This window comes from Microchirus variegatus (genome assembly GCF_963457635.1).
Source record: "Microchirus variegatus genome assembly, chromosome: 18".
Taxonomy (NCBI): Eukaryota; Metazoa; Chordata; class Actinopteri; order Pleuronectiformes; family Soleidae; genus Microchirus; species Microchirus variegatus.
In genome coordinates, this window is record NC_139819.1 from 4,727,634 (window position 1) to 4,788,581 (window position 60,948).

Genomic DNA, 60,948 nt, shown 5'->3' on the forward strand with positions numbered 1-60,948 from the left:
ATTTACCCGGGGGGGGGGGGGGGGGGGGCTTATCCTGAGGGGGTCAGGGCTTCTTCGTGTACTATTGATACACACGTCTGTATCTCTGTTGTTCATGGGTAAATCCGAAAGAAAAAAAGAAAAACAACCCAACAGCTGCTGCTAAACTGTTACTTCCCTGTAACGATGCTGTCCAGATGCCCGTCTAACTGTGGCCACGCACAGTGAGCTCAGCATCGCATCCACATTTGCATTCCCCCTCCCCCCCCCCCCCCCCCCCCAACGTCTCTCCGTGTCTCCATATTTATTTTTTCCGACGCACATTCCCCGTTGTCAAATGTAGTATTTGGCAAGGGCAAATCGACTGTTTCCGCACCGAGTCAAATGTAATGGTAATTTCAGAGAATGTACCTGTACACTGAATGTCTGTTTTGACGAGAACACGGCCCCCCGAGTTTCGCTGACCCGTGAAGGCTAAACGGTAAAAGAAAACAAGGCTTTTTTGGATTTTTTTTTTTTCTTCTGTTTTACTTTATTTTTTAAATTTAGTCAAGGGTGTTTAAGGTGGTACTGCAGCGTTGTTACACAGACCCATGGTGACTTTGTTGAAACTGTTACTCCTGTCAATACTATAGAGACTAAAGACTCCCTTTCACTTCTGGCACTTCATGGTACTCTTTTTTTTTCCTCTCAAGACTTGAAATAGATTGATAATTGTTGTTGTGCTTAAACAAAATCGAAAAAAAGAAAAAAGCTTCAGTGACTAGTTATTAAGTTTATTTTGTACTCATAAAAAAAGTATATATATATATATATATAAGTGACAGTTATTTTACTATCAAATTCAAAAAGGTTATCACGGATTTAAGGAGGTGACTGAAGTTCCTGATACAGATGCTATGTAACGCATGATTGACCCTTGTGAATCACTTGCACTTTAGAATATACCCGTATACATATATACCCATACTGTGTATATGTTTGGGTTTCTCCTCTGTACTGAAAAGTCATGAAAGATACAAATGCATCAAGTGTGTGTCTTTTGCTGATCAGAAATAAAATATTTATCATATCTGGCATATGGTATGACATTTGTTGCTTTGCTCTTCTTTTGGGTTTTTTGGGGGGGTCTAAAGAGACACCGAAGAGGATGGTAACCATGAGTCCGTCAGTACGTCCACACATGCACATGTACTCTGCGGTTTTAATATGAATGGAACTGTGGTCGCGTGTGCACATGTGGACATTTGAAATGGAAATCTGCAGACATGGAATGCATGAAGTACTACAATCCAAACAAGTGTTTATTAATCTGTTGTGAATCCTATGTTGTCCACGACAGAAAATAACAATTCACAAATACAACTTGTGATCTATCTATCTATCTATCTATCTATCTATCTATCTATCTATCTATCTATCTATCTATCTATCTATCTATCTATCTATCTATCTATCTATCTATCTATCTATCACTACCTGGCTAGCTAGTTTGAAGGCTAGCCAATGTGAAAACTAACTCTCTCGCTAGCTAGTTTGAAGACTAGCCATTTTGAAAACTATCTATCTATCTATCTATCTATCTATCTATCTATCTATCTATCTATCTATCTATCTATCTATCTATCTATCTATCTATCTATCTATCTATCTATCTATCACTACATAGCTAGCTAGTTTGAAGGCTAGCCAATGTGAAAGCTAACTGTCTCTCTAGCTAGTTTGAAGGCTAGCCAATTTGAAAACTATCTATCTATCTATCTATCTATCTATCTATCTATCTATCTATCTATCTATCTATCTATCTATCTATCTATCTATCTATCTATCTATCTATCTATCTCTTGCTACCTAGCTAGCTAGTTTGAAGGCAAGCCAATTCGAAAACTAACTGTGTATCTATCTAGCTAAATAGCTAGCTATTTATTTATTTATGTATCTAGCTAGCTAGCTGTGTATCTGACTAGTTTTGTCCATCCAGGCTGCTGTAGAAATGGGGGACCCCATAAAGCCAAGGCCCTGCCTTACGTACACATATACTTATGTGTGTGTATATACTTATACACACCGTGAAGCGGCACGTTGCAACAAAAAAAAAAAAAAAAAATTGGCCAATTATACGGTCGCTCCATTGAGCACAAATGATCAGTGAATAACATAACTGTGGTTTTCCACATCCCTTACTCTGTATGTGTGACAAATCCTGCAATAAAGCCATACGCAGAGGAGAATAAAGGGGCTGCAGCGAAGCGAGTGAGCACCTCCTGATGAAAATGTGAACTTTTTAAACTTGAGCACAAACGAGCTGAAACTGCAAAGTGCCTGTTTTGGTTTTCGAGAGCCTGAGGAAAAGATTGGGCAGAACTGCGCGAGGCTCCGCGGACGCTAATCTCAGTCAGAGGGAGATATAATTTCATGCCTATTTAGAGAAGCGTCCTGAAGGGCTTTCTCATCGTCAGCCGCTCTCACAGTCTCTCGTGGATAGGTGATGCAGCAGCTCTGCACACTGATTCTATCGTCGCCCTCTTTTGAATTTCTCTGCATGGTCACTGCATGTGTGTGTGTGTGTGTGTGTGTGTGTGTGTGTGTCGCTCTGAGTCTTTCTGCCCGGTTACATTGCTGCAGTTATGTAGTGGGCAGCTTTTAAAAGCAATCGGGGTGGAATTACTGCTCTCGACACACAGAAACATCTTGTTGCCAGGAAACATTTCAACAGATTTTTTTTTTTTTCTTTTTTTTTTGACCCCTGCCTATTCACTTTTGTTGCCTGTTGCCTGGACGGCTGCCGAGCGCATGTCGACGACCCTGACAATCGCAACCGGAGTAATAATGAATAATGACCGAATTAGAATACCATTATGCAGATGCAATTCATACCATCTGCTTGAGTGTTTTTATTGTGCCTTCTGCTTCTTTTGCAGAGCTTCTGCACACACACACACACACACACGCAAAAAAACAAACCTCGCACAGATATATAAAAGGCGTACAGTGACTTTAACGTCGATCATCATAAACGAACGCGACAATCTGCAGCGCTGTGTGTCACAGATGTTTAACGCGGAGCACAGCCATGTATCCATGGTGCATGCACAGTGTCAGCAATTTGACGGGACAAATGTCCCCCCCCCCCCCCCCCCTCATCTCCCTCTGTGTGTTTTATATTCATTATGTCTTTCTCTTTCCCATGAAACTTGTGGCATATTCATCAGCGCTGTGACAAATTAGATGTGCAGTTAAATTGAGTATGACTGAGAGCAGCGGAAGATTAGATCCACTCCAATCTCACCCAGCAAATCACTATGTCTTTATTTCTATGGGGAAATATCCACGGATGGAAAAGAAAATTAGATCAATTTTTTTTTTTTTTTTTTAAACTGTAGAAAGTGCTGGAAAACCAGATGAAGCATCTCTACATTTGTCACATTTGGAATCGTACTGTTCTCTGATGATGTCGGATACATTCAACCTAGAAGAAATAAGATGGCGTAACGTTGGGAGGACACAAAACCAAAACCAAAATCACCAGTAAACACTGACATTCTGTCATAGAGCATATTCAGTGACATGTATCAGGCGTTAAATTGGGCTAACGCTGGATCTGTAATCGCTTTATTTTGAATCCCAGGAGCATAAAAGACCTCCTTAAAGCTACAGTATGTAACCTTTGGGGATTTAACCAGAGGGTTAAGGCCGTCAGTATCCCACTTCCCCATCGGGTGGCGGTACAAGTCTGGACGTAGGGAATAGGACGCATTCCTACCAAAGAGTAAGAGGACGATGCTACATGTGACCAGAGGCGATTCTAGAGTCTGCAGGGGCCCCTAAGCAAAAATTCCCAGGGGGCCCTTCCTTCCAACCAGTGTTCATCACCATTATGTTACAAATAATCTGACACCAACGTAAAAAATGTATGAGTATTGAGTATAGTGTATTATTTTTTTTCAAAATGAATGAAATAACATGGAAAAACCTTGTAATTAAAAAGTATGTGAAAATATAAATGTAAAGAACAATAAAATACTGTAAATAGCTTTTAAAAAAAACGATATAAACTTAGTAAAAAAAAATACATCACACTGTAAAGAACCCAGATTATAAAACAATATAAATATAAAGAACAATAAAACAATGTAAATATGCATTACACTGTAAATAATCCTCTTCATTTTCCAACTTGCAGAACGATAACTTCACACAGGTTAAAGTGAGGTGGGGCCCCTTTAGGGGGGTTTCCTACTGAGATGTCATTGCAAATCGCCCATTGTTTTTTAAGGGGGACTGGGAGGCGGCTGGTCACTGCACATTTCAGTAAAAGTGTGTCGGGGGGGCCCCCTATCAGCTCGGGGCCCCAAGCAGTTGCCCTGCCTTGCCTGTTCACAAGCTGCACCCCTGCACGTGACAAGCTCTGTCAGAAAAAAACTATCAGACCTGTTTGAGGGAGCGTTTGTGTGCAAATCGCCGAATAACGATCACGTTTTTGTTCGCAGCGGAAATTCACTTCTGTAACTTTTTTTTTGTGTCTTCACTACAGTGTCTGTCGCGACATAAAACAAATCACTTCCTGTTTGCAGCGTCGGTCTAAAATGTCACGTGACTCCTGGAACTCTGGGGAAAAGTAAAGAAAGCTGCCTCTCGTCAGACTCTGCCGTGGAACGTTTTTTAATGGTGACTCATGCTCACAGGATTTGGACCGCGGTGAAGAAGGTCACAGTTCAAAGGTTGAAGCCGCCCTAAAAATACATCACCGACTCATTGGCTTCGGATGCGTCTTGGTCGTCGCATGACGTGGAGAAGCCGGAGAGTCATCGGCCCACTGCCGTATCTGTTAAACCCCTAATAACATGGCTGCCAGTCTAGGGACACAAGGTTAAACCAAGTTTAGCCGTGCACTAAACACAAGGCTCACCAAATAAACTCTACACCTGCTGACGTCTATGATGTTACTCTCATCTCTGATTCTCCCTGCACCAAATATCCATAGAAAAAAAAGGGATTTTACATCATCAACACACACAAGATGCTCTTTTTGTTTTGTTATTTCGGTGTTTGGAAGCCATTGTTCTGATCCTGTGTCCCCCCACGAGCTAAAAATGCTGATTTTCCTCTATGGACTTTGGTTCAGGAGAGTCAACAGTTGTCCGACATTGAGATAAAGCGGCGAATATATTCTTAAAGATAGCGTTAGCTTAAGTAGGCATGCATTTTACGGGATGAACCTTTTGTTAAGTGGCTAAAATTGTGGTTCACGGAAACATTAGGCGCACTTTAAAACACCGAGCATATCGCAGATGACACTTTTGCGCAAGTGCACTTAGCATTAGCGCAATTACGCTACGTTTTGCGCTATCGGAAAACATTCCAACGGTTGCTGAAAGCTGACAAGTTGCACGTCAAAGCCGACGTGCGGTTATTACGGTAATTTCACTTGCATTGTTGCAGGAAGCTTGGGAATCAATCGTTTTCGGACATAGAGGCAAAAAACTCAAACAAATGTTATTTTTAATATGCGTTATCCTGTTCGAATTTCAAATTGAACATGCAAAATCTGGTGATCACGTACATGTTTTTGTTCTTCTTCACTTTAAACGGTTAATACATTATTTTAACATGCAGTTAATTGTAAATAAAGGCCAGACATTGAAAGTAATTCTGGAAAAATGGGCATTTTCTGGCCCGAGGGTTAAATTAAAAACACTATTGCTTGGATAAGTCAAGGTTTGCGCTCTGGGTCCCCCTACAGGTGGTAAACTGTCTTGTTTGTTAGAACTGTCGTACGGTGCGATAATAGTGAACTCATCTAGAAGCAGGACTTCTGATGACCAGGCGCAGTATATGTTAGCATATGTTAGCATTTTATACGCATTTATGCAAATATACGTCCTTTTATTTTTCCCAGATTTTTGCAAAAAACGACAAAAGAACAATAAGAGCTTTAGTTTGCCCTTTTTTCAACCCGGCTTATATAAACTTTTAGCTCATTGCATGCACATGGCTTTGAATCGCCTGATTTATGAAGAAAATATGTTGTTAAAGTAGAATTTGGTATCGTTCTTGGACCAAAACCAGACGTTCCACAGAGGCGATGCAAACATGCGAGGATTCACTGAGGCTGTTATAAGCATCAAAATAGTCGCTGAACGTCGCACAAATGTCAAAGGAGGTGAAAACAAAAACCAGTGCAGTTCGTGATTGTGCAGGTTTTTGTGCACGGTGAGCCTCATGCACTTGAACTCTCTCTCTCACACACACACACGCACCTGACTGTTTTAACAGCTCTCCAGCGGAACATTAACCATATCATAAAAGATTTCAGCAGACTTCACCCGTGCGCAGGGAGCAATGTTCCACACGCTGTTATTTTAACTTTCAGCAGTAACAAATTTACACACTTATTAACCTCTCTGCGAGGGACGTGATGAAACCACATTGGATGGAAAAAGAGATTTCAGGAAGCAAGCGATTAACTGGAGCGGAATCAACGTTTCTTTATCGCTTGTGTCCAAATTTAGCATTTGTGTTCGTCGAAGGTAGACGATGAGTTTGTTTTCCCCTCAATGAAAGTCAATAAGTCAATGAGTGAATGTCATTGATCATCAGTTCATCTTGTTCTTGGAGCCGCTGGAATCAACACAGTGCAGCAGAGACATCTAGTGGCTGAAATCAGGTTGCACCAGGACACAAACTTCATTAATTCTGGAGGAAAAAGGGAAAAGATGATGTGGAAGGTCAAAGTCTGTGCTGGAGTAACTGCTAATGTCCAACTCCTGTCTCTACTTAGGCCTTTAAAGAAAGAAGAAACATTATTTTTAATGTTTAAATCCAGTTTAAAATGATAGAAAAGAAAGATAGAAAGATAACTCTGCAGCACACACACACACACACACAGTTATAGAACACTGAGACTAAAGTTAAATACGTTCACATCTGTGATTTAGATTCAGCCACCGTTTCATGTTTTTATGATGTATATTTTTAATTTGTGGTTCGTTCATTTTTTATTTCCATTCAGCTAATGTGTTTCACATTTGTGAGCCATTTATAGACAGTGATCCCCCATGGAAGTGATCTGTCGTGGGATTTAACCACTGCTACATGATACATACATGATTATTGTTATTATTATATTATAAAAGTACCACTACTTTAAGGTATTAAGGTATTTAGGACTAAATATTTAAATAAATAGAGACCATGAACATCAATCTTCTGGTATATATATATATATATATATATATATATATATATATATATACACACACTTTTTTTTTTTAATAAAATAATTTATTGTTAAATGATTTAGTGCATGGCCTGACCCAGTACAACAGTATGTGATAGTTAAAGCTGTAGTGTGTAACTTTTCAACGTACATATATATACATATATATATGTACGTTGATACAGATATCAAAAACTCGAGTTGCTACCGATACTGATATCAAAAATGTGAGTATCTACCGATATCAAAAACTTGAGTATCTACCGATACCGATATCAAAAACTCGAGTTGCTACCGATACTGATATCAAAAATGTGAGTATCTACCAATACCAGTATCAAAAACTCGAGCATCTACCGATACCAGTATCAAAAACTTGAATATCTACAGATACCGATATCAAAAACTCCAGTATCTACCGATACCAATATCAAAAACTCGAGCATCTACCGATACCAGTATCAAAAACTTGAGTATCTACCGATACCGATATCAAAAACTCGAGTTGCTACCGATACTGATATCAAAAATGTGAGTATCTACCAATACCAGTATCAAAAACTCGAGCATCTACCGATACCAGTATCAAAAACTTGAATATCTACAGATACCGATATCAAAAACTCCAGTATCTACCGATACCAATATCAAAAACTCGAGCATCTACCGATACCAGTATCAAAAACTTGAATATCTACAGATACCGATATCAAAAACTCCAGTATCTACCGATACCAGTATCAAAAACTTGAATATTTACAGATACCGATATCAAAACCTCGAGTATCTACCGATACCAATATTAAAAACTTGAGCATCTACCGATACTAATATCAAAAAGTTGATGCATGTCCCAAACATGACTCGGCTAAAATGATTTCGCTGATATTTAGTGAAGCATCCGATATATATTGGCTGTTTGGATTGTATCGGATTCTACATTTTGTACGATATCTGATCCAGTGATTTTGACCAATATCGGACCAATACTGACCAATACCGATCCCCATCCCGAATACATATTTTTTCATACATTGTGTAAGGTTTAGAAGTTGTTCATTCCTGTATAGTTTTGTTATAATATTCAAAAGGACTGTGTATATATATATGTAAAGATCTCTCGAGATTTTTACTTGTATCATGATTTTCTGTGTTTTTATGGGGGTTCCTTTTGTATCTCGTTGTGCCTCATGTGGATAAAAAGAGCACTGCCACTTATTTAATCCCCCACTTCACACATTGGTATTCCCCAGAAAGCATCTCATCTCAGCGGTAAAACACCACATCACTCCCAGTTTGACTTCCAACGTAAAAATGGAATGCACCGTAATGTTGGGACTGGGCCAATGTCTCCGAGGCCTCCTTTGGGCTGATGAGTGTCAATGTGGTCATTTTAATGTTAGTATTAATGACTCCCCCTCATGTTGTGTGATGAAAAAAGGGGGATTGTTGTTCTGTGACACCGCTGGATTAAACCACACAGAGGGCGAACGTGTGAAACATATTCGACATCACATGACGTTCCGGGAGCATCTTCGGTTGCACGTCGGCCAAAGGAAAGTGCGGCTCGAGTTTCCCCTTCGCTGTGAGGCCGCGGCGGCTCCTCTTTCAGCCGCTATCAGCCTCCTATTTTACTGAATGATGAATTAGGGCCATTTTGTGGTGAAACTGTACTTAGCGAGCGTGCCCGGTTACAGGAGAGGCCACATTTTGGAGAAATCAATAGGAAAAGTGTTGTGTTTTGTTAGAGGACGAGGATTGACAGAGCCTTCAGACACAGGACTGCTGTGGTGATTAAGTCATTTAGTCTTCAAACTGGACACCGGTGGTGTCAAACCACTCACTCTTAACTCACGAGGGCTTTTCTTTTCATTTTTCTTGCCCTCTCTGCTTTTGAAGTTCAGGTTTCTTGGTTTGTTAGGAGTGTTTTTTCTTTTCTTTTTCTTCCTCCTCTCTCAGAATCTCCCTGAGCGCTGTTTTTAATGACTTTAAAGGTTGTGTTTGTCAGACTCCAGTCTCCTCATGGAGACACAGGTGCTCGGCTCATCATGTCATCAGTTGTACTGATCATGTGATTCGATCACATGGTCGATCCCACCTGTGAAAATGACAATGACAAAGAAAAAGAAAAAGTGACATTGAGGAGAAATTACTTTTCAAAAATGAATTAAGTAAAGAAAAGGGAAAATAAATTACTGGAAATAATCGAATATTTAGTTTTTTTACACCCCTTTTTTTGACCATTTAATTTTTATTGATTTATTTTTGGTACTCATAAAACTTGTCATAATTGACAGAAACACAGTTGAAGAGCATTGTTATCATTATTATTATTATTATTATTATTATAGTAGTAGAACTGATTATATTATATGATTACACTGGCTTCCAGGCAGGGCCGGCCCAAGGCATAAGCGAACTAAGCCTCTGCTTAGGGCCCCGTGACCACTAGAGGGCCCCAAGAGCAATTAACTTTTAAAAAAAGAAAAGAATTGTGCATCACATTTTTAGATTTTAGATTTTCAGACCTTAATATCTTGGTTTTATGTATTGATACCAGTATCAAAAACTTGAGTATCTACCGATACCGATATCAAAAACTTGAGTATCTACCAATACCAATATCAAAAACTTCAGTATCTACCGATATCAATATCAAAAACTCGAGTATCTACCGATACCAATATCAAAAACTCGAGTATCTACCGATACCGATATCAAAAACTTGATTATCTACCGATACCGATATCAAAAACTTGACTATCTACCGATACCGATATCAAAAACTTGACTATCTACCGAAACCAATATTAAAAACTTTAATATCTACCGATACCAATATCAAAAACTTGACTATCTACCGATACCAATATTAAAAACTTCAGTATCTACCGATACCAATATCAAAAACTCGAGTATCTACAGATACCAATATCAAAAACTTGACCATCTACCGATACCAATATTAAAAACTTCAGTATCTACTGATACCAATATCAAAAACTTGAGTATCTACCGATACCGATATCAAAAACTTGACCATCTACCGATCCCAATATTAAAAACTTCAGTATCTACTGATACCAATATCAAAAACTCGAGTATCTACAGATACCAATATCAAAAACTCGAGTATCTACAGATACCAATATCAAAAACTCGAGCATCTACCGATACCATTATCAAAAACAAAAAACTCAGTCCAATATTATACAGTCATTTATCAGCATTTATGCAGAGTCATTTCAAAGACATTATTCTCTTAACTGTGTCACAAACACACATTGTTCTCACACAAAAAAATTACGAAATAAACAAGAGCAATTAACTTTTAAATAAAAATGGAAAAAAAAAAGAATTGTGCACATTTTTAGATTTTCAGACCTTAATATCTTAATATTTTATTTATAAACCGTTTGGTTTTATGTATTGATTCTCGGTGTCGCCAGTAGGGGGAGTTGCTGATTTTGCCAACTATAATTTGAAAGATGTTTCTGTAAATTTGCAAAGCTGGTGTCTGCTTCCATGCAACAAAAAGTTCTCACATTTAGTTTTACGAGTGTATTTGTATTCGTGACAGAGTAGAATAAGTAGAATACCTTTAGTAAAGTAAGTGTGTGAATGATCAATAATCATTATTATTGGCAGTAACAGAGGGCCCCATGGAGGCTTGGGCCGGCCCTGCTTCCAGGCAATTTAATTAAACATTTTTTTAAAACACTGTCTACAAAGCCCCTCAGATTGCACAGTAACTCTGTCACTATGCTGCCCCCTGCTGGATTCAGTGAGTCATTAACGCTGTCTCAATTGTGAGGAGGGAAAAAAAAAAGAAAGTTTGTGCTGTATTTACTTTTAAGTCTCTTCTTTTTTTTTTATTCCATATCATATTTTTCTATCTAATTCTTAAATATTAAAACATATTTATGTAAAATAATATTTTATTTTACATTGTGCAAGGCAAGTGTATTTAAGTAGAACAGGTCAACGAGGCATTTCATAGTGCTTTATGATAAAAAGAGCAGCATAAAAGACACCATAAAACACAATGAAATAGAGAAGTAAAAGAAAGAGAGAGAAAGATCATTATTTTATGTTATTTTATTTTATTTAATCGTCTCAGAAAGTTACTTCTTAACCCTTTAAGGTCCTACTCAACCATTTGGTCGACCACACTTTAAGTCATTATATCTCATTGAAAAATGCATCAAGCTGAACTCACTAACTGTTGTACTTTATGAATTAAGCAATCCAGGTTTATTATGAACAGACGTCTCAACCGTTTGGTAGAGGCCTGTATCTGTGATACTGTAGGGTCTAATTAAAAAATAAATAAATATTGATTGTCGTTATTGTTGTCATAAGTAAATTTATAAAATAAAATTAAAAAATGCAAAGAAATCATGGGTCTGACTGTAGCTCAGCGGTAGAGCGAGTTGTCTTTCTTTGAAGGTTGTGGGTTTGATTCCAGACTCTTCTAGTATATATGCTGATGTGTCCATGGGCAAGCTACTTCCTGTAGCATGTGGCAAAACTGTAGTTTAAAGCGGTTTTGAGCGGTCATCGAGCCTAGAAACGTGTGACTGACAGGTAGTTTTGTCCAAAATTAGTTTTTGTTTTTTGGTTTTTTTTAAATGTATGGTCACTTTTTTAATAAATGTACAATCACCTGATTGTAAAAAAAATATTGCTTTTCATTAAAATAGCCACTTTTTCATTAAAATAGCCAGTTCCGAATGTTGTACTTTATGAATGATGTAAACCAGGTTAATTATGAACAGACGTCTCAACCGTTTGGTAGAGGCCTGTATCTGTAATACTGTAGGGTCTAATTAAAAAAGTAAATCAATCAATAAATAAATATTGATTGTCGTTATTGTTATCATAAGTAAATTTAAAAAGTAAAATGAAATTAAAAATGCAAAGAAATAATTTTTCCTTTGCTTTTTTCTTGGTGCGAACCTTAAAGGGTTAAATTCTTCAAAAATGTCAAAAGTTTCGTGAAAGTTTCCATCAACATCTCAGCTCAGCAGCAGCAGCAGCAGCAGCAGTGGGACAGTGGGACAGTGGCAGGACACAACAGTGGGGACAGCCCACGTCTGTCCTTGTTCCTGTCTGCGTGGAGTGGAGTGGAGTGGACGCTCGTCTCGGTCCTCGCTCATGCATCACAGGCTGGCGCCGCCGCTTCTCCACTTCCACAACATCAGGTGTAAAGTTACTGTTTGTTGTGGCCTGAGACTGACACTAATAACACGGCCGCACAACAATGTTGATGGTGAGGCTGTTCAACATCACCTAAGATCACTCAACCAACCCCCACTGACACACACACTGACAAACACACACACTGACACACACCCCACCACGAGCTGTGTGCTGCTGGTTAAGTGGTTTAACTCGTCTCTCAGTGGGAGTTGGTTTGAATTGATGATGAATAAATTAAAAGCCACACAGATTTCTCTCACCTAATTCAAACTTAAAGGTACAGTGTGTAAGATTTAGCTTACTCTGTCAATTGTAGGCTATTTTAAAACATTCTGGGGTAATGGAAAACAATATTTTTCACCATACATTAAAGGTGCATTATGTAATAAATCTAAAGCAACTGGCAATAAAATCCTTTTTTTTTTGCAGACTGCAAATCATGTTTATGTTTTGAAATCATGTTTTGGCATGTGGCGCCACCTACCGCCGTCTACCAATCATTGCAGTCAATAGAGTCTCGGCCGCCGAGCAAACCACGGGGTTGCCAGTGACGTCAGAAAACGAAACCTAAAAGACCTCGGTATTTTGAATTTGAATGTAGTAACCGCTTTTGGCCACATTCTTACATATGGCGCCTTTAAAAAATAAAACTAATTTTGGACAAAACTACCCGTCAATCACAATTTTCTGGGGCTCAATGAGTTACGTATGTACACGTAACACATTTTTTAAAGTTGCCATTCTTTAATTTTTAAATATTAGAACATACTAAACCAGAAACTGCCTCATATACTCACAAAACCGAAAGGGTACATATCGCCCCCTAGTGTAGTGGAGGTGCACACACTGTGATTACTTGTATAATGGGGACTAAACAGTGGTTTCTAGTGCGATTGTTTCAGCTTTATTTCATTTATAGCTAGCTTTGCATAATAACTTTATCTTTTCTAATCAGACAGGTGAATAAAACACAACTATTGAGTCAAAGGTAAATACATTTAATTAGATTAAACAAAATAATAAACAAAGGTTTGCAGGCGGAAGCAGCAGTTTGTCATGTCTTCATCAACGTCCTCTCTCAGGATGGACGTGTGTGTGTCTGTGAGTGTGTGTGTGTGTGTGTGTGTGTGTGTGTGTGTGTGTGTGTGTGTGTGTGTGTGTGTGTGTGTGTGTGTGTGTGTGTGTGTGTGTGTGTGTGTGTTGAGAGGATTTCCTGTAAGGTGAGAAGAAAAGCAGCTGCAGGTCTGTGCGCACACTGACACGCGGGGGTGTTGACCAGTGTTTCTGGAGAGAGGGGGGGGTGGGGGGGGGGGGGTATGACAGACAGGTCTGTCTCGTGCATGATTTAAAACTTCCCAGGCCTTCAGTCAGTCATCAGTCAGTGAAGCGGCGCGTCTCTAACAGCAGCAGCAGCTCCAGCTCCAGCGCGTAAAACTGTGCGTGAAACTGTGCGTAAAACCGCGCGTTTCATCCACAGAGGTGGAATCAAAAGGTTCGGGATGTTTCCCGGGTCAACTTCAACCTCGACGCCCTTTTCCGTCAAGGATATTCTGAAGCTGGAGCAGCACAGGGACTTTGAAAATGAAGTGGTGGCCATGATGCACCACCAGCAGCAGCACGTGCACACGCACGCTCACGCGGACTGCAGGCCCGAGCCGCGCAGCGTCTCCAGGAGCTCAGCAGCAGAAGATGAGATGAATGAACAGGGTGAGAAGAAGAAGAATAATGATGATGATGATGATGATGGTCGAATAATACTTTTTAAATACACGTGTTTGGTTGTTTTGAGGAACAAGGACATGTTGTTTCTGTCTGATCCAAGTGATGGAAACTGTTCTCTGAAACTTCCACACTTTCATTTTCACGTCACGTTTCTGTTAAAAACACAAATCAAACCACCGAAAGAATTCATATAATACAACATCCTGATATTTGCAACTTCGTCACAACTGTACACTTTGTTGCGCTGTATTCGTCGGTTTAATCGGATTATTCTCTTATTATCTTATTTGGCACATACGGTTATTATCGTGATCACCAATGTGCGGTGTTCTAACTTTAAATCTGCTGATAAAAGTCCTGTTTCTGTTTTGTTTGGTATTTACTTTATTTATCCTGCATCTGTCGTTTTGGTTTTTCTGGGGGTTTTTTTTGTAAAAAATATAACTTAAAAAAAAAAATCTTAAAACAATTTACATATTTTTTTCGATGCACCGTCAACATTTAATTTCTAAACAAGCGACAGAATGAATGTAGTGAAACGTCTTTTGTCAAGAAAAGAGTGAATTTACTTTGAATTTGATTTAAAAATGCTGAAATATATATGATATGAAGTATATATTACATTTTCTTCATATATTTTTATTTATTATTAGACAAATTAGAATATATATATATATACACATGTACATTTTTATTATTATTGTCAGTGCTCGTTTAATAGACACTAGTTATGTTATTTAGACTAGAGTGTCCGTTTTAATTTGAAGTTAAAATGACAACAAATACTATTTTGATTATGTTGTTAAAATTAACATTCATTTGTCCAACATTAATAATTATTACACATAGCCTAGTGAGGTGTTAAAGTAAGCACATTTCATGCATTGAGTCAATGTAAAGTGCTTTATTTATTTATTTATTTATATCGTCTTTTAAAACAGAGTTGTGTTAAAATACAGGATAAATAAAGTTCGGGACTTTGCAACGAACGCAGATTTAAAACGGTTTAAATTGGAATTAAATCTGTTAAAAACAATACATTGACACATTATTGGAGAATAAAAAGAAGGAAAAAAATATCAAATTAAATAATTAAAATACAGGAGAAAGAGTTTCTCGTGTGCATGTCAAAGTTTTGTCACACAAAAATAGGTTTTTTAATTGTTTATAAAAGTTGTTGTGTTTTTTCCTCCGCAGACTTCAGCGATTGTTCACCAGACTGCGACAAAAGCGCACTGCAGTGCCGCAGCAGCAGCTCCAGCAGCAGCTCCAGCATCAGCAGCGGCAGCAGCGGTAGTTTCAGGCCCAGACAGCGCAGGAAACCCCGGGTCCTCTTCTCTCAGTCGCAGGTGTCGGAGCTCGAGCGTCGCTTCCGGCAGCAGCGCTATCTCTCCGCCCCGGAGCGCGAGCAGCTGTCCCTCGCGCTGCAGCTCACCTCCACCCAGGTGAAGATCTGGTTCCAGAACAGACGGTACAAGTGTAAACGGCAGCGGCAGGACAAGACCCTGCAGCTGGCCGGGTTCCCCGCTGCGCCCCGCAGGGTCCCGGTGCCGGTGCTGGTGCGGGACGGACAGCTGTGCGCAGGCGCACAAGCGTCTCCGTACAACGTTTCCCTCGGACATTATAACGCGGTGTTTGGCTGCGGGTTCAACATGTCGCACATGTGTCACAAGCAGCTGATGGAAGAAGTTCCCTTCACTCACCATCACGGACACTTTCAGGCTTCTTTACACGGAGTTAGAGGCTGGTGATGGATTTTAAGGCTTTATATCTTATTATTATTATTATTATTATTATTGTTCTATATTTTATTTGTATCTGTTTTCTCTTTTTAAAAAAAACAAAGTGAGAGGGAAATTAAAAATGGTTTAATTTGTATTTCTTTTGCTTTATTCTTCTTCTCTATCCTTCACATTAAAGCTGCAGTGTGTAACTTATACATGAAGGGACAATAAGGAGAGTCTAACCTAGAATGGTGTGGGAACGTTATGTTTTGGTTGCAGGAATGTTCCCTGAAGGTTCCCCCCCGAGGTTCTCCTGTGGTTGCCATTGCACATTTGGTTCCCAGGTTGTCATAACCTTCATACAACCTGTAGAGAATGTTCTCTAAAGGTTCCCAGAATGTTCCTTTTCTAGAACCTTTGGAGAATGTTCTCTAAAAGGTTCCCAGAATGTTCCTCCAATGTTACTTTACTACAACCTTTAGAGAACGTTTTCTAAAGGTTCCCAGAATGTTCCTCAAATGTTACTTTTCTACAACTTTTAAAGGACGTTTTCTAAAGGTTCCCAGAATGTTTCCTCGAATGTTTCTTTTCTACAACCTTTAGAGAACTCTCTCTATTTTCACAGAATGTTCCTCCAATGTTACTTTACGACAACCTTTAGAGAACATTCGCTAAAAGGTTCCCAGAATGTTCCTCGAATGTTACTTTTCTACAACCTTTAGAGAACTCTCTCTAGTTTCACAGAATGTTCCTCCAATGTTACTTTACTACAACCTTTAGAGAACATTCGCTAAAAGGTTCCCAGAATGTTCCTCGAATGTTACTTTTCTACAACCTTTAGAGAACTTTCTCTAAGGTTCCCAGAATGTTCCTCAAATGTTAGTTTTCTACAACCTTTAGAGAACTTTCTCTAGTTTCCCAGAATGTCCCTCGAATGTTACTTTTCTACAACCTTTAGAGAACTTTCTGTAGTTTCCCAAAATGTTCCTCGAATGTTACTTTTCTACAACCTTTAGAGAACGTTCTCTAAAAGCAGTGTATAGCTGTTAGCCTCTGTGCCCGTAGAGCAGGAATGTCACCGGGCGACACAAGATACAACACAACACCAGACCTTTAAAAAAATCAAAAATTCAGACATTACAACTTTGTGTATTCAAACTTTATTAAATTTATACACATTTATTTCCCTTGGATGAGAATAAATTCTGTTTTTCTGAACTGATAAGAATCAAATAAGAAAGTAGCTAAATACAAATTAAAGTGCTTTATTTACTGCCATTAAAAATAAATATATATTTTCATTATCCCTTTAAGGTTCGCACCAAGAAAAAAGCAAAGGAAAAATTATTTCTTTGCATTTTTTTATTTAATTTTTTTTATTTACTTATGATAACAATGACGACAATCAATATTTATTTTTTTTATATTTTAATTAGACCCTACAGTATTACAGATACCTCTACCAAACGGTTGAGACGTCTGTTCGTAATAAACCTGGTTTACATAATTCATAAAGTACAACATTCAGAACAAGTGACATCAAGTGTTAGTGAGTTCAGCTTGATGCATTTTTCAATGAGATATAGTGACTTAAAGTGTGGTCGACCAAATGGTTGAGTAGGACCTTAAAGGGTTAAAGTGGAAAAATGTTGTCTTTCACCTGGTTTTTGTCACCAAAACGTGACATTTCAATGCGTTTATAGACATTTTCAGGATCATTCTGACATGAAATCTCTCACATTGTTTGATTTCTTATCTGTTTACTTGCAAACATTCCCGCCTCCTTAATGTCCAATTAAAGAACAACATACCTGAGGTAAAAATTGTTGACGGAGCTTTTCCTCCTCTCGGCCCTAATCAAACGCGGCCATCAGAGGAGCTAATGGATGCGCTGACATCTGACCCTGCAGCCTCCGCTCTATCAAACCTCCGACCTCATTATTGTCCCATTCACAAATCCTGGTGATAAGGCCGAGAGGAGCTGGTCCTGTGCTGCAGCTCTGCTTTGGTAAACAAAGACGCAGACACAGTGGCTCTTTAACTCTGTCAAGCTCTCAATCAAAGGAGGAGGAGGTGGTATCGGGGGGGGAGGACAGTTCCAGTCTGACCTGTCACTCATCCACCAGATAACACTTCAGTGACTCAAGTATTTATCCATTCACTGGTTAACTTTAACACGTCTTAGTGTTAGTGTTAGTGGGCGATCGCTGATAAATACACTGTCGCTTATATTAAAACTTAAGGGTAAATGATACAGGAAAGACTGAAAGTGTGTGTGTGTGTGTGTGTGTGTTGAAATAGTAGATCAAATGTGTGAGCGTCACTTTTAATGGACCTGAAGAGGAGGAGGAGGAGGAGGAGAAAACACCTCCGGGGGAGAAGAAGGAGAAGAAGAAGAAGAAGAAGAAGAAGAGCAGCTGAAGGAGCTAAAGTGTACAGATAAGGATGAAGCTGCAGACACAGAGGAGACCAGACACTCACAGAGATCACATACGATGATATAATGCCTGAGTGTGCTTGCGTGTGTGTGCGTGCGTGCATGTGTGCGTGTGTGTGTGTGTGACAAGTAGCTCAATATGACTTCATTTTGGGATAGAAGCCCATCTTTGATTTTGGGTTACTTTCATGGTGAAAAGTAGCAACATTTTACTTCGTTTTGGGATAGAAGACCAATTTGACTACATTTTGGGCTACTTTGAAGGAGAAAAGTAGCCCAATTTGACTTAAATTGGGGATAGAAGCCCAATTTGACCTACATTTGGGCTACTTTGAGGGAGAAAAGTAGCAAAATTTGACTTAAATTTGGGATAGAAGACCAATTTGACTTAAATTTGGGATAGAAGACCAATTTTACTTAAATTTGGTCTACTTTCAGGGAGAAAATAGCACAATTTTACTTCATTTTCGGCTAGAAAACCAATTTGACTAAATTTTGGGCTACTTTGAAGGAGAAAAGTAGCCAATTTGACTTAAATTTGGTCTATTTTCAGGGAGAAAAGAAGCCCGATTTGACATCATTTTGGGATAGACCAATTTGACTTCATTTAGGGCTACTTTGAAGGAGAAAAGTAGCCCAATTTGCCTTTATTTGGGGATAGAAGCCCAATTCAAGTTAATTTTGGGCTACTTATGGCGCTTTTCCACTAGCTCCGGGCTACACGGCACTGAGCGACACGACACGAAACGGCACGGTTTAGTTGTGTTTCCACTACAGAGAACGTACCTTCTCAACGTGGGCGTGGTTATCACAACACGGCTGCAACCCGGCTGCGCGAAACTGCTATGACGTCTTATACGCGAGACACACACGCATATAAACAATGACGGACGTGTACTCGTTCTGTTGCTCGGTCTGTGGCATTTGTTCACACACAGAAGAGAAGATCGCCAGAAAAAGCTACAGGCGGCAAGAAGAAATACTGTGGAGGAGTACAGAGAAGTTTGGGAAGTCATACAACATGAAACTGAAGATGAGATGTTACGAGACGACGAGTGAGGGTAAGCTAATATAGTTGCTATCGCTAACTAGCTCATATACAGTACTGTGCAGAAACGATGTTGTTTTTTTGAGTATGTAATACTCATGCATGTCTTGAACCAGAAACATTAATTAAGGTTCCACTCCAGTATTAACAGAGTTGTGTTATTGTTCAAGTGTAAGGGTCGATCACACTAAATACTGGACACCTGTAGAGGATGTTTTTTTTAAAACAACAAAAAACTGCATACATATATTCTGATTGTGTTCCAGTATGGTGAAATAGAAATAATGATCCTCTATTGTCATTATAGCAACAATCTAATGGTGGCCTCAGACTTCTACATAGTACTGTACAATTGTACAGCGTAGTAATGACCGAAAGCAATCTCTATTTTTGGTATTCTGGTATTAACGTAAGCATGCTGCCTGTGTGTTTCAGATGGTTCTGTCACTCCTGAAAAGGAATGACTGTGATGTCCAGCTGGTGAAATCCATGGTGGTGATGACCTGCTGTGCTCTGCATAACCTGTGTGAAAATCATGGTGAGACCTATGACACTGAATGAGATGCACACACAGCAGCTACAGTGGTTGAACCTGTGGTGGCAGTGGCACAGGGTGTAGAGGATGGCAGAGATGTAGGTGAGGGCCTGATGTGTCACTTGTTGTGAATTTGTAAAATGCTTTATTATTGTACTGTTTTTCACTGAATTACAAATAAAAGTTTGTACTTTCTGCAGAGATGTCTCCTTTTGTCTGTATACGTTTTGTTTGTAAAGGCTGCCACAATTAAAAGAAAAGAAATACGCATGACGTAATCACATAAGTCACATTGTTGTTTATTCAAACAAAAAAACACAGCAAACCAAAGTTAAATTGCACAGCAAATCAAATAAACTGTACATAGGTGGTGGAGTCCTAGGACAGGAGGGAGGAAATAGGTCGCATGCTCCTGCCACCTATTGCCTGGACAAGCTGCCCAATCACTCAAAGGAATGCGTGGTTGAACGCAGCACTCTCGTGATGTGGCGGTTACGTTGTGTCCGGTTCCACTCCTGCTACTGAACATCTTCCACCTGAAGCTCTGCGAGGACAGCTGTGTGCTTCTTTTTCTCTTCCCTACATAACACTATAGAGAAGAGAAAAGGGGTTATTAATCAAACCATTAAGGAAATACACAAATGCTGTAAATCATGTTTATTATTTCTTACCAGTTGCACAGATCTGTGGTCTGTGGCGAAGTTGGTGCCCCCGATAACGAAGCAGCTGATGGCTCTGCTGGGGTGGATGAACACTCCTCACATATGGAATGGGATTCTTGAACAAAAGAAGTGTATACATAGGCTGTAATTACACGCATAACAATATATATATATTCAGCCACAGACTGAAACACCCTAAATGAAGGAGCTTTATCATTATTATTATCCTTTATTCCTCCCTGCAGCTGTTAGCTCTCAGTAGACAACATATAACCAGGCTCCTCATCCCATGTGCAATATACTGTCTTTTTGCAAAAGTGTAATATAGACATATAATATCCGATGCTCATTCTCTGTCTATAATGTAAATATAGAACCCATACTGTATATTCTGGTCTAGTCTGTTTTAACACGCAAAGACAAAACGTTACACGGTAGTAAGTCTAATTCATGACTTGTACAAATCTGGTTTCTTTTACAGGTTTACGTAATGTTTTGTTGTAGGTTGAGCACCTAATAGCGACATTGCTAACTAGCTAGCCAACTACGTTGTCTCGTGTAAACAGACGGACAGAGATTACCGACACACATGATGTTACTTTTATAATGTCTTGTTTAAGCGAGTTTATTCTCAGCAGTAGTTAAACGTTGCTCTTAGGCTGAAAATAAAAAACTTACCGTTGGCGTGTGCAGAGTTATTGGAGTTGCTGTGTTACGCCGTGAGCGGACATCGACTCCCGGCAAGACCTGCTCGTTACGGGCGGCTCCGTCCAGCTCTCTGTATTTTGTCGTCTCCGATTAAACACAGGACAGTCTGGACCTCGTCGTTGGACCATGGAGTGTTCTTATGCAGAGTCGCCATGTCGAAGTATTTGCGCGCTACTATTTTTCGAAAAATGGTGAAATAGACTCCTGCATCCTGTATTTTATGTCGCGCTCATGACGCACCCAGTGACGACACTTCTGGCCAATCAGTTACCGGCAGTTTTGACCAATCAGCGCATAGTACCTGCGCATAGTACCGGCACCACGAATGGAACCTCACCACCGCAGGTACTAAAAATAGTGCCGAGTTCCAGGTACTACGCTAGTGGAAACACTCGCTAAACCGTGTCGTGTAGTGTAGTGCCGTTTAAAGTCGGGCCGGTGGAAAAGCGCCATTTGTAGTGTAGAAAAGTAGCCCAATTTGAAATGGGCACTTTTCCCCCAATACTTCTAGTTTAAGCACTTTATAAGTACCTGATCACAATATCCATTAATCTATTTTTTACTTTTAATGTATGTTTTATATATATATATATATATACATATATATATATATATAGTATTTATACATTTTGAACTAAAACACTGAATGTTTTTCAGTGTTTCTACACATTTAGATCATACTGTTGATGCATTAATTGTTCAACTGTTCATACGTTTAAATGTTATTATTAAAGTTACTACTTTGTGGTGTGAGATCTGTACCTTTAACAACAATAAAATAAAATGAAACAACAACAACAACAACAACAACTACTACTAAAACTATTCCATATACTCTCCAGTCTGCCCTGATGCCCTCTGAGATAACTCAAACATCATAACGACATTATGATACGTGATAACGACTACGCCTATTCAGCTGCTAATGCTTTGTAAAGTGGACAGAGAGAAAATGTGGAATAACAAGTTCCCTGTCGTTGTGAGTGTGTGTGTGTGTGTGTGTGTGTGTGTGTGTGTGTGTGTGTGTGTGTGTGTGTGTGTGTGTGTTCTTGTACTTGCGGCATACTGAGGACCAGTGAGGGTTTTTAACCAACAAAGTGAGGTCATTTTTACGGATCGAGGACATTTTGGCCGGTCCTCACTTTGAAATAACTTCCTTAGGTTGATATAACATGCTATACTCAATTTGTCAAAAAAAAAAATCTAATTTTGGACGACATAGTATAGTATGACTTTTTTGTTAAATTTTGGACCAAAAATTTTGGCTACATTTTTTTTCCAAATTTTGGGTCAATTTTTTTTCAAATTTTGGTTCAATTTTTTCTTTCAAATTCTGGGTCCAATTTTTTTTCACATTTTGGGTCAATTTTTTTTTTCACATTTTGGGGGGGAAAAAAATTTAAATTTTGGGTCAATTTTTTTTTTCAAATTTTGGACGACATAGTATAATATGACGTTATTGTCAAATTTTGGACCAAAAATTTATTTGTCAAATTTTGGACCAAAATTTATTTGACAAAGATTTTTTTCAAATTTTGGACGACATAGTATAGTATGACGTTTTTTTTGTCAAATTTTGGACCAAAAATTACAAATAAAAAAAAATTGAAAAAGTTTTCCAGCCCTTTTTGCTCTGGGGCTCCACCTGCAGACATTTTGTGGTACTGCACCCAGTAGTTCTTTATAGATATAATTCATGAAGTAGATATTTGTAATTGTGTTGCTTTATAAAGTGGAAATGCTGGTCCTCACTTTGTCAGCAACCCAGTCCTCAGTATGCAGCAAGTACAAGAATGTGTGTGTGTGTGTGTGAGGCCGCAGTAGATAGTGTTGTTGTTTTCATATTTGAATAAAGACGATTACACTGCTGTGATTCACCAGCGACAGACACAATACTTTACATCATGCGTTGAGCTCAGGTCGTCGACGGCACAGAGAGGAAACATCATCATCATCGTCGTCGTCCCGTGTCATAAAAACATTGACTGAGACGACTCTGTGTCTCTGTGTTCACCTGAAAATCAGCACAAGAGAATGTTTGATTTTGGCTTTTTATAGGAAGCAAATGACGATGATGAGCGCTGACGAAATGGGGGAAATTATCTGACTTTCTTTTCAGGCTCCATCTCTGGTGAAATAAGCTCATTGTGTTTGGTTTGTTCCTGTGAGTTTCAAGTGGCTGTCGGTTTGAGTGACTTCACTTGTTGCTTTAAAGCTCCCTCTGTAGGAGAAACGCAACGCTACTTCATCACTTCAGGGACAAAAAAAAAAAAAAACACTCACTAATCTCTCTAATCCATCAATACAATCTGTTGTGTTTTGTTGTTATATTACACAGTAATACTTGATTACTTGATTAAAAGTGCAAGTATATGACATTTACTATACTTAACTCTTTAAGGTACGCATGAAGAAAAAAGCAAAGGAAAAATTATTTATTTGCATTTTTTATTATTTTATTTTATTTTCTTATGATAACAAAAATGACAATCAATATATATATATATATATATATATTTTTTATTTATTTTTTAATTAGACCCTACAGTATTACAGATACAGGCCTCTACCAAACGGTTGAGATGTCAGTTCATAATAAACCTGGTTTGCATAATTCAAGTAGTACAACATTCAGAACAAGTCACATTAATTTAGTGTTAGTGAGTTCAGTTTGATGCATTTTTCAATGAGATATAGTGACTTAAAGTGTGGTCGACCAAATGGTTGAGTAGGACCTTAAAGGGTTAAAGTAATATTCTTATATAAAAATGTACAGAAGTTTTAGAGGTAAAAGTATTTTAAAGTGTGTTAGTGAGATCATATCTATCTATTTCTATTTCTATGTGCCACAGAACAATCAAGCTGACATAAAAACGTGTTTAAACTGATCCAGGGCCAGTTTATCTGAAACAATTTAACAGTAACTTCTAATCTTTTTATCTATATCACAAAAATGTGTATAGAATTGGTAGTTTTCAACATTTTAGTGAAGAACTCTGATATAAAAATGTGGTGAAAAACACATAATAGTGTAATAGATCCAGATTTAAGCATGAAAAATGTTTATATTTGCTCACAAATTTACACATAAAAAATAAGAATAAGAAATAATAATTATGAGGACAATAAAATATGATATATAATAAAAATGCTGCTCTTGTGTTTATCTATGTTTGTATATCTATAGATCTGTGAGACTAACCTGTCCAGTCCCATGACTCCATGTCTGTCATACACTGTAACAGGTACAGGTGTGCAGGATACAATATAACAGGATACACTACAATGTAAACACTGATGGTGAGCAGATAAAAACTCTAAAGAAATCTACACAAGTGAAGTTTTTTTAACGCTCAGACAAAGAAACGTCAGGGAAAACAAGAGAAGACGGATGACCACGACGACGACGACGACGACGACGACGACAACAACTCGCTGTGACTTTTAAGAAAACAACTGTCAAACCGCACATTACGCTGCTGTGTGGAAGATAAACGCAGCGGCCCGGGCTAAAAGGTCAGAGGTTTCTACGCCGATCTGTGTCGCGTCGTCCGATTGTTGTTGTAATGAACTCGAGGGTCAAGTAGCAGAGAAATGTCGTTCTGCGGAGCCGAGAGTCGTCACATAATATTGTACTGTAGATAGTCTTTAACCTGAAAATGAGCTTTGACACAGTTATTAAAGCTGCAGTGTGTAACTTTTGCCTCCGTACACTAACACAGTGAATGTGAAATTAAACCAACGTGGTGTGATTAAAGTGTGGACAGTTCAATTTGCGTTTGGTGGCTTTTCAACAGTCTTGTATAAAGTGATGTATAAAGGGATTCTTGAGTAAAAGTATAAGTATTTTACCAGAAAGTGACTTTGGTAGAAGTTGAAGTAAATTTTACTTTTACTTAAATAAAAGTCTTAAAGTATATGACATTTACTGTACTCGACAAAGTATGATGACACTGTGAGGCTCCAGAAATGGGCTGGGTTGAAATCTGTTTTTTTTGACTGTTTTCCATTCATGTGTATGTAGAAATTCTTCGCATTTTTTTGCGATTTTTGTCGCCATAGTTACTCGAAGTCATAGCAATACAAACCAATGAGAACACAAGCTGAAGTTTGACTGAAAACAAAAAAAGAAGAACCCACAAAATATTTCAGATGTGAATTGTACAGCTCAAAATAAAAAAATGCCCGCCCCTGCTCTGCAGCTGTATATACACAAACGCTCCCTCGGTCAGGTCTGATAGTTTTACTTGACAGAACCTGTTTTCAGATGATGGAGGCAGCAAACACAGACTGTTTAGCGAAGGTCATTTCGAGCAAAAAATAGTAACGTTCGAGCTACAAGGAGTAACTAATGAGATGCATTCAAGGACCCCGGCAAAATTCATCTCTTTCTATTTAAAAAAGGTGACTTAAAATCTTAAAAAGTCGCATTTTTTTCCTTTAGATGAAAGTTTTTGTATTGTATTTAGTGCCAGAAATAGCTCAGGCTTTGAGAAGAGAAAGAAAAAAGCAGTCTAGACAGAGGGATAAGAGCTTCCTGTGCTTACAGGTCAACATACTGTACGGCTGCAGACAGACAAGAATTCAAGGTGAAGCGTATCGCGCTGATCATCTTTACACCGTGTTGACAGGACAGCGGCTAATGTTTGAGAGGAATCTCAGGGGACTTTCTTCATGACGACTACATGCACAACACAAGGACACAGAGAAACCTGCACAGATGTTCATTAAATGAGCTTTTCCACTGTATTGTCTCTTAACTGTTAGACAATGTGTGTGTTTTGCGACAAAATACCTTTTTTTTATTATTATTCTTTATTCATAACTTTTAAGTTTTGTGTTTTGATTTTTCACGCAGAAACGCAGATAGATGAAAACCTACCACACACTGAGAATATACACAGTATAAAGCACTTTAAAGCACTTTAAAGCCCCTTAAGGTTCAGTTTATTTAACATAATGTATATAACCCATTTTTACTCTTTGGCTTTTGACCCAGTATGAGATGTTAGTTTTATTTTTTTTTATTGTTAGTTTTTTGGTCTATTAGGCCTTTTTTTGTTGTTTTTATAGTGTATTGGTTATATTTAGCTCTGGTGTAAAGCACTGTTTCAGCTGATTTATAAATAAAGTTGGAATGGATACAAGAGGTAAAAATCTGAATAAATCATATTAAAACCACTGCCATTTAAAATACCTTGCTTTAAAGGTGCATTATGTAATAAATCTAAATCAACTGGCCATAAAATCCTCCTAATATGTCACAGAGACTCAGGAATAATGTTCATATAACAAACTGAACTCACCAACAACAACAGTACAGACAAAATATTTGCATTAAAAAAATCTTTCCCAGACTGCAAATCATGTTTACGTTTTGAAATCATGTTTTGGCATGTGGCGCCACCTACCGCCATCTACCAATCATTGCAGTCAGTAGAGTCTCAGCTGCCGAGCAACCACGGGTTGCCAGTTAAGTCAGAAAATAACCTCTTTTTTTATTATTTGAACGTAGTAACCGTTTTTGGCCACATTCTTACATATGGCACCTTTAAATTATGAAGTAATAAAAGCACCCCCCCCCCCCTGTCAAACACTCGTCACTGTGGTGTTATTGTTGTTGTTGTTGATGTTGTTGGAGTTGTTGGGGATTCCTCAGCAGAGCCCAGGGGCACAGAGAGGATCATGTTTTGTCATACATACGTTTCCAAATGAAGCGTGAACTCACTGAGGGGGGGAAACACAGCGAGGTAAATGTCTCAAACCACGGAGAACAACAACTAAACGGCCGCTGAACGACGACACAGGAGCCTAAATGTGTCAAAGTCATTAGTGCTGCAGAGGGTTTGACCACCCACCGCTGCAGACACGGAGACACGTGGGGACACCGTCCTGACCTCAGGGTCTCAGTGCATCTGATTATATGACATACAGATCATTTAAGCTGAAGAAAACCCACCACATTTCTATACAATGCTGTAAATTAGGCGACATGAGGTGAATTTCCTGTCATAATTTTATTTGGTTTGTATCCATAAGGATTCAGAAATGTCAATAAAGGGGAGGAAACTGATAAGATCTAACGTTACAAAACAACATGCATTGACAAATAGTGTGGAAATATTATCATGATGTCAACCTGTTGTAACTAACTTAAAGGTGCCATATGTAAGAATGTGGCCAAAAATGGTTACTACATTCAAATTCAAAATACCGAGGTCTTTTAGGTTTCGTTTTCTGACGTAACTGGCAACCCGTGGTTGCTCGGCAGCTGAGACTCTACTGACTGCAATGATTGGTAGACGGTGGTAGGTGGCGCCACATGCCAAAACATGATTTCAAAATATAAACATGATTTGCAGTCTGCAAAATATATTTTTTTAATGCAAATATTTTGTCTGTACTGTTGTTGTTGGTGAGTTCAGTTTGTTATATGAACATTATTCCTGAGTCTCTGTGACATATTAGGAGGATTTTATGGCCAGTTGCTTTAGATTTATTACATAATGCACCTTTAACAGAGTATGAAAACACTGTAATACTGCAAAAAACGCCATACGTGACTACAAATGTTGTACCGTTACAACAAAATGTTGCTAACGTGAGTAAAATAGTAAATTTGTTACAAGAATATAACAAAATGTTATGTTATTTTTAAAAAAATGTGATAACCATATAGAAAAACATATACATTCACAAAAATGTTACATTTAGTTAGATATGTTGGTTGCAAGGTTACAAAATGGCCAAGAAAGAAATCAAGGGAAAAAAAATGTTATTTGCATTTTTTTTAATTATTTTATTTACATATAATAACAATAACAACAATCAATATTTTTATTGATTTTTTTTCTTTTTAATAGAACCCGCAGTATTTCAGATACAGGCCTCTACCAAACGGTTGAGACGTCTGTTCATAATAAATAATTCATAAAGTACAACATTCAGAACAATTGACATTAATTTAGTGTTAGTGAGTTCGGTCTGATGCATTTTTCAATGAGATATAGTGACTTAAAGTGTGGTCGACCAAATGGTTGAGTAGGAGCTTAAAGGGTTAAGTCATTCAAAAAGTGGTTGAATCGTGATTCACTTCAAATGAACTTAATTCTTATTTTTTAGCAGACATAAAAAGACATTTATGAACAATTGAGACAAAACAAAGAAACCAGAAACAAATACTGACAAATTAAAGTGCATTCTTCAAGTGAGACACTTGCCCCGCCTCCTTCATGTGTCACTGTCAGCCCGTGACTCCGCCTCCCTCCCAGTGAGAGTGAGTGTCAATATAAAGTGAAAACCAGCTCTAGGGTGTGAGGACACACACACACACACACACACACACACACACACACACACACAGCAGTAGCAGCTGCAGACCTGTGGCCTCTGGACAGAAATGTCTGACTCGGTCAAACCTCTGACGTCCTTCCTCATCGAGGACATCCTGTCCCAGAAGATGGAGAGATGTTCGCGGTGGACGGAGGAACCTGGAAACCTGAGGGAGGAGCTCTGTCCCCGGGAGACGGCGACGGGAGCGGAGACAGGTGAGGACGAGAAGAGCTCCATTGTTGTCGTTTTTGTTTTTAGAAGATCTTCAGCCGATGTAGCCAAGTGTGGAAAGTTCTGAAGTTCTGAAAATGTACCTTCACAGACTCTCTGGCCTCAGACTCCTCCTCCTCCTCCTCCTCCTCCTCCTCCTCCTCGGGGAAGCAGAGGCGCTCCAGGGCGGCGTTCACGCACCTCCAAGTCCTGGAGCTGGAGAAGAAGTTCAACCAGCAGAAGTACCTGTCGGCTCCGGAGAGAGCCCACCTGGCCGCCGCCTTGACGCTGACCGAAACCCAGGTGAAGATCTGGTTCCAGAACCGCAGGTACAAGACCAAGAGGAAGCAGCAGATGACGGAGTTCTGCAAGGACGCGGTGCAAAGTTCAGAGGGACTGAGGGAGGACCTGGTCCGATCGTCGCTCATCTCGTCCTTCTGCAGAGCGTATCAGTACAGACCCTTTCTGTGGGACTACGGTGGCCCCTGGGGCCCAACATTATGGTGAACTTAATAACCATAAACTTTTTATTGTTCCTGATGTTTTAGTCTCAGCTTTGTGTGGGTTTTTTTTGACTCTCTGAGAAATCTTTTTGTATGAACTTGAAGTGATTTTGCAACTGACGCTGATATGTTTAAGTTTTGGATTAAAATATACAAATTATGAACGGGAAATCACTTCAATTTGAGGTGGGAACGTCCGTAAGAGAGAAAACTGTAAACCTGTCACACGTTTTATGCTGTGAAATTGTATTTCAGCAAGTTTTTAAAGTGTTAAATTATATATAATGTACAGTTTGTTGTAACTATAGCGGTTTTACGCCAGTGTTTCCCAAACCTTTTTATACGGAGACTCATTTGTGCGAAGATAAACAAAATAAAAACAGTGACACGAGCTAATTTGACTATTTTTACTGCCATTTCTGTGCAACTAAATATTATTTTGAATAGTGTTTTAATTTGTACTTCCTTTTATGCACGAGTTAACAAATTGTACCACAAAAACTCGTGGTACAATGCAGTAATCACTCTTTTACGTAGGGGTGGTGGGAGATAAAATAGTATCACAATATCACAGTACAATCATATACATGAAGATACTTCCAGAATTTACAAATTAAAGTGTTTGTGAATGAATATGTCCGTTTTGTTGTATCTTAACTCTTTGATTTATGTTTTAAAGGCACTTACACACATAATGTATTATTATTATCTATATAGTTCATAAAAAAGAACAGATTTAAGATGCAAAATTCACGTAAAAATAACAAAAAACAGACAAATATAACTCATCTTAACCTGATAGTAAAGAGACAACACATCGGTCTACTGAACTCAACATATAATAATGAATATTTGGACATTTAATGTCAATATTATTCAGAAAAATGAGATTGTTCACGTCAGCAGACGCACATGAACTCGACAACTCGACACACGGGAGACCGATCTGATAACGCCACGAGACGAACGTTCCGAGTTCATTCAGACGTGGATTATATCAACACTCGCAGGAGGAGATAACAGAAACTGCCTCTCATATCTTAAACCTGTGGTGGGGCAACTCAAGAAGCATATATACAGTCTCTCATACTGGTACTCGCTGTGTGTAATCATCGTCCAGGTCAAACGCAGGGAAAAAAAACAGAAACCAGAGAAAGAGAGTCTCTGTTGTTTCTGGAGGCGGGTTTCTGTTTCATTTGTGATATGAAGTGCATTCAACGAACAAAACAAAAACACCAGTCAGACTGAAATGAAGCTCATAAAACAAACAAAATCATACTGTTATACTTGGGAAGTAGAACGACTGGAGTACATACTCGGCAAGTAACAATCACTAGAGGTGGTTTCTATTTCTGTTTCACTTGTGATATAAAGTGCATACAACGAACAAAACAAAAACACTTAATTGTTCTACTGATTGAATGGCGGGTGGCACCAAGCGCTTAAGCCTCATTACCGCCACCTACAGACTGTTGATAAATGAACACGTGAAAAACTTTGAATAAATCCTGAGCTCTGCATCTCCTGCCAAAACTATAAATACATAATATCTTAACACACAAACCACATTTTTGAATTCTAAATGACTTTGAGTTCTCACTTCAAATGATCATAAAACTGCGTTCCAGGACACAGAAAATTATTTATTTAAAGGTTTTTTACCCTTTGCATCGTAATCCCCTCTACGATGGTGTAAGTCAGGCTGCCGTGAGTGATTTTTAAAGGCGCCATATGTAAGAATGTGGCCAAAAACAGTTACTACATTCAAATTCAAAAATACCATGGTCTTTTAGGTTTCGTTTTCTGACGTAACTGGCAACCCGTGGTTGCTCGGCAGCTGAGACTCTACTGACTGCAATGATTGATAGACGGCGGTAGGTGGCGCCACATGGCAAAACATAATATCAAAACATAAACATGATTTGCAGTCTGCAAAAAAATAAAATTTTAATGCAAATATTTTGGCTGTACTGTTGTTGTTGGTGAGTTCAGTTTGTTATATGAACATTATTCCTGAGTCTCTGTGACATATTAGGAGGATTTTATGGCCAGTTGCTTTAGATTTATTACATAATGCACCTTTAACATCCATTTTCACTTTCACTGGTACCCAGATTGAGGTAAAGATTGGTGTTCCCTGACCATGTGCATGTGTAAGAGTGGGCAGTTTTCTGTGTTTTATCTCCTATTTTTCTTGTTTTATATCCAGTCTGTTATATTTATGTGACGTACTGCACTTTGGTCACTTTGGAGCGCTTCAGAAATCCATTTGGATTGGACTAGATTGGCTGCAGATAAATGCACAACACTTGGCTGTTGTGTGCTACAGACACTACAGATTGAAAGATAAAAAACATGACCAAAAAGTGTGTGGCACTAATCCATTAAACACAAAAGAAAAACAACCCTCATTAAACTAATTTTCCCCAGCAGCAGCACAAACATCACAGGTAACAGGTAAACACCCCAGAGCACAAATGAAGAGCAAAGCTCCTCCGGTGCTCTGTATTTAAAGGACACACAACAGGTGTTAACACTTGTGTGATGTGATTACCCTGCAGGGGGAGGGAAACCTCTGGCAGGTGAAGTTAATCACTGACTCACCAAATATATGAAGGAAAATCCTTTTTCAAATCAGTGAAATCATCCAAAAAAACATACAGGTAACTTTGAATCATTTACACAAAAGCTTTATTTAAGCTGCAGCAGACGAGTTCGTGCCCTGCAGCCTGGTTCATGCAGGTTGGTATGTTGTCGCGGAGCTGACTCCCCACAGTGCTGATAAGATGGCCGTGTTCCATGTTTAAGTAAGGGCGACTTAAGTGTGAGCAGAGGAATGATGGCAGTGATAGAGGAAGAGTAAAGGCCACATTATACTTCTCCGACTGCGTATGCGTTATCCGTCTGCGTCACCACGGAGACGCCTCGAGCATTTATTATACTTCTGCGTCGTGGTGACGGACACTCGCTGCAATTTCCCGCCCGATCAGTAGGGGTCGCTGCGCAAGGTTGTTGTGCTTCTGGCTACAGTGAGCAATGGCGTCCGAGAAAGAAAGAGAGAGAAAGACTGCTGTTGTTGAAAAAGTGGCCGTTTCTCACTTTTCTGTGTCACGGAACGCAGTTTTAAGATAATTTGAGGCGAGAAATTGGCCATTTAGAGTCTAAACATGTGCTGTGTGTGTATAAATATGACGTATTTATAGTTCGGCAGCGGCGTTATCGGCGGGGATCAGCTCCGCCTCTGTCAGGACGCCCGGAGCGCACTGAGAGCCGGCACAGAGCAGCTTAGCTCGGCCTGTCCTGAGGACCAATCACAGCTCTTGCCGTCTCCGTTGTCCCTTGACGGAGTGACGGACACTTAAAAAATATTCCGTGCACCCGGAGACGACGCAGAGGCTCTTCGACAGGTTCTGCGTCGACGCAGAGGACTCTGCGTAGCTACGCAGAGCACTTTACGCAGGAGTATAAATTGGGCTTAACCCGTCACCGCCCAAACACACGTTTGTCTTATATCTGCAAAAAAATTATCATTGTAATCTTCATTTTCTTTGTTTCCACTTTCTTTCTTTATCATCATCATATGAATGAAACTAACTCCTTCAAACACATCTGTAAAATGTCAGTTTTAATGCTCTGTCGTTTCATGAAACCAAACATGAACGGTTAAAAGTTCAGTTTTTTGAGAATTAGTGACATAAAATGCTGAGACTGCAGATCAGCAAACTACGGTGGCCTTCACAAACCAAAAATGATACAAAAAGAAATGCTCTTACCTCTTTCTGCAGACTCCTCCGCCTTCTTTATTGGTTTATAAATCAGTTTTAACCGCGCAAAGCTGTTCTTCCTCTGTTTGAGTGGACTAGTTTGTGGCCATTTGGGCCACCGTAGAAACACGGCAATACAAGATGGCCGCCTCCGTAAAGCAAGAACCTTGCATTTCCTCATCCAAACACAGTTTGATGTTCCACTTTTCACCATAAAATAATGTCATTTACTACCATCGTTGACGCGCTAACTCAATTTCTCCGCGTGAGACGGGGGCGGAAACGGCTAATTTAGCGACACGTCTGTCGCGTTTTCGACCCGATATCTCTCGCAATTCTCGTCCAAACGACGTCAAAGTCGACACCGATTACGCCGGCGTCCTCGGGGAAGGTCGACTGACAAGTTCGACGCCTGTCGAGCAAATCGTACTACGACGGTTATACGATTCAGGTCAGGCGGTAGCGATAATAGAGCGATAATAAAGCGTGGTTCAGCCTTCATTATACAATGATTTTGATAACTCTTGCCCAACGAAGATTAATTCGTCGTTTGCTAAATGATTTTCTTTTATGAGGTGGTCGTAGCAGACAGAATAAATTTTGGTCCAACCGTTGAATGTCTCCATAAAGACAAGTGTACAACGGTGTCATAAGAAGATTCTACAGGTGCACACCGAGAGTGGAAAGTGTCGAGAGACTGTCTTTGTTCTGTCAACTTCTGTCATTAAACACATTCAAAAGTGGCCGACAAAGGATCATAAACCAAGGCTAAAGCTACGGAAACCAAACGAATTCCATTTTAACGCACTTACGCGAACATACCTACAGGTAGAATAGTCCATATCTGTCCAAAAACACTACTAAATATGACACACTGGACCTTTAGATGTCAATGGTATCCTTAAAAAGTCTTTATCAGCGGTACCAGCAGCTGTCCCCATTCACTCTAAGCCCTTTGGAGTAAACAGGTAATTAGACATGAAGAGGGCAGATAGCATCTGTTTTGACGGCATTGAGGATCTGTCAGTATCTCTCAGAGTCTCTCAAGCCGCATTATGAACGCGGCGATCAGATAAAAGGAGCTCGTCGAGCGGTGAACCTGAAGGTTAGAGCGACGCGTTGTTATTGTGCGTTGCGGTCGTAATATCTGTTGTTCCTGAACAACATCCTCGTGACTGTTACCGTGTCTGTCGCTGTTCTGGGGTGGGGGGGCGACTCGGGGAGTGTCTCTAAATCCATACCTGCACCACCTGGATTAACTGGATTGAGCGAGCGTAACGATGAAAAGAGCCGAGGAGGAGTTTGCAACATTGCCGCCTTATCTTCCTCCTCTGTGTGCACACGGATCACAGATTTAGTCAGAGCGTGGCTCTGGCTCCACGGAGGATTTTCTGGGATATGGAAATGAATCTGGTATAAATGCCAGTAAACATGATGCTGAAGTCTCTCTTCTTAAGACCAGACGGCCTGTGTGTTGTCTCTGGGTCTGTTTGCGTTATTAAACCACTAAACCAAGTTTTTTTTCAGGTGAAAACACATAGTGTATATGTGTATCTAGTCATGTTATTTGTTAATCCGGGTGAAATTCTTCACAGTTTTAGTGTTGTTACCCTGTCAAAACGCAACTGATTCAAAAGAACGGGTGATTATCAGGCTTCTGTAGCGCTAACCCAGTGTTGTGGCAAGGTAACATCTAAAAACATGCAGGACCATGGTCCCTGCGGATCAGGATTGGGAAACACTGGTTTAGCGTAAAAAAATATTGAACTGACACGGCCCGCTTTCTTGGCATTTTTCAAAATCGGGCATTTGGGGCGAATTCAAAGTTTGCAGAAGAGGAGTCTATATTGACACTTTTAGGCAGGGTTCTTCAATCCCGCCACCGCCCCTGCATGTTTTAGAGGTTCCCTTTCTCCAAGGGTTCGGGCTAAAACATGCAAGGCAGTAGGTCCCCAGGACCAGGATTGAAGAACCCTGCTTTAAGAGATGGATTTGGACGATATTTTCATAGAATACAGGGAGGATTTTTTAAGATTTTGGTAGTGATACGATGAGTGTACGATCAGATTTAGACACCTTCACTGAAAAAATTATCTGTACCACGAAGCACGTGCATACCCGCAGTTGCCCTCTTTGGATGTCCTTGCACTTATTGGGGGGTAGCGGTACACATCCTTGGATAATGGCAGACCTGCTAGCATAACCTCATGCAAGTTTCCATGTTTAGCATCTTCTTTGCTGTCTCTGAGTGACCGAAACAATAGCACGCCATTGGACTGGAGAATGTTGGGCTACGTTGGGACCACGTTGTGGACCGTTGAAAGATCTGCAGACACGTGAATCCAGGAAGTTCTCGTTTGCACCATTTAACAAAATCAGGACAGGACCATGACGTGTTCCACCGATTTTGAGCCGTACAACATTGATGGGTGTACTGACGAGGTGGGAAAGTGAGAAGCCTTGGCTGACTTCCACACTCATTCGGAGGTAGAGGTGAACATCCGTGGATAACGGCAGACCTGCTAGCATAACCTCATGCAAGTTTCCATGGTTATCATCTTCTTTGCTGTCTCTAAGTGACCGAAACAATAGCACGCCATTGGACTGGAGAATGTTGGGCTACGTTGGGACCGCGTTGTGGACCGTTGAAAGATCTGCAGACACGTGAATCCAGGAAGTTCTCGTTTGCACCATTTATCAAAAACCATGATGTGTTCTACCACTTTTTAGCCATACGAGATTGATGGGTGTATTGACGGGGTTGTACCTATGTTCCCCGGGTCCTATATTCCCCGATCCGGGAGCATCTGACCTTTTTTTTAAAAAAAGGGTCCAATGTTCCCCGTTTTTCCCAAAAAAGGTCCTATGTTCCCCACTTTGTGGAAGCCTGGGTGTGGAGCTCCAGGGTAAAGGGTTAGGGTTAGGGTTAGGGTTACAGAGAGAGAGTGAGATTGGGAGTTTCCCGGTTTGTAACATAGGACCTTTTTTTAAAAAAAAGGTCTTATGTTCCCCGGGTCCTTTTGGGTGAAAGCGTCACATACAAAGCGGGGAACATAGGACCCGGGGAACATAGATACGGTCCCGTATTGACACTGTGGGAAAGTGAGCAGCCTTGAAGGGACGTCCACACTCTCCGAGTGCTTTCTCCAGTCTCGGGATGTTGGTTTGCGCGCTGCCGCCGTGCTCTTCGAGGTGGCCAGCGATGCTTTGAAAAACAAGCAGATCTTCACAACAGATGAGGAGAGAGCCGGAGCCCGACCACAAAGACGGCCTTTGTCAGTGCTCCAATATGCCGTGACTGTCTGACAAAATTTGTTGACGTTGATAAGGAGGTTTTAAAACGGCCCTGATCTTTTCACATGGGAACACTCATAAACTTCCTCGGTTAGTGTAACTGGATCCCACATGTTACGGTACCAGGAGGAGCAGCCGTCTTTCTTCCCTCTATCGCCAGATGATTGCCGCGACCGACATAACTGATGGTTCGCGTCGATTGCGCGACGTTTGTGTGTGTGTGTGTGTTTAGAGAAAAGAGTAATTGAGGTAGACGGAGGGGTAATTTTCCGATGTGTTTTTGTGTGTGTGGCATGAGGATAGAAAGTCGTGGGTTAGTTTACTGCAGATCACAGCGATTAGAGAAGAGGACAGAGGACATGGTACCGTCCATTGTGCGCTGCAGATAAACAACCTGCTCGTGTACAAGGGCGAAAACCAAACACACCGCGCGGGACAACAGCGATACGTGTCCTGAGGCATGTTGGTCCGGAATAAAGCTCCGCACTGTCTACACTTCCATCAAAAAAAAAAATCTCATCAGTCTTGTTTTGTGTTGTGATGTGCTCCATTATGAACAGGAAAAGTAAGTACAGCATAGATCGCCTCTGATTGTGTTGCTTTTGTCTCCTTGCAGAGAGCTGCTCATAGTGTTCGACTGAAGTTTGTCTGTGACAGGTCTTTTTTTTTTTATGCTTTGGCTCCAACAGGTTTATCTGGTAAATGTTGGCTGTCTTATCTGACCACTACAGGTGCTCGTCTCAGTCTTAATAATGTTTCAATCACTGCAACTAGTAGATTAGTACAAGGTTCTTCAATCCTGGTCCTGGGGAACCACTGCCCTGCATGTTTTAGAAGTTACATTGCTTCAATACACCGGATTCAAATGATCAGGCTTCTGCAGAGCTTATTGATGAGCTGAACATTTGAATCAGGTGTGTTGGAGCAAGGACACTTCTAAAACATGCAGGGAGTTGGGTCCCCAGGACCAGGATTGAAGAACCCTGGTGTAGGTTACCCTACTGACGGTAAACTACCTGCAAATTTATCTGGTGCTTTACTCTAAAGGCCCCGGTATACGAATTGCGACACCAAAGCTGCTCAGATTTTGGAACCACCGGCAAAGAAAGCAAACCGAACCTCTGGTCCACAGGTAGGTGGAGTATTAAGCCCCGCTCACCAAACAGGAAAAAAACATTACAACAACAGAAGAAGTAGTCACCAAGGATAGTCATCCGATCCTCGACCTGGCAACCGACCTCGAACCGACTGACACCCCGACTTCCCTGCCTGACGGACCTTTCGGCTGTGAGCCGAGGGAGCTGTAGCATCGTTCTCTTCTTCTTTGGCGTCCTACGCCTCGAGCCCCGAGACGTGTGCCGCCACCCTATGGTGAAGTGGAATACTACAGGACCCTGACGCATGAGTATACCACTGAGGTTCCACCGTAGAGCTTAGATCGGGCCCAAAAAAATCAAGCCCGACCCGACCCGAGCCCGTGAACGTTGTGTCCGAGCCAGACCCGGCCCGACACATTAATTTTTTTTTTTTTTTAAATGCGTGAGCCGTAAATGTTAACGTACGTCCACGTCCTCTCCACAGCGGGAGCTTGTTGTACCTGCTGCCACAGTCTAATTTACAACAATAACAGAGCCGCTGAGATCCGCTTCCATGAACGCACATGTTGCTAATGACGATACGCTTCCTGGTTTTTAAATGATGCGTTCATGGCCGCAGGTTTTTACAATTTCACAAAATGGGACGTGCTATAACGAACCACGTGAACGCGACAAGGGAGAAAGAATACAGAAATGCTTGATCAAGGGCCGGGATAGTGGTGGGAAACACGGCCCGCGGGTGTCCGGGTAACTTCAGAAATTCCGGGTTCTGACTATAACTGCAACACAGCATCAGTCTCTGTTTCACACTAGAGTTTTGTCATTCACCTCCAGTCACTCACACACATCTCCTTCTTCTATCACACATATTTCACATACACAGGAGTAACGTGGGGTTTATTGTCTTACCAACAGCACGTAGACGATCTGAGCCAGAACCCTTAATATTCCGATGGAAAGATGACTCGCTGTAGCACTAAGCCAGTTTGGTGTGAACGACATAGGTGTAGTATAAAGCAGCTTTATCAAGAAAAACCTACCTACCTTCCAACCTAAATACAGACAATTTACCATTTACAATCAATAAAACGGATAAATATTTACAATTAGCGGCTGCAAAAGATAGTATCTGTACACTAAAACAGGGTTTCTCACTCCTGTTCACCTGATTCAAATGATCAGCTCGTCAGTAAGCTCTGCCGAAAACCTGATAACGACCCATATATTTGAATCAGGTGTGTTGGAGCAGGGAAACAACTAAAATATGCAGGAAAGTGGCTTCTCAGGATCAGGAGTGAGATATCCTGCACTAAAACAATGGTTTTTTTTTAAACCCACAGCATTAAATGATGTGCATATTTTCTGTAAATTGTTAAAATTATATATATCACAGCGATATCTGATGTGAGCCTTTTTTTTTTTTTTTAAATCAGAACACTTTTAAATTTGACTATACTTTTATTTTGATGAACCAAAAAAGTCCCTTTTTTCTACTTTTCCTTGTACTTGAGAAGTTTGAAGGAACAATGCAAGGTGTTCTCAAAAAAACCTTTGTCCAACACCGTCTCTATCTGTCAAGAATATTACTATACCGCCATCTACTGGTACAACATGGCTCCTACAGGACATGTATCAAATGTTTCAAACTCATTTCATATAATTTTGTTAGCCTGTTATGCAGAAAATGTTGTAAAATTGTTATCGTCTATATGCATATTCATCTCTTACACTATGTAGATGTGATGCTGTTGCCCAGTATAAGTGACTCATAATGTATTTAAAAGTGTAAATTATTTGCTCAAAGCTCACAGAGTGTGATGGGTTTTTTGTGTGCCGTGTCCTGAAACAATTTTATCAACAATTCATCAAAACAGGATACAAAAGAGTAAAATCACAGGGATTTTGGGACAAATATTCACTAATTTGCCTAAAACCTCATATTATTCCTGCCATTTTTCCTCAATAATGTCACTCTTAGCACTAAATAACAAAACAACAAATCACAGCATTTGTCAGTTGCATGTTTATTGTAGCTCCAGTGTTACATACTGTAGCAGCATCATTACAATCATGTCATATTTGCATGGTCAAACTTCCAAGAACTCCTATTCTGGAGATGGCACTCAGCTAAAAAAAAACACATGTGTGCGCTTTAACGGCATATAAATATTTACATCATTAATTATTTCACACAGAATTCTTCTTTCTGGTTCCTTTAAAAAGAAAAACAAAATAAAAAATGTGTTAAAAGTACAAGGCGTACTGTATGTTGTTCTTGGGACACAGTTTGGTATTTCCCAAACACGGGAGGAAGGAAGTGATGACGCCATGAATTTCAAAACTACACTGGCTTCTTTTTCACTTTTGTTTATTATTATTATTTAATATTCTTCCCTTCACATGTGTGTTAGAGACAGTACTGTAACGTAGCCTTCGGTTAACGTCTAAACTCAAAACGTGTAGTTTTGTCCACTGTGGTCTTCCGTAGAGCTGACCCGGCTCTGAGAAGAGGTCAACAAGGTCAACAAAAAGTCATACAATCAAGTGAAATGATATATTTTACACACCGGAGCTTTTTAAAAAAAAACATAAAAAGGCTGTACGCCCATGAACAAAGCTGCTTTTGATTCAAGTTGAACTACTTATTCTTATGGAATAAATATTGCACATGAAGCTTTAATTCAATACAAGCTGCTTCTAGTCTAAATCAACTCATTAGTCAATTAAAAACATTAGGTCATTTTAAAGTCATTTTTTGAAAATTATCTCAATTTTTGGGGCTAAGTTTATCAAAAGGGACAAATAAAATCAAAAGTTTCCAAATCAAGCATGTGGCGGCGTGTGTGTGTGTGTGTGTGTGTGTGTGTGTGTGTGTGTGTGTGTGTGTGTGTGTGTGTGTGTGTGTGTGTGTGATGACGGCTAACAGCAAGCAGATACATACTATATATATATATATATATATATATATACACAAGATGTATGTCTTTGGTTTATGATTAACTATTAAACTGTACAAGCATTAACAATCTGTCACTAAGGGAGTCACAAGGCCAACGGAAGCACGGAGGCAAACTCCCTGAACTCAACCAGAGGCAGAATTTGTTTAAAAAACAAACACAACAAAAACAAAACAAACCCCATAATTTAAAAACAAATAAACCTAGCTGCTTGCCGGATTGCATCAATATGTCGAGGAATGTGTTGACGACTGCAGCGGAGCGCACGGGGAAATGTCTAACTAATGTACAAAATGTACAAAAATGTACACTTTCATATACAATCTGCAATCCTTTAGGTTAAAAAATGTCATTATGTAATGAGTCATTAAAAAAAACACAAAAAAACAACAGTACAAATGCACATAAAGGTCGAGGCATTGCCGTCGTAAAAAAACATCAAGTAACAGCCTCGACCTGTATAATGACCCCCTTATCGCACACATGTTCATGTATTTGAATACATATATAACAAAAAAAAAAAGCAGCCTTGTTTCTGCAACAGGTTATTGTGCGTTACTCAGGAGTGTTCAATTCACTTCAAACAAGTAAAAGAAACTGGACCGTTACGGCCTGAACACCTTTAACGCTGAGAGGCAACAGGAGGCGCTCTCTCAGGGTAAAACGGATGCTATTAATGCAAAAAAAAATAAACCACACATACTCATAATAATAATAATAATAATAATAATAATAATTATACATGTAATAATTGAAGCACCATGATTGATTAACTGCACTTTCCAGATTAATATAATTCAGATATGAAAGAACCTTGAATTGTGATTGAGAACTTCCGACTGCAGAGGGCAGCGTAACACCCGTCTGCAGGAAATCATTAGTAGAAGAAGAAGAATAACAGGATAAGAATAATTAGGGATGAGCCGATTTTCAGTCAGACACTGGTCAAAATCACTGGATTGGATATCGAGAGATGAAAAGCGATACAACCTAACAATCGCAAAAGTGTAAAAAATCATGCTAATAGCATTTTAGCTAACTTATGAGTTAAGAGTATTCGTGACAGTTTTATGTCTTTCAAAAGAGTTAGAAATGGCACAAATGTGTCGTTAACAGCTTCATGGTTTGAAAGGTCTCTGTATCGGCAGAAAAAAAACCAAGGTGAAACAGCATTTAAAGGCGCAGTGTGTAAGAATTAGCATTAGCAATTAACATCTAATGGCTGAAGAATTTGGGGGAAATTATTTTGCGATCACATACTGCAAGAGCAATTTGATTATCAAGCCAAGCTTAAGTTCAGCATTCACAGCAGTTAGATTTTAAACGTGATGTAGCGTTAGCACGGAAGACGCCATCAAAAAGCACAAACCGACCTTCGTATGCGTAGTTAACATCGTACATGTCGTAAATACATTACCCCTGGGTGGAATATGGTGTATAATGTTTATACTAAAAATGCAGCCTTTAATTATTCGTTTAGTGCTAAACTGCAACGCTTTAGCATTCGGGCTGCTGTAGAAACAAGGCTACACAAGATGGCCGCCTAGCCTAAAGTATGTAATTAAGGCTTATTCTAAGGCTATGAAAACCAAACTATTTTTTTTTTATTTGAAAGGACTTTAAAGTCAATAATTCTTCCTAAATGTTACACACTTGACCTTTTTTAATATTCATGAGGCACTTGGAAAGCACTGATGTCCTGGAGGAATGTGTCGTCATGGGTCTTTATAAATACACCACGAAGCAAAACAAACATACCTAAAAAAACAGGCTTCGGAAAGCTAACAAAAATAAATAAGAAGTTCCGATATTAACAAAGTACAAACCACGCGTAGGAAAACGACGTGTAGGAAAAAGAGAGAGTTTGGAGAGTTACGGTGGACCGGTCCATGGAATGAGGGAAGATGACAATCTTCTTTATCTGTGTATCTGTCTTTTTCACAGCAGTCATTGGGTTGCATATCCGCATTGTGCAACGTCATTCTCACCTGCACACTCAGTCACTCACACACACTCACACACACTTCAGTAAATAAGCTATAACAAGTGCCATTATCTGCCACACCTCTGACACAGTGACCTCCCAGTGAGGCAATAACTGGTGTTACTTAACATCCATCCATCCATACGTTATCATTTAAAAATGAGTGTTTTTAACTCTGTTCCTGTATCCACACTCGTACACCATTATGTGACCATTCAAGTTAACTTTTTTTTTCCAAAAGTAGAAGGTGAAACTAAAGCTAAATGCATGTATTTTAACCAAGAGGCAATCGTGATCTGACTGGCACCATGTTGAGGTTGTTCAAAAAGTACTGGATTATTCAATTATTTGCTCGACTATATGAAGTCGTAATGTATTAAATGGATACAAAACAAATGCTTTATCAATGATCCTTCCATCTGTTATCACAAGGTGACAGCAGCAGCAGCAGCAGCAGCAGCAGTAAACATCGAGTTAGTGGACTTCATGTGTGTTTGCAGAAGTGATGAAATTTAAGAGGTTCCTTGAATGCATCTTGAAGCTGCTCCTCCAAGCGCAATGCGCTGGTCTTTGAAAAGCATCTCTGCTCCTGTGAGCTAATTCTAAATCAAGTGAGTACAAACCTTCATTCAAACTTCTTTTTTGCAACCAACGGTGACTATTCAGTATAATCTTGAATCCAGAGTGGCATTGCCAAGCAAACTGCCGTATGTTCTACGGTTTTAATAATCACAGTTGAAAGATGAGTAATGGCTGTCGGGGGCCAATCAGGAAGTGAGTTTGGGTAACTGTGTCAACAAGGTGTTTTTTAGATATATTTTTCAGTTTTTAAGGGGCTCTGAAACACCGCGGCGGAGTGAGAATGTAGGCATTTTTAAACAAAAACGTAGTCGCATGGACGTCGCCTGAGCTCAAACACCTTCAGCTTGGAGCTTCCTAACATCAGTCCAGGTGTGAGGGCTGCTCCAACACGTTTGCCATTGCAGTTGCGCAACTTGTTCCACCTACTGTTTCTTCGTCAGGAAGTATTTGAAGAACTCGTACACCGACCAGGCAATAGCAGTGGAGGGCATCTGGTATATAACCCTCGCTTGGATTCCTTTGAAGAAAGCCGCCATGCCGCCGAGCCGGTACACTGTCCTGAAGGCGTTGGCCATTCCCGATAAGTGGCCGCTGATGTTCATGGAGTTGAGCGCTACATTCTCTTGCGTGTTGAGCAGTGTTTTGCATACGTCGAGCGGGGTGGTTATTGCTGCGGACACGGCTCCCGCTGCCGCTCCCGACAGTATGTGGCTGCCAGGGTGGTAATGCCTGCCGGGGTTCAGCTGCTCCTGCATCAGCTCGTAGGTGATGAAGTGAACGGCCTGGAAGGGGATGTTCATGGTCAGCTGTGTGCTGTAGCTGCGGTAGAAGGCGCCGACGCCTTCAGTCCGTGTTATCGTTTGGACGCAGTCCAAGAGTCCTCGATATGGAGAGTTGTACATTTGCATCCTCTGCTTAATCACTGAGGGAAACAAAAACAAAATAGTGTTAGTGTAGTTTGTTACGTGGATTTTAAATACAATACAAAGGATAAGTAAAAAGATTTGTATTTGTATTTTTAAACAGGTTGTAAGTGTGGTAACTGGCACAGCCATTTATCAGATATCATTATTGTTATTATAACGAGATATTAAAGCGCACAGCTTCACTCTACAAGAACACGAAAGGATTTTTGGGCAATGCCAAGTTTCACCCAATTGGAATGTGTGTGTATTGAAGTCACTTCAATAATGATAATGTGCCGAGTAATACGCCCCGTTTCTGTGAACCAGCCCGGGACCAGGACACCCACTCAACCTGATAACATGGCTGCCAGCTGGGACAGAAGTGAAAACAGGTTTTAGCGACCAGATCGGAGGCTAAGCCAGGTGAGAATCTACACCTGCTTCAGTCTGTGATTCATCAAGAATACGTTCACCACTTTTTCCTCGATATAAAAAAAAAAAGAAAAGAAGTCCTTTTCTGGCTGGAAACTGAAACGTGTTCACTGCTCACTCCACCACACCAAAGTCAATAGAGAAAATCCACAATTTTACATTCAGGCACAACACAGGACGTGCTGTTATCAGCAAATTCAAATGTGTTACCTTATGAATTCAGTGTTTGAAATCCATTTTTTTTTTACTTTTTGGATGACATACTAAATTTAGATTTCTTTTTTTTTACTTTTTGGACAACATACTAAATTTTGTAATTTGTTGAATTTTTGGACGACATACTAAATTTTGTAATTTATTTATAACTTTTTGGACGACATACAAAATTTCGTATTTTTTTTACTTTTTGGACGACATACTAAATTTTGATTTTTTGGGGGGGAAAGTGGGAAAGTAAGTGGTTTACCAACATCAATTTCCATACAGAAAACATCAGTGTAACTGTGAGTTTAAGTGGCCAAAATATTCTAAAAGATATTGTAGACTTATGCAGGAAAATAATTTAAAATATGAACATTACCTCAAGTGGTTAAAATCTGTTTTTCCCTCCGTCGCTGCTCAGAGCCATTTTATCAATGAAAGGTTCCAGGCTCGTTCACAGGAACAGTGGCACACTCGCTAGGCTTGCTAGGCACGCTAGGCAAATTCAGTATTGATAAAGTGTCAACACCTTGACTGTCCCTCTAAAACCCCAAAGAAAAGATAGAAACCACGTGTAACCCGTCAACCCTGTTTGCAGCAACCAGTATGTTTTTACAGTATGTAAAAAATCATCACTTTATCAATGGATTTGATCTTCTCACAGAATCTGTTGACGACCGAATAATAAAATCTCTTTGAGGGCAACAATCAATAATGCATTATTTATAGAACTATTAAACTTTTAGAGGGTTGTGAAGGCCTGAAGTTTGACCACAGATTCAAACCCAGAACCTTTCTGCTGAGAGGCAGCAGAGCTAACCACTGCACCCACTAAACGTCCCTTTTGAGGGAGAACCTTTTTTTTAGGATTAACCTTCTTACCTTCAGCTGGGTTCATGATTGCATCATGGAGCACAGTAGCCACACTACCTGCAATACCTGTAAAAAACATAAGCCGGTCATTTAATGTCAAATCCAAATCGCTGTGTTTTAGAAGAACTTCAACAATTAACAAAGCGAACTGTAACAGCACTCGTCACAAACACTGGCGTTTTGCTTTGTGTTTGCTATTGTAAACAGGATACAGCATTTAAATAACCCATGAATACACTCCTCCAGGCCACGTAGCAGTCACCTAGTGTGACAAGCAAGTTAAGTCAGCGTACCATTGGCTAAATGACTGTTGCCTCCGCTCTGAATGACGTCACTCAGAGAGCGCTTGACTCGCTCGTAGCAGGCGAAGTAGAGCGCATGCGCAGGTCCTGCTCCCATCATGGTGATGTTGAGGCCCCTCAGTGGTCTGAAGACCCCCTCAGTCTTAATGATCCTTTTCAGAGCCCCGTACACACTTCTGTACTGTGCATTTGGGTCTGGCTGCAGGCTCTGCATCCTGGTCTGGACAAATACACAGATATTCATTGTTTTACGACTTTGAGAAATTAGATTAAGTACAATTACAGTCAGACTGATAGGTTAACATCTTTTTTTATACGTCTGGTTTTAGTTGGACAATAATTCAGTTCCCTTTTTTTTCAGTCCTGAAAACATGGCATCAAAGTGGACACCTGGTGTAAGCCTAGTCCTGGTTTCCTCATCAACATCGAGGTCTTGTCTGAGTGATGTGCGTCTCTCACCCGGCTGCTGTGGAGACGCAAGAGGCAGCTCTTTTGTTTTACTGTACCCCACTGGAGTTATCTGGTCGGCACAAACACCGTTTTTTATTTGCGAGGAGATCTGCAGCTGACTGAGGAGATGGGCCACATCTAACTTCCTCAGCATGTTCCCATGCGTTTCCTTCCTTTGGCTTGACAATAACGCTTCGATTACATTTCCGTTTGATACAGATTTGGGGGAAACTTGAGCGCACAGAGGCGGCGACGATACTTGAGGTTAACCACAGAAAATAAACAATTGCATTATTTATAATGTTGGACATGACTCTCAACTGAGGTAACAGGTGGCAACCACCACTGTGCACACAGATTCACCCTGAAAATGTTTATCTTTCCCCGTTCAGCTTTGGCAGTTAGCACGATTACTAATTGACACGGCCGAAAAGCAAGACACGCCCTTCACTGTGTGAGGCGGATTACTAATGTGCACAACACTGATAAGATCCCCCTCCTAGCATTAGCACAGGCTACTCCCTGAATCCTGGCTGTATCTATGTCCACTAGAAGGCTGAAGAATGTTACCATTTCCAATAAACTCCATAATTCTAAATATATATTCTGCCTTAACCACAACCAACAACTGTAATGCAAGACATCACTTCCTTATTTCCATTTTAAGACGAAAACTAATGCAATCCAGTGTTTTCTCTGAATTCTTAGAAGTAGGTAAGCGTAAATGGGGGGAAAAACAGGAAGCACAAGACTGGGCCTTTCATCAGTTTAGAACTACTGAAATTTCAAAACAGGTTATATTTCAAATCTGCATTCACACTGAATGGTCACAGCTGGAAACCTCAGCAGGAAATGACAAAAGTGGTTTGTGTAATTAATGTCTATTTTCGTGTGAAGCACATGGAGCATGTGATATCGCCTTGGAGCTGCTTTTCTTCTGCGACTATGATGTCGAGGTTGCATCATGATGGCATTTTTGTTAGCCGTAAATTTGCCGTTTGCTGTGTCACATTGAGATTACGGTCAGAGCAAAAGCAGCGGGGCCAAATGTTTAAGACAACACGACATTGTTAGGAACAGAGGTGAGAGGATTTGTGGCAGCAAAGATTTGCTTTGCAGACAAAACTCATTTTAAGCTAGATTAAGGTCTAACAAAGAAAATCAGCACAATTTACTGAACAGCTTCTAACTTAAAGAAGTCTCCGTCGCGCTCTTATGTTAAAATACCAGCCATACAGAGTGCACGTTGAACTTGTTTGACTCCATTCACGGATTATTTTTAGATTAATTTGAGTACATACATTCAATTCAATTCAAAGATTTCCATGGTGATCTGTGTAACGCACTTAGACAAGCTGGTATTGTGTACTCTGTATGTGTGTGCTTTTTGTATTAAATCTTACACGTGCCCAAGCAGTTGAAAGCCTGCAACACTCGACGCTTGACTGGTCACAAATATGTAAACCATTTTATGATGCATGCAAATGACTTTGTTGTCTTCAGTCCAAGTAGCGTGATCTCCAGTGGCTGCTGCTAACTGCTCAGTCTAAGGGGTTAAAAAAATGAAATCAAACCAACGAGAGTGATGTGATAATCCGTCAAAACCAAAGAGGATTAGAAACTGATCTTTACAGTTTTCATTCAAACAGGCCCGGCAATAATCTCAACGTCTGTAACGAAGCAAATTATCCTGGGCAGTGCCTGTGAGCGAATCGTATGCGCAAGCACATTCTGATGGTGTGACGACATTTGTGTTGAATAGGCTTTATAATAATGCACATTTATGGATAAACTACAAGAGTTCTCCTTCGGAGGCCCAGGCCGTGTAGAGCCAGTGAACCGTTTGTGTCAGTAAGTCAACGCAGACGAAGGCAGAAACCAACCAAGTAATTCAGTACATTCCAGCCGTTGTTGGAAGTTAGAATTTCCCCATTCCTGGTCATAAGTTTAAACTGGAACTTCAAATCTGATTTACAACAACCTCACTAAGCCTAATAAAGGATTTCTTATGTCTTATCTGTTTCACATCAAGTCAGTCACACTTCATTTTTTTTATCCTTGGACACTGTTTGCGCGTACAAAATACCATGCAGAGCTTTCTTATCTACTGTATTGCTGACAATGCCTCGCCAGAGATTAATTTGCATTTTCATTCTGATCTTTGTCAATGGAGAAGTAAAACATATCACTTCCTGTGTACAGCTAAATGATGTCAGAAGTGACACAAGATTCAATTTCGTTTTTGATGCACATTTCAAGTTTTATACACTTGGAAAAGTTGGCACGCTCATAAAAGGTTAACGTTAATGAATACAATGGAAACAGATTCAGTGAATAAATACATTAAAGTTGAAAAATAATCTGACCTAAATTTAGTGCACTGGGAAAGAAAAATTGCGCAATTGACGGATACAGTAGAAGAGAGGAGTAAATGTGTGGACTAATGAGGAAGTCACTTGGAGCAAGAAGGAAATGTTACGAGAATAAGAGACGGAAGCAGCAATGAAATGATCGCACTGATGAAAGAAATCCTTTCTACGCCAATAACTACCAAATATATTGTGCTACTACCAACAAGGTGGCAGCGGCAAGCATTTAGCTAGTGTATGCACTTGCAGACTAGATTCCATTTACCAGGGTCTTTGAATGCATCTCGTTAACTGCTCCTCTTAGATCAACACATTGTGGACCCTGTATTACCTTCACTAACTCTCATGTGCTGCAGTTTGACATTTGATTTCGTGATTTGATTACCCTTCCTCATTAAGACCACATATGTTTGAAGAAAGCATACACACACAAAAAAGTCTTGACGTACTAAACGTTGGTGAAAACCCCCCAAAAAATCGGCACGTAAATTAGAATTGTATGAAAAATAAGGATAATACGTTAAAATGCAGCAAATTGGCATAATTGTAAGATCATATCACAGACCTGTATGGAAATGTAATTTTTTCCCTAAAAAACGTTAGCTGTTTTTCAGTTGACCGCCCCCTGCTGACCAGACTAAACGTTCAGTGGCCCCCCCAAGTTATTTGAGTTTGAGACCCCTGTTCTACGCACTCCTGTCAAAATTCCTCCACAGACCCTGGTTTAAGCAGTGGAACAGTATTTCTGAATTTCCGCCAAGTACCATCACAGGAACCGTGTGTACCACTGCCGGTACACGTACTACAGCTTGAGAACCATGGACGTAGTGTATATTTTGAACTTTTAGTGCCATTTTTTCCCCCTTCCACACATTTATATAAATACATATGTTAGCAAAGTTTAAAGTTATGTCGAGACAGACGCGTAAGATAACATTAAACATTTGCTCTGTTTAGCTAGCACACGACAGTTTAATTTACGCTAGCCTGCTCTGGTAGTTGTGTGTGTACTTATGTCAAGTCAAGTGGAGCTAACAGCGCTAACAGCGCGGCTAACTGTGGACGGCAGCTTTCCGCTTGGTTTGAAAGCTAACACCGACTAGCAAGCGCGAACACACACACTGTTTACACCGCAAACAGTGGGTGTGAAGCTAGAAAGTGAGCGGAGAAAAAAAAGGAAGCTCCAGTGTGTTTAAGCGCAGCGTCACCACCCCCCCTCGGCGTGCCTTACCTTGACAGAGTCCACAGGATACATCACGGTGTGCTCCAGGATCCCAGCCACGGCTCCCGCTGTCATGTGGGTCCCCACTGAAGCATGAGGTGGCAGACTCTCGTAGTCAGCGTCGCTGTCAACGGGCCCCTCGTCGTCTTCGCTTTGGACTTGCGACATCTCCAGCGTTGCCACCACACGGTCCGAGGTCAACTCCATGCGTGGGGAGCGCTCACAGAGGCTCTGTTGTGCGGGGTAACACTCGGAGAGGTGGCGGCGGCGGCGGCGGCATGGACAACCACAACATCACTACTTCAGTGGAGTTCCAGCGCCCGTGTGACGTCGGCAGCTGAGGGGGGCGGGTCCGCGGAGAACATTGGCCAATCACGTTGCCGATATTCCATAATAAGGCGGGCTCTCGGGTTTAAGTCGACCAATGAGAAGTTGCCGTGGCACATTCTCTGACATTTCACTTCACATTCCATTTTTATTTTGGACTCTGGATTTTTATTAAAAACAAATTTACAAATTACACATTTTTAAGGCAACAAATAAGCAAAAAGGAAGAATAAATAAAAGGGGGGATTGATTATGAAGCTAAATCCACAAAAAATCCCACATAAAAATTAAACTCAGTATAGGGCTTGGGTAATGTAAAGGATACACCAAGACAAGGGCAATTCTATAAATATATTATTATTATTATTTTATATTTGTATTAAAAAAGTTAAATTAAAATTCACTTCATTATATTTATTATTAAGTGGATTTGGGGTGAATTAACTGTAAAAAGTATTAGGTTTTACTTATTTACTTATTATTATACAGCCCTGATGTTATGTCACCGTTTGTACTCCCCGCTCTTTTTGAATGGGTTTGGTTTTCTTATCAGAAACCATCTGTTCACTAACATCATCTCCAAACACTGAACATATCGTCGTACCAGTGGCTGAAGGGGGAAAAAAAAAACTTGTCATTATTAACTTTATTAGAAATATAGAGAGAATGCGTAAGGTCCTCTTCCACAAAGTTATATTTTACAATATTATTACTGCTGCATTAATACACAATCATCTAGTTTGTTATTCAGTGCTGCAGTTTTATTTACTTATTGGTATACTGTATGATTATTACTACAATATCTTACCACAAAAATGAAATAACATGAGCAGATGTAGTGTCATATGAAGGTATGAACCCCACCTCATCTTCTGACTGTTCACATATGTCATTACACTATTAAGTATTATAGTTTCAGAGCCATTGTCCATTGTGTAAAGATGGCCATCGCTGATTCTTAATGATTTATAATGTTTATATTTTCTGCTGTGTCATCCTGTCTCTTGTTGCAGGCCACACGTTTGAATTTCACGTTGCTTGGCGGACGACTTGGCGTCCTGGAAGTTTCCTCCAGTTTCACCAACGAGTACATGAATCTGTGAGTGAGTGAGAAACTATTCGAGTCGAACCCGAGCTATAAACCCTCTTGTGTCACTCACCAATCGGCTGAAACACAAGCTCCGAGTACAAAGCACTGGGGGAAAGTGTGTGCGGGCGTGTCGTCGACTGAGTGTGACACAGCAGTGACTCAGCATTATCGGAGTGTGGCGTGTTTTTTTTTTGTGTTTTTTTGAAGAACCACTCGTTGCTGCAGATTGTATTCACGCGATCACAAAAGGAAGCCGCGACGGTGACCTTTCGTACCTGTCAAGGTCAACCTCAGTCAATCAATCAATCAATCTTAATACAGAGTTATAGATAAGTCATATAATAACATTATACATATACTAATGATACATATACATATATTAATGAAAAAAATGTAAAGGAATAAACTAAGAAATTAATACAACGAAAAATACCGTAAATATACAAATAAAATCTAAAATCAGATCAGCAGAAAATAATAAGCAAACTTTAAAGTTGCACTAAGTAGGGTCAACATTAATACTACTAAATACCTATTTAAAAATAATACATAGGTAGACAATTAAAAAGTAGGGGAAGTAGTGAAAGAAATTGTGTAAAGCTTTGCGCAAACTGGCAAACATAAATTAAATGGGGAAACTATATAGGAATTCAGTTAAAAGACACATTAAAAAGCTATGTCTATAATCTGCTTTTAAAAGTATAAACACATAAATTGCATTAATTGATATTTCAGCCGAGATCTTTGTGAAATGTAAGCGTCCGTCAGCGGAAAACAAAATCATCAAAATGCTAAGAGCTGGATTAAAGACCGTGATGATTAACAGTGTTTTAAACAGTGTTAATTAACCGCTTCCATGACGTGGATTAGAGATTAAAAGGACTGAGCTGTTTTCATCAACACGTTAGTGAAAGAACACAAAGGCAGCAGCAGGTGTGATTAGATCACACGGTTAAACACTTTTTTATATGTTAAGCAGTCTTGAATAAAATACCTTATACCAGGAAAGTATCATGAAATGACTCTGGTAGAAGTTGAAGTCACTTTTTTACAATATTACTTCAGTTAAAGTCCTAAAGTATATGAGTACTTAAGTATCAAAAGTAACTTTCTGATATAAATTGTACTTAAGTTTTAGAAGTAAACGTATTAAAAAAGTGAGGAGTTAGGTTGTCTTTCAACAGGAAGGTTGCAAGTCCTTGACCAAGACACTTAACCCCGTATTGAAGCGTGTGAAACACGAAATAAACAGCCTGACGAGTATAAAACCTCAGACAACTTTATTACTAAATTACAATGTGACAACATTGATTTTCGCATTCACCTGTGCAAACGATTCACTAAAATCACTCTCGTCATATAAATAACAGGACACATGCCCTCATTTACAACCCCCCCCCCCCTCATCACAGCAGTGAGAAACGACAGCTTCTGAAAATGAAGCCGGGACATAAACATACGTATACTTTTAAATGAAAATAGCATCCGATATTAACAGTCTGCTAACCCAGCCGCGAGAAGACCGGTGGGGGCTTTGAGAGAGATTTACAGCTTACACATGAAAAGATAAGACGGAGGTTTTTTCCGAGAACAGTGTCAAGACATGTTATGTATTGCACTATACAGGCAGAACAATTCTGGGGAAAGATGCACCAAAAAAAAAAAAAAGGTAAAGTGCTCCTCCCACTGATTATAAAATCTTACTTGTGAAGACACATGATCATGCACATGTAAAAAAAAATATATATATATTCAGGGCATGATTAGAGTCAAAAGCTGGCTAAGAAGATCGTCTCTGACTCTTATCGTGTCCTGCAAAGAGAATATCGGCCGTTACCATCAAACCAGAGATATGTGGTTCCACTATTTCATTAAAATGGAACTCTAGTGTACACTTGACTGTACTTTTCTGCCATCTATCCTGATATTTGTCTTTGTTATCGTACAAATAGAACTGCTCTTATGCAGGACACATTTCCGATTCAACTGTTTGACAATAAAGTATTATCATCCATCCATCCACTATCTACTGCTTTATCCTCCACCGATCAATCGATAAAGTTTTAAGTACAGATACAATCTTTATGTGAGATTGTAGACGGGATTCCCTAGAGAGGAGAGTACCACTGTGTTTATCTTTGAAGAACTAAAAACAGAAGACGCCTGGAGGCAGAGGTGGTGAAAGGCAAGACAACTCCTTCTAAAATAAAAGATATTTATATGTCAAACGGAAATAAATTAAACGCGAACATTGGTTCAGCAAAGCCCGAGGCCTCACGCGAGTGACCTCCTTTGTCCAAAGCTCAGTACCAGGGGGAAACAGTCTAGAGGTTGACGGGGAGCGTGGGGGAGCCCAGCCCCGCCTCCAACCACGGCTCAGAGGACGGGGTGTAGCGCTGCGCCGCGTTCCGGTGGATGCGCCGCAGTCTCATCAAGTACAACATGATAGACAGCAACACGATCAAGAAACAGGCCAGGAATAAGTAGTGGTTGTTGACAATGGAGAAGCTGTGCCGCCAGTGAGTGTGCGCGCCTTTCAGGGTTTCCTGTTGGATGTCCCTGGAAGAGGCCACAGGAAATAAAAATGAATACATGACAAAAAATAAAGTATCCATCTACCTACCTAATTTGACCCTACATATCTACCATCTTACCGACCTACATTACCTTAACTACCTACTGACATACCTAATCTTAACCTACCTACATTTCCTTACCCTACATAGTTGCTACTCACCTACCTAACCATAACCTACTTAGCCACAGTACCTACATTACCTTCCCAACCTACATAACATTAACCTACAGTACCTAGCTAACCTTACTCTACTTACTTATCTTCATTACCTTAACCTTACCCTACATACCCACCTACCAAACCTTATATTACCTACCTACAGTACCTTAACCTACCTACCTACATTACCCTACATATCTACCTAGCCTTAACCTACTTACAGTACCTTAACCTACCCACACTACCTTACCCTACATATCTACCCAACCTTAATCTACTTACATACATTACATTACCTGAACCTACCTAACTACATTACCGTACCCTACATACCAACCAACGACATAACATTAATCTACTTACCTACAGTACCTAGCTAACCTTACTCTACATTACCTTAACTTTACCCTACATACACACCTACCAAACCTTATATTACCTACCTTACAGTACCTTAACCTACCCACATTACCCTTCATATCTACTTAACCTTGACCTACTTATTGACAGTACATTACCCATACTGAAGCACCTAAACTTAACCTAACCCTAAATACAGACCTACTTGACCTTAACCTATATATCTAGCCCTTTCCTACCTACCTACCTACCTTGGTTAACATTTTTTTGAGCCTCTGAATGAGAAACAATACACTCGGCTGAAAACCTGCAAAGCTGGAATCTTATTTAAAGTAAGACGGATGTTAATGCGCGTTATCAAACTTTAAACCCACACCCATATGATTCTTTTATAGAGCAGTAGTCCTTTTAAAAATCACCATGACATGACAAAACGCTGGTGTTGTGTGTCATTTTTGGCCTTGCCATTGTTTATTTTCACTGCCAGGCTAAACCTGGTAACAGTATATTCAGACCAGAGACATTCCTCGGGTCATGTTCAACGAATGAATGCTGGAAAAAAAAGTCACTGTGACCGTGAACCCTAAAGCTAATCTTTAATAGAAATCACATTTTGAGTTCTCCACGTACAGCATATTCAAAATAAGTCTCAAAAAATAGCCGAGAATAATTTTCGCTGAGCAGATTTAACTCCAGTAGATGGGATTTCAGTCTCATTGTCTATCATTTAATTAAAGTGACTGAAAACCGAGCCTGGGTGGGTGAGAGAAGATCTTACCTCAGAGGCAGAAACCGTGTCCGGTAAATTATAGCACCAAGAGTCCACTGGACCTCCTTATCGTAGACCAATAGGGCAGTCTTCAGGTTTTTATAATTCGACGGGAAAGAAAAGCCCGAGTGCAACACTTCATACATCCACGCCGATTTAAAACACTGGTTCCTGGAGATGAAAGCACAAAAGACGTTTTTTTTTAGAGGACTCGTTGAGCTTTATAGACATTTCTAATAATCTCTCAAGACTTACTTAAGTCTGTGAAGATCAGCGTGTGAGGCATACAAGCCAGAGTCAAAGCGTTCCCTCAGAGTCTTCCACTGGGTGGCGCAGTAACTCTGCAAATGCAAAGTTACCAGTGATGAAAAGGCAGCAATGGTAAATGAACCACTTAATGTCCACGGGTTAGGGTTAGGGGTTAAATTAATGATTCATTGGTGAAGAACACAGGGTTTTCAGCTACTTCTGGTTTTCTCAATATAACAAAGAAATAAAACTGAGTCATATTGAATATCACATACTTTAAATAAACAGCTTTGCAACTTTAAGCCAATTGTAAACAGAACTTTGACAACTTTGCAACTTGGTACACATATAAATATGATCACTGTTACTGTAGAACTACTTAATTCAAACTCGCCATAGGGCATTTCCAGACTGTTCTACACAAAACAATCTACGAGTCATTCAATCTTTCTAAACCTCTATGCTGTCGAGATGAATTACTGTCACTTGCATGGACAGACAGCCAACCTTCTGCCCCCTAGTGGTTGGCTTGGTCATAGCAAGAAGACTGTTTAAGGACCCTTGAAAGAATTACTCTGTGCAGCATTTACCTTCGCAGCGCGTGTATACTTGGAGGAGCTATAATCTCCACCCATGCGCAGCACGTCCTCCGTGCAGTAGTAGAACTCTGAGAAGCCGTAGAACTGACTGTTGGCGTAATCGATGGCTGGTTGGTAGATGCCATTGAGGGAGGTTTGGGTATCGTTGGTGCGGTTCATGTACGGTTGGAGAATCAGGCGACACTGGTCAAAGTCTCCTGTGCCTCGGAGGTGGAGCTTCTGGGTCGATACCCCGATCTCATCCCGCAGGTCCACGGGCAGACACGGGTCCAGGAGAGGAGACTCCGCCGTCTCGCCGACACGCTGACCTAAGAGTCTGGATGAATTGGTAACACCGTGTTAGCTACGACGCAAGACTATTCTCAAAAAAAGAAAAATGAAACAACCAAACAGACGCGTCTCTCACTTATTTCGAGTGGCGGTGTTTACGATCAGGTTCTCCTCGTATCTTTGGCGAGCAGCATTTCCTCCAAACCCCAGGAAGGTGGACACATAAACGCGATAAACGTGCTCCGTGCGGTGTGCATCACATCCCAAGTTAAACTCCGCCAGTAAGTTCTTGGAAATTTCCTCCTAAGGAACAAAACAAACAAAAAAAGAAAAACACCTGAGAATGAGGACACAGAAATAACAGACTGCTTCAAGCGCAACCTACAGATAGCGACAGAAGGAGCAAGGCAACATTCAGATGCTGAAGCCTGGTTTATGCTCACTGTAGTTCAACAGAAATTACGTTAAACGTGAGATAAGTTAATGTCCTCAGTGATCCATTACATGCAGATAACCTACAACTGTATATGCCTGGCAGTAAAATGCATCCTGGCCTGTGACAGCATGAGATTAGGTCTAGTTTACAGACGCCTTATTCAAATACAATGCCGACATCATGTCTGTTGACCGTGTGAAAAATGAATTAACATGTATTGGTGAAGTTACATGTTGCTGCTAAATCTGTGTTGGAGAATAAAAATAGCCTTCAGTTAGCGTCAAAACTCAAAAGATATCTAGTTTGTCCATTGTAGGTTACTGTAAAAAAACATGGTGGTCCATAAGTTAGCCTCTGTAGAGCTGACCCTGCACCTGTTACAAATATAAAAGGCTCATTCTTCAATATATCACAAGATATTTACACACGGTTTCTTAGAAGACTGACTGTATGTATGTATATATATATATATATATATATATATGTGTGTGTATGTGTGTGTGTGCTCATGTTCATCTCCACAAGTGAGAGAAGGAGAATAGATGAGAGAAGCTGATAGAATCTCTAAACTCTACACACACACACCGCTATAACATGACATAAAAAATGTTTAACATAAGAAAAATGTGTTATTACGCAACAGTCAGTGTTAATATTGTTAATATATAGATCTGAGGACGCAGTCAGGACAGATTGGGTGCTTTCAGACCTCTAGGATCTCTCAGGACAGTTGGTCTACAACACAACCAAAACATCCAAACACTGATAACGTCCAACGGTCGCTACATAAACACATTTAACGCCTTGATATACTCAGTCCTCCATCCTGCTTGGGAGTCATGCAGCAGGCTTACAGTGTACATTCAACAGTGATGAATGGAGAGAAGATCATCTCCACAGGGACAAAAAATGGAGAATACAGGTCCAATTGGGGAGGGACAGATGTTAGAATGAGGAAGAAGAAGAAGAGCAAAGGGTGAGTGACAAAAACCAAAGACAACACAAGGACATAAATTGGTTGTGGATAATAACCTGCTGTGGAGACGCAAAGCTTACAGTTTTGGGCACTTCGTATGCGATCTGTGTTGAAACGCCGCCCATGTCCAGGACACCAGCTGTTCTTTTTCTCACCACCATCTCCTGCTGATCGCTGCCAGAGATGTTTACCTCCACTACAGCTTCGCCATCTTGTTGACAACAGACAGGACAAGATCACTGTATGTAAATACTGACTTTAATCCCCACAATTGTGCCACTGCTTTTAAATACGTTTGTCATTAAAGCATTAACCCGACTTTGGCTCTTACCGTTGTGCACATGGTTAAATCTTCCCAGGACAAAGTTAATTCCAATCCATGCATAGACACCTGAAATTAGAACACTTATCAGAGTTATTGTATTATACAGACTTTACCTGCATTGTCAATGTCCACCTGTTATGGTCAAAAACAATTAGATCTACACTACCAAGCGGAATTGCACACCAGCGAATTTAGCAAATGAGCATGCATGCTTTATTTGAGTGTAGGTATCAGAAATTAATTGAATTATATTAAATAATGTTTATTATATAAAAATGAAAGTAGCACATAAAGTTTTTTATTCCATTTATTTACCTTCCTGTTTTCCAGAAATGACTTCCACGTGGGAGTCAGAGAAGAGGAAGTTGAAGTGGACTGGGATGTCTGTGCGCAGATCTTCAAGAATTGCTTCTTGTTGACTGAGATTAAACAAACAACAGTATTATTATTATTATTGTTATTATTTCATTATCAGTGACAAGTTTTCCTTTGAGTTGATTACCGGTTTTCACAGTTAGGTTGGCTGTAGGAGATTAAAACAGGTTGGATTTAATCCAAACCTGCTTTTGTTTGTCAGGTTCAAGCCAGAAAAGTTGGCATCATGGCCCTGTCCATTTTTCCATTTTGAACATTTCTTCCACCGTCTCATTTAAACCATACAACGTTACTCTGGTTAAGCCCAGTCGTACCTTTCAGGTAAGATTCTCATCCCAGCTGTGCAGAGTATATACAAGGGGGTTTCCTGGTGCTTATTTTTGGGAATGTGTTGGGCTGCAAAGCTCAGCAGTGGAAACATATAATTACTGGCTTTCTGTGGTGTTTTAGCCAATTCAGAGATACCTGCGAGGAAAAAAACAACACAAAGACCAAATATAATATTTAAAAAAAACACACGTAAACTAATTTGAGTTTTTAAAAAAGCAAGTTCTAGTGGTTAAATAGTTAGCATCCCAAATTTAAAAAATGCTTTGTTAAAAATAAGGAAGCTTACCTGGTTTGATCTTCATGACCACTGGCTTGCGGTGTTGATCTCGCATTTGCCGGATGTCCAACAGTTCATGAGGATTACCATTATGCTGGGGCCAGCAGTAAACAAATATTCTTGAGCCACTGCTGCCACAGTCCACCACCAAGCCATAATTCAGGTTGGGGTTGCTTGTGTCTGTTGCATCGATGTCAGTCACCCTTGCCAAATGCCTTTTGGAATCAGCAAAGAAATGTTAGTATAGATGCAGCAAATATAACTTTAGACACTTTAGCAGCAGTTGGGTTACCTGTGGAAATGATTCTCCTCTCTGATCCAGGTGGCGTGCCCCTTTCCAGAGACAAGCAGCATGTAGAACAGGCCTATGAGGCACAGCACCAGGCTGATGAAGACCAGCTGTCTGAGAGAAGGGCAGGGGAGCCGAGGAAGAACCTGGGACGACAGACTGAAATGCCACGAGGCTGGGAAAAGGCACGAAAAGCTGATCCTGTCGGCAGGGTAAAAGAAAGAGGAGACTCGGCAAAGAATACCTGACGTGTCACAGACAAGTGAAAAGTGAATAAAATGAAACCACGTAAATTATAATAAAACCAACCTTGCCATGGTGCAATTTGTATCCAAACTGAGGCTACAAAGGAACCGTATTTGGTTTATTCCACTGGCCCATCCTGTTTTCCCCAGCTGTCACCATGACCTGCCATTTAGAAACAAGGAAATATCTTAAATGTGTGAGCATTAACAAGGCAAGTTCTGCAATGGTGTAATGTGCCTCCAGGCTTCCACGTCACCTCTCAGGTTGACAAACGGTTATTAATATTAAACAGTTGTGGCCTGTCGTCGTGCAAGGAAACACTTTTAGTTTACAAAGGCAATTAATTAATCAAATAATACAACTCTTACAGATGCAATTTGCCACTTTTTACTATTCCGTCCTCTGGAAATTAAAGATCTGACTCATACATGTTGGAAATATTTGTAATGTGAAGCATGTGTACAGTGTATAACGTCTATCTATGGCCATATATAAATGTCTGTTCTTACATTAATTTCTGTTCTATAACACGTTAACTACTCTTAGTCAAGCTCGTAAACAGAAACATTTAAGTAAAGTGGCGTTGTATAAGATAAGTCATTAGAATTCAAACACAAAATGGTGCATATTATGTGCTAACTTGGCTAAATAGCAAGTAGCAGGAAAAAAATGTTCGGTATTTTCTGACAGTTAACAAGTTGTTTTAGAATCAAGGCCATGACAACCATTTTGTGCCGAAACCAGCAGATATATACTGCTAAGATACTCGTCTCTGTTAAAAAGTCCAGTCGACGCTTAAATGTACAGTTAATTCCTCTAAAATTAAAAACACAATTTACCCAAACGATAACAGGCAACTTAGCGGAACACGTTAGCTGTTAGCTTTGGAGACTGGCTATGGCAGAGAGCTAAAATAAGTCAACAATACACACGTCACGTAAATTATACACACGTTCGTGGCTTTTATGTGTTCGGTACTTACAAATAAACAAGTGAATGTCCCGCATTGTCTCGAGAATGTGGCTTTTCGTAGCTTCCGAGTGCTAACAGCTGGCTAACGTTTTAGCCAGTGCGTGGAGCGTCATGCCTCCGGCGAGTGACGTGTAACTTCGTTCGCGGTGTGTTTGATTTTGTTCCAGCGTTGCCCGAATCGCACGGAAAAAAGTACAGTCAGTGGAAAAATGTGAGCCGCCCAACGCTCACCTCCAATCGGGGGCGATTAACAACCAAGACGATGGCGCTTACTTTTTTTTTAATTTTTTTTTTTTTTAAATGAACTTTATTGACAATGAACACAACAAACATGGCATCACGGTGTCCCAGAAACAGCTTAACGTGATTAAAATATTAAATAATAATAATAATAATTACTTAATTAACTTTATCTGTATAGGAAAAAAGTAAAAATAGTAAAATATAATACTATTTTATATGTTATATTTTATAATAATAATATGATATAGTAAAAACAACAGTTTACAACGTGCTTTTACATTACACGACAACACATACACTCATAAACAGTATAAATAAAACAAATATTAAATTGATTTATGGTGCTTACAAAGAAAGAGAAATGA

The 60,948-nt window shown here is 39.9% G+C and overlaps 3 protein-coding genes and 1 long non-coding RNA gene across 5 annotated transcripts; 1 reads left to right on the top strand and 3 right to left on the bottom strand.

The window, feature by feature from the left end:
- Window positions 1-20,155: 20,155 nt before the first annotated feature.
- LOC310939992 lies at window positions 20,156-21,466 on the bottom strand. The gene is made up of 3 exons (XR_014593059.1): window positions 21,207-21,466; window positions 20,538-20,643; window positions 20,156-20,455 (listed from the first exon to the last, which is right to left on the bottom strand). It is a non-coding gene; the product is annotated as an uncharacterized lncRNA (long non-coding RNA).
- A 7,169-nt stretch (window positions 21,467-28,635) lies between these two features.
- nkx3-1 (NK3 homeobox 1) lies at window positions 28,636-29,285 on the top strand (the record flags this gene model as incomplete). Its single annotated transcript, XM_083905117.1, has 2 exons — window positions 28,636-28,783; window positions 28,891-29,285. 2 exons carry the CDS (start codon window positions 28,636-28,638, stop codon window positions 29,283-29,285), a joined length of 543 nt encoding a protein of 180 aa, XP_083761243.1.
- Window positions 29,286-43,381: 14,096 nt separating this feature from the next.
- slc25a37 (solute carrier family 25 member 37) lies at window positions 43,382-49,920 on the bottom strand (the record flags this gene model as incomplete). Its single annotated transcript, XM_083904395.1, has 4 exons — window positions 43,382-43,881; window positions 45,380-45,436; window positions 45,664-45,892; window positions 49,723-49,920. 4 exons carry the CDS (start codon window positions 49,918-49,920, stop codon window positions 43,382-43,384), a joined length of 984 nt encoding a protein of 327 aa, XP_083760521.1.
- Window positions 49,921-52,551: 2,631 nt separating this feature from the next.
- entpd4 (ectonucleoside triphosphate diphosphohydrolase 4) lies at window positions 52,552-60,584 on the bottom strand. Of its 2 annotated transcripts, none has more exons than XM_083905412.1 (13): window positions 60,351-60,584; window positions 59,432-59,530; window positions 59,126-59,323; window positions 58,843-59,048; window positions 58,541-58,691; window positions 58,167-58,270; window positions 57,858-57,917; window positions 57,607-57,737; window positions 56,251-56,417; window positions 55,836-56,160; window positions 55,252-55,337; window positions 55,006-55,167; window positions 52,552-53,689 (listed from the first exon to the last, which is right to left on the bottom strand). In XM_083905412.1, the coding sequence occupies exons 2-13, from the start codon at window positions 59,437-59,439 to the stop codon at window positions 53,455-53,457; spliced, it is 1,833 nt and encodes a 610-aa protein (XP_083761538.1). In that variant the 5' UTR covers window positions 59,440-59,530; window positions 60,351-60,584; the 3' UTR covers window positions 52,552-53,454. The 2 variants fall into 2 exon arrangements, with proteins under 2 accessions (XP_083761538.1, XP_083761537.1); XM_083905411.1 differs by having other exon boundaries at window positions 57,583-57,737.
- Between the last annotated feature and the right edge of the window lie 364 nt (window positions 60,585-60,948).

Bases quoted from the DNA above. Each gene is read 5' to 3' on its own strand.
- entpd4 (XM_083905411.1), bottom strand. The intron at 58,692-58,842 runs GTAAGCTTCCTT...TTTTCCTCGCAG, and splicing joins GGTCATGAAGATCAAACCAG to GTATCTCTGAATTGGCTAAA. The intron at 55,168-55,251 runs GTAAGTCTTGAG...TTTCATCTCCAG, and splicing joins GCTGATCTTCACAGACTTAA to GAACCAGTGTTTTAAATCGG.